Raw genomic sequence first — 60,948 nt, 5'->3', positions numbered from 1 at the left:
GTTGCAGCACCATATCTCCTTTAAGATGATATGTTCCGCGGCTGCTCTCTTCCACCCTTGAAGAATGCCACATAGCTCTACTTCTATTTCATCCAGGGATGCTGTCCGACTGGTTTCTGTTCGTTGTCCATTAATGAAAAGGGAAAATGTCCATCTGGCTATTCTAAGTTCGGGATCAAAAACTCCTGCGACCAGCAAACCAGGGAAGTCCATGTTGAAGTCAGTTATAGCAGCAATATCAGGTGGACAAGGTGTATGTGGTGTCGGTATAATGGGTGGAGCAATAGTTGGAGGAGTTAAATTAAGATCAGAAATCCATTGGTTAACATTATGGATGACCACCAACGGGTCAGCCATCAAACCACAAATAAGTACTTTGTTACGTACAAACCAAATATAATAACATGTGATAATAAAAATAGAAAAAAACCAACAAAAAATAGGAAAAAGTTATTCCACAGATTCCCAAGTTATTCCACACCTCAATTGGAATAATATATGGACCTATTGTTTTACTTATTTTTATGTTCTTTTAAGCTTCATTTACTTCGGGCATCCCAATTTTCAATATATATCTAAGACTTGTTGTTTCTTGATGGTTATTACAATATTATAAAATACTATTCTTATATTATTTACATCCATTAAATTGTAAAAATAGTTTCTCCATCTTTCTTTAATATAATCATCACTTATTAATACTTTATCATCTTCAATTTTAATGCATCTAATATGGTTGAAATTATGGGTGCAAGTTTGGCCCTGTCGGCCCGAACCCGCCCTGAGCCCGAACAGGGTCTGGGCTGAGATACTTGGCCCTGAGGGCGGGTCAGGGCTGGAAATTTCTAACCCTGAGTTAGGGTCGGGTCGGGTTAGGGTTAAGGCCTCGAGCTAAGCTTGACCCGACCCTGATTTAAGTTATACTATAAAATATATATTGATATAATTTATACATTATAAACTTTAAATTTCACCCACATTTTTTTATATAATATATTATATATGAAGACAATAAGTGTTATAATATAATTTATTATATTGTTATTTTATGTAAAATTAATAATGTTCTTCCCAACCCATTCCAGCCCATGCATTTCTTTCCCCCTCCCCATGATCAGGGCCAATAAGGGTCGGTCCGGCCCAGCCCGACCCTGAGGGTGGGTCAGGGTTGGATTTTTCTGGTCCTGAGTCAGGGTCGGGTTGGGCCTGGGCCCAGCTAAGGGGACTTAGGGTTGGGCTAGGGTTCTATAAAGCCCGGCCCAACCCGACCCTAGTTGAAATCTCTGTTCTTCCTTTCCAACATTTTTGTTAACTATAGGTATTTCTTTCTCTTACTTTCTGCTCAAATTGATATTATGATCCTCATATTTCCTAGTATTTATTTTCACTGATATCTTTTTAGCTTCATTTATGGCAAATTTATACTTTTTTTAATTCATATCCTAAACACAATTCACCAAGGTAAGTAATTGATCTTTTTTATATTTGTGAAATGCATATTTTATTTTGGTTTGGGGTCCCACGTGGAATTAAGAAATTGTGCTCCCACACACTTGTCTTTAGAAGAGTGAATTTTTAAGCAGAAAAATGCAAAACATCACAATTAAAATATCAACTATAGGATCAGATCTTACAAATGTTCTTTCAAGGCAAAACCAAGTCTGAAGTCTGAACTATGAAATCAACACAAAACCAAACCAACTGCATTTTACAGTTACAACTTACGAATCCGTCCTACATAATTACTCTATTGTACAAGGTTGGTGGAATCCATACACTAAAATAAAGTCTTTCTCATCGTAGGTCATAACTTCCACTTTTGTACAGTCAGCTGAGTGCCCTCAAAATCCACAATTTTTATCCGTTGTGCACTGCAGCGGTGCTGTGCCATTGTGTGACGCAGCAGCGGTCATGTGTGCACAGCAAGCTCCATTGTACACACATGGCCGCCGCTGTGTCACACGATGGTACAGCAGTGGATAAAGGTCCCAAAACCCATCGTATATTCACAATCACACACATTCATGGAAAGCCAAGCAAATAACATTCAGGGCTTGGCGCAGTTGGGTTCATTCTTCCTCTAATTAAATACAATTAGAAAAAAAAAAAACTGTAACATAAAGGAGAATTTACATACCACGAGGCATTTTCACCACTGTAGCAACGGTCAGATTACTTGCTGGCAGAAAATTACTCGATTCCGTCACTGTCGAATCGAACCCATCACCGGAAAAAGACGAAGCGAGCTTTCTAGGGTTTCCCCCAACAATCCAACCAGTGGAAACATCCTCTTCAAAGAAATCCCCATCATCAAGCTTACTGGAAGGAGGAGAGGTACCTAGAAGTGACTCAGAAGGGTTGTAGCTTCCAAGAGGCATGTCATCACCCATCAAAGTCCTACAAAGAGGCGACATGGGAACTTGAACTGGAATTGCATGAGACGGGCTGTGAAGAAACAAAGAACATGAGAGGTTGTCGGAGGCGTGGCGAGGTGGGGGTATCATGATAGGGGAGAGAGTTGTTGGATGGCAAGATGTCAAAGACCGCCTACGAGAATGTGGCGGCAAGGCCTGATTTGGTCAAGCGCAAAGAGAGCACCAGCGGAGAGTTGCCGAGGTCGTTGGCGAAGAGAGCACCTGAGTTCTTCTCGGATTTGCAGGGGAAGAGCGAGAAGGTAGTCTTGCGAGTGAACATTGTGAGGTTTTAGGGCAAAACAACACTATTATTATGTTTTTAATGAAATTCCAATATTACCCTCGTTTAACTTAAGTTGGATTGGTGTTTCTTTGAAAATTGTTATAAATGTTTCTTCAATGTGTGAAACATGATTTTGGTGTTTTTCAAATGGACTCAAAAGTGTACCATGTGTCCGATTCATTAAAAAAAAAAAACAAACAAAAAACAAAAAAAAAAATGAAAAAAATAAATTAAAAAAAAAACAGAAAAACATTAGAAACGCTTTTTAAGAACGTTGCCATACAGAGCCATACTGATCAGCCACGTTAATCACTATTATAATAGCTCATATTCTCTGCACAACAGTACTAAATTATTATGACTTATATTATCTTAGGCTGTTTTTGGTATGCATTCTCCGAATAGATTTTAGAGTCCATAACGTATTTTAAATTAACAAAAAAAAATAAAATTCCAAAATACATTCTAAATCGAGAATCTCATCCATTAATACATACTAAACACAGCCTAAATATTCTCGTTCGTACGTACATACATATTTAAGAACTACAGAGTGAGCTCCTTGTTGAAGATCCAGCTAAAGCGCAAAGTTTGAGGCTTCCTCCTGTGGGCCCGTTCTTCGACTCGTTCTTGTACCTTCCGAATCTTGCGTGGCAATCTACAAACGAAATGTTGGGCTTCGTGGGCTTTGCTGATAAGGCCCACAAGCTTTTCCAACTTCCATCGCTCAATTAGGAACTCCAATATATTTGCATAGTCTGCGATGGTGTAGACACCGAGTTTCTGTGTGACAATGGAGAAATGATTGAAGAGATTTGCATTCTCACCATCATACATCAGGTGAGCGGGCATCGTGATGTTCTGACCCAGCATGTCCCCAATCCCTAGCATGGCGTCTGTGGGGTCCACCTCCAATAGTTTCTCCATAATCTTTTGATAGGCATTTTCATGTCGCTTCTCGTCCGCTGCGATTGTGCCACATATACGTGCTAGCACTGGGTCACCACTCTGCTTCGCCAACTTAGCTGTTTTGCCATGTGTTATGAATGTTGCTCGTTCTTGGAATGATGTGTACACGATTCCGGTGTATGGAGTGATTTCTTTCTCTACACTCTGTGTCATTAGACAAAGTAGACATACATGAATATCAAAAATCTTGTCACATCTGCTGGGTTGTGGGAACCATAGTCATGGTTTGAGGAATTGGTATCGATTCAAACTGGATCGGTATCGGATTCCATCAATTTTCTTCTTGTATCGGATAGTCGTATGGACCAAGTGTAAAAAGATTTAAAAAAAAAAAATCAATTTCATAGAAAAAACAGGGTAAAATTCATTTGATCCCACCAATACGTGCCGATTTGGGATCGACACTACCAATACCGTGCTCGACATCATGAACTTAAACCATGACCACATTTTAAGGTATGGGTATCAAATATAAGTATAGCGATACCTAGCTAATACCAATACGGAGGCAATCGTATAGTTACAATGAAAAGTTAAATGGTTCGAAAAACCAAGATATCAATATTTTGAGGGACATAACCGTTTGATTCAACCTAATACGACCATTCCATAATGGAATTGATATCGATATCGACCGGGATCAATACTAATATTGATACTGATACCTAAGACCATTATGGCAATTAAAGACAACATGATAGATACAACATGATGGATCACTGATCCTATGTCATAGTATTGTCTCATCATTAGAATTCCGATGGTTTCATGTTTGATCTTCATTTTTAGACATTGAAATAGCAAAAAATAAGTTACAATGGACCCTCATTGAAAGATCTCTATGTTTATTGTATAATTTTTTTTTTTTTTAAATCATAAAATTTTCAAAGGCAAAAAGAATACTACCTGGTTACGTGCGGCACACGGTTCTTACGCTTAGACAGGGCCATGCAAAATGACCATCTTGCCTTCAGTGATTTCTGCCTTTCCATGAGAGTGTGACAGTCATTTTACACGGCCCTGTATCTAGGCGTAGATACCGGGTACCACACGCGACCGTAGCATTTTTTTCCCTATTTGGAAAATATTCGAACATCTAAGATCCATAGTATTTTGGTCCATTTCAGACTGGTAATGCCCAATTCTAATCTGACTGGAATAGAGAAAGGCCAATCTCAAATCCCATTCCTTATTTTTGTTGTAACCAAAGTTGGTGTAAACCCAAATATTTGGTGGGGATAGTTAGCATCCCTTGATTACCACCTGCAATGCCTATATTTGGTTTTATTTCTTGGGTGTATGTAGGTCGAGGGTCAGGTTCATAATTTACCTATTCCCCAACCCAGGCCTGGACCGGCCGGCCTGCTTGGTAGTGGGGCTTAATTGGTTCACTTAGTACACTACAAAGTAACTCACCATGCCGGAGCCGATAAGGTTCTGTATAGTACGCTCGATCATAGGCATGTTGACGCGTCCAGACAAGTACAAGTACTTATTGAGTAGATCACCATGCCGGTTCTCTTCGGCGGTCCAAGATCGGACCCAAACAGCCCAAGCATCCGGGCTGGTTCCGGTCTCATCTTTAACCCCTTCTATTCGGTTGAGAAGGGACATGTAGGTGGGCAGAGCCTCTTCTGTGATCAAGTCACCAACTAATACTACCAAGTAATCGTCAGGCAATTCTGCTGTTCGCTCACGTTAAGGCCAAAACGTGCTCCACAAATTCATCCGACGGCAAGGATGAATCCGGCAAGAAATCGTGTGGCTGCCAGCTTTTGTCCACTGGTTTTAGTAGTGGCAGGATATTTTCTCCTACCCAACCGTCCAGTGACTTGAACATCTCCACCTTCTCTGGTGTCAGAATGCGGGTGATCGGCGAAGATGCAGGTAGCGCGGCCACAGCAGAGACTGATCGCCGCCGTAATCTAGTGGTGCCGATAGCTGGGGTGTTGGTTTTGACATGATAACGTGTGAGATTCTGGGATTTTCTTCCGGGGAAGGAGAGGTGCAGTGGGAGGGAGTGGGACAGGACACATGAATGTTGCATATTGAATATCTATCTATCTCCCCTTTGATTTAACTCTCAGGAAGACAAAGGTCATAATTGAGAGGGAACTAGGTTACAGCTAGTCTTATAAGATAGAGATAGGGTTTTTTTTTTTTTTTTTTTTTTTTTTTCCGTTAAAAGGAAATTTATTGAAGAAAACCTCTCAATTTGGATCGTCTACGATGCAGCTGTCCATCCTGCAGACACAGGACCGTACGTAAAGATTGTCTTATCCCTATCCAAACGCCTTGCCCGAGTGGGTATAAGGCGGTCTTTGCTTGCGATCCTATGTCTGTGTAGCACAGACAGGACAGGCAGCTGCGCTGTAAACGATTTGGATCCAAAACCTCTAGGGAGGAAAGTACAGCTAGCATCATAGAAAAGAAAACGCAACAAAAAATAGGAGGACTCCTACAAAAATGAAAAACCAGACGTGCAAAAAGCATGAGAGGCCAAAGCATCAGTCACAAAATTTCCTTCTCATAGCGTGTGGGAAAAGGTCACTTATGAAAGCTAGGCACTAGTCTAACGCAATCATAAAAAATATGTGAAATACTTTCGATCTGAATAAAATGGTAATCCTTGAGTTATGGACAATATTAACGCTTGAAGGATCGCTAGCATTTCCGCAACACACGCATAGGCTTCCCCTATATATATTAACTGAGAATCCAAAGATAAATCTCCCATTATGGTCACGACCTGGATTACCATGCTAGAGCTTAAGCCAAAAGTTATCCGTGGATCGGAGTTTGAATCCTTGTTTAAGACAATTCTATAAACTGATGCTATTACTTGCGCAACTTCCCAACTAATCTAAACATATAGCTAAAGTATTTTATAGACATTAAGGCAGCTTGAGAAATGTAAGGGATCTTACCACAAAAGAAATATTTGACCTTGATTTTCACTCTCAAGCAATCATATTAAGTTGGATTGATATGTCCACATTGCCAACTGTTTTATCTCGATGCTCTCAAGCTGTGGAAATATTGTTCATTAATACATATAAGGATTATTTGGTGTAATTCAACTTGGTTATATTGAGTTGTCATCATCCTAAGTAGGTCATGTAAGACAAGCGATAATTATGATGCTAATATCATTTTACAATATATTATTTTTTTATTACTAATTATACCCCCATAGGATAAAAAAGGTTAGAGAAATTGTCTAGATCTATGAGATAATAAAATTAGGAAAACGTTTTTCTCCACCTTTAGAAGATTGTTCACCCACCATCCTAAGATTCACAAACCTCTCCTAGGGTTTTAGTATATTCCAAAATACGCTCTCGACACCCATTCCCGCCGTCTTCCCTGCCTCTTGGTATGAGAACTCATTCATCGTGGATGGAGGGAATCTCGATCCATAAAATTAATTACAAAACAAGTAAACTTGACTTTGTTTTACACTTTGTCTTGTAAACATATATATTTGAATATCTTTTTCTTATCTCTTTGTACGTCTAGAAAATTACCCCCAAAAAGGTCACCCTATTGTAGGAATGAGAACAATTCTGGTATGGTTACAGCCATACAGGTTCAGTGTAACCATACCAAGCAAAAACCCATACATATAATGAATTATAACCATGGCCTGATTCTACAGCTTGGAAGAATGATGCGGCAATTGAGCGTGCAACATCAGGGTTTGAGGAATGGTATTGGATCAACCATATTGGTCGATCCGTATCGATATCGACCGTGATTGATACCAATACCTGATTGGTATAGATCAGGTGAAAAAAAGGCTTTTTGATTCAGTATCAGACCAATACACGCAATCTGTATCGGTATCAAGTTTTACCAACGAATGATACTGATATCGATACCATTAATGCCGATACTGGGTTTTAAGCGTGTATATTTAAAAAAAGAAAACATATCCAAAATTAATCCAAATCTATTCCAAAAATTAACCATTAATTGCAAATTCTAAGACATGTCATTTAATATTATCCAAAGTATTTCATCCAATATCAATTCCCAATTCATACACCGTAGTGTCCAAAGTCTTGTTGAGCAATGTGGCTTGGCTATGGTATTTTCTCATTGTTGTCAACATAGCCAATACACTCATGGAGTGATGCATGTTTAGTTGGAGTTGGGAGTCATCGTTTTAGAAACCCTTTTCAGTAGATGCATCAGTTTGTAACTCAATTTCCTGGTCCGTGCATTGACCTTGAGTTGAAGGTGCTATCATGAGAAATGTAGCCGAAAAAATCAGGTTGATTAGAATTTGGAAGAGAGAGAGAGAGAGAGAGAGAGAGAGAGAGAATGCAGGATTGCCCGTTAAAGCACCTCTCTCAAAATGGGTGGCGATCGATCCTGTCTTGTGTAGTTCTTGTGATGAATCCATGTGGCACCTTTTTATTTCTTGTGATTAGAGGGCATTTGGCCCCTCAGATTGAGAACAAAGCTTCTCTCCAACCTATCATTGGCACAACTGTGTCGCTCCCTTTTCCTTTCGGAGTTTTGGATAAACAATCTTCTATTGGGTTTTTTTTCCTTTCCAGTTTTTATTGCTACATGTTATTGTATTTGGGATGTAAGGAACAAAGTAATCCATGGGTCCACCACAGCTGATCCAAAGTATGTGCTGCGGTCTGTAACTAAGTGGTTATATGATTTGAACATTCACCCCCTACCCCACCGTCTATTGCAAATAATCCTACTATGCTTTCAAGTTGCTTTACAATGACTCTTCTTTCTAACTATGATATATATTGCCCTGTTTTTTAATTTGTGCTGGCATTTTTTAACCACAACTAAGATTAACCGATTAGACTTTTTGCATTTTGATAGTTGGGCAGGAGTTTCTAACTTCTGCAGGTTACCTCATCTCATTAGACGTTTTTGAAGCAGAGCTTACGGGAATATTGATGCATGGATGGAAACATGCCATCAAATAAAAAATCCGAATCAAAGAATTTTGGAGAAACAACAGGAAATTGAACAATCTCCTTATTCCCAATGACAATACCAAGATCCCCTGGAACCTCGTCCCTAACTTTTTAGAACTTGCAGATCTTAACTTTACTAGCACTTTATTTAAATGTCTAGAGGATGACAAACTACTTTCAATGTTAAACTCTCTAGCTTATAAGGCTCTTATCGAGAAGATTGTAATCTATCCCAAGGACAATTTTGTAAATATTTCTAACTAACTTTTAATCAATATATTTTTCTTCTTAATAAAAAAAAATATATTATGGCTCATATTATATGGTATGCATTCTACGAATAGGTTCTGGGGTCAGAATGTATTTTGAAACGAGCAAATAGAAAAAAAAAATCAAATTCTAGAATGCATTCTAAATCAGAAATCTATTCTAATAATATATACCAAACACAACCTAAATATTCTCTTCGTACGTACATATTTAAAGAACTACAGAGTGACCTCCTTGTTGAAGATCCAGCTAAAGTGCATGGTTTGGGGCTTCATCTTGTGGGCCCGTTCTTCGACTTGTTCTTGTAGCCTCCGAATCTTGCGTGGCAATCCACAAACGAAATCCTGGGCTTCGTGGGCTTTGCCGATGAGGCCCACAAGCTTTTCCAACTTCCATCGCTCAATTAAGAACTCCAATATATCCGCATAGTCCGCGATGGTGTAGACACCGAGTTTCTGTGTGACAATGGAGAAATGGTTGAAGAGATTCGGATTCTCACCATCGTACATCAGTTGGGCGGGCATTGTGATGTTCCGACCCAGCATGTCACCAATCCCTAGCATGGCATCTGTGGGTTCCACCTCTAATAGTTTCTCCATCATCTTCTGATAGGCATTTTCATGTCGCTTCTCGTCCGCTGCGATTGTGCCACATATGCATGCTAACACTGGATCACCACTCTGCTTCGCCAACTTAGCTGTTTTGCCATGTGTTATGAATGTTGCCCGTTCTTGGAATGATGTGTACACGATTCCTGTGTATGGAGTGATTTCTGTTGCAATAGTCTGCGTCATCAGAGAAAGTAGACATACATGGATGTCAAAAATCTTATCACATCTGCTGGGCTGTGGGAGCCATTGTTACGGTTTGAGCAATTGGTATCTATTCAATCTGGATCGATATCGGGCTCCATCAATCTTGTTCTTGTATCGGGTAGTGGTACGGACCAAGTGTAAAAAGATTTTTAAAAAAATCGATTAATTCGTCTGATCCCACCAATACATGCCGATTTGGGATCGACACTACCAATACTGTGCTCGATATCATGTACTTAAACCACCAAACTTCAAGGTATGGGTATCAAATATAAGTATTGCGATACCTATTGCGATACCTAACTAATGCCAATACCGTGGCAATGCTAAAGATACAATGAAAAGTAAAATGGTTTGAAAAACCAAAGTATCAGTATTTTGAGGGGCATAACCGTTTGATGCAACTTAATACGGCCACTCCAAATTAGAATTGATATTGATATCGGCCGAGAATGATACTAATATTGATACCGATATCTAAGACCATTATGACAGTTAAGGACAACATGATGCATGGATCATTAGACTCCCCATGGTTTCATGTTTGATTCTCAATTTTGATCATTTTTTTTAAATATTGAAATAACAAAAATTCAATGTAACTTACCCCCAAGTTTATTGTATAAAAATTTTAATAAAATTCATAACATTTTGAAAATGTAAGAGAATGTTATCTGCATAGGGTCATACAAAATGACCGTCATATCCTTAGTGATTTCGTCCTTTCAATAGGTGTGGGACTCTCATTTCGAATGACTTGTGTCTGAACGTAAGAACCATGCACCACACCTGACCGGGTAGCATTTTTTTTCCCATTTAAAAAATATTCGCACATCTAAGATTCTATAGTATTTTGTTCCATTTCATACCGGTTATGACCAATTCTAAACTGATTGGAATAGATAAAGGCCAATCTCAAATCCGATTCCCTATTCTTGTTATAACAAAAGTAGGTGTAAACCCAAATATTTGGTGGGGATAATTAGCATCCCTTGATTACCACCTGTAATGTGTATGTATGGTTTTACTTCTTGGGTGCAAGTGGATCGAGAGTCAGGTTCAACTTTGAACTAAAATGAGCCGATCCGGAACAGGCTCAAGCTCAACATGGTTTATAATTTACAAATTCCCCAAAGCAGGCCTGAACCGGCCGGCCTGCTTGGTAGTAGTTTCAATTGGTTAACTTAGTACACTACAAAGAAACTCACCATGCCGGAGCCGATAAGGTTCTGTATGGTACGCTCGATCATAGGCATATTGACACGTCCAGACAAGTATAAGTAGTTGTTGAGCAGATCACCGTGCCGGTTCTCTTCGGCGGTCCAAGATCGGATCCAAACAGACCAAGCGTCCGGGCTGATTCCGGTCTCATCTTTAACCCCTTCCATTCGGTTGAGAAGGGACATGTAGGTGGGCAAAGCCTCTTCTGTGATCAAGTCACCAATCAATACTACCAAGTAATCGTCAGGCAATTTTGCTGTTCGCTCACGTAAGGCCAGAACTTGCTCCACAAATTCATCCGACGGCAGGGATGAGTCCGGCAAGAAATCGTGTGGCTGCCAGCTTTTGTCCACTGGTTTTAGTAGTGGCAGGATATTTTCTTCTACCCAGCCGTGCAGTGACTTGAACAACTCCACCTTCTCTGGTGTCAGCATGCCGGTGATGGACGAAGATGCAGGTGGCGTGGCCACAGCAGAGACTGATCGCCACCGTAATCTAGTGGTGCCGGTTGCTGGGGTCTTGGGTTTGACATGATAATGTGTGAAATTCCGGGATTTTCTTCCGGGAAAGGAGAGGTGCAGTGGGAGGGAGTGGGACAGGACAGCTGAATGTTGCATATTGAATATCTATCGATCTCCCCCTTTGATTTGACTTTCTGTTACTGAAAATATAACAAATACTATTCTGTAGTCTGTGTGCAAAAGAGAGCAAGATAGTCTGAAGCAGTGGAGCTGATTCTCTCTATATATTGGGGACGGGTGGGGACAGACTGACCCCTCTATGGGATGTGGGTCCCACATCCTAGAAGCGGGTCCCACATCCCATGGAGGGTTCAGATCTGTCCCACCTGTCTCCTTATGGGGGTGTAGATCTGAACTTTTCAAGTATTATATGACCAGGGTCTTTATCTTTTTTCTCAAAAGAAAGAAAAACAACAAAAAGAAGAAGAAAGAAGAAAAAGAAAGAGAGGAAGACAAAGGTGATAATGGCGAGAGAACTAGTGTTAAAGGTAGTCTGATATGTCATATCAGTCATAATGAAAGAGATAAGTTTCATCTCACAGGGACAGTAACTACTCTCTTGCAACGCTAAATGGGAGACACGTGACAACTCCAAAATGGACTATCGGTTTCTCTACGAACCTGACCGATCAGGAACTGAGAAGGGTTAAGTCCCTCTCTCTCCTACTCTCCTTACTAATATTCGAAGAGGAGGGAAAGTGGTGCCAACTAGTAATAGCAATTCACTTTTACTAACCATTAAGTTATCACGTACGTTAAGCATTCACTTCTTTCTGTTGATTCGTATGGATGTCTGGCACTCTGGCCTTATTTATAGTAGTCACATTCTTTATTCATTCTTTTTTTAATGAACAAAAAAACTCTTTTTTGTTTTCTTAAGGGAAGAAAAAGGATTTAGAAAATACACTTACTTTATAATCCCACATTGAAAATTTAAGAAAAAATAAAAGGAATAAGAATTTGTAAATAAGGAGAGTTGGTGAATATTTTCAAAATTGGTTATTAACCCCAAGGCTCTGTTTGTTTCGCCTTACATGGAATAATTTACATGTAAAATTTTCCTTAGGCTCTGTTTGTATCAATGTAAAATACTTGGTAAAACAAATTTTACGGTAAAATCACATTTTTTGCTTTTTGTTTCGTTAATTGGAAAATGTTTATTGGCGTAAAATTTTACAAGAGCCTACCCATTTCTGAAAAATGGGATGGAAAATTTTATCCTAAAATTTGTCAATAAAATTTTCACTACATAAGTATCGAAACTTTGTCTTAGATGACCAGAGGAAGGAAGAGTTGGGAGAACTATGGGGGAGAAGATGGAGAACTCAAATGGTGACCTCGTGGTGCTCTCCTCATTTTCGAAGAGGCAAGCCCGATATTTTTGTGGTGAAAAATTTATTGACAAATTTTAGGGTAAAATTTTCCATCCCATTTTCCAGAAAAGGATAGGCTATTGTAAAATTTTACGCCAATGAACATTTCCAACTTATGAAACAAACAACAAAAATTGTGATTTTACTATAAAATTTGTTTTACCAAGCATTTTACATCGAAACAAACAGAGCCCAAAGTAATAACTTTGTTAGGAAAGACCAAACTTTACAATTAAAAAAAAGGTCATGAGTCTAACTCTCCTTGGTGAAAAACATTAAAAAAAGTACATTATTATTAGACTAACAAAATGATCTAATGATCAAACAGGGCAACCACTGCCTGCCAGCCTTAAGCCTGGCTGGGATGGGCGTGGGCTGAAATATCTCAATCTGATATAGGTTGGACCGGGCTTGGGCTGACCTAGGTTTCTCTAAAACCCAGCCCAACCCGGCCTTATTGCACCCAACCTAGCCTTGATGGACCCTGGGTTGGGCCTGGGCTGAAATTTAACTTCACTGTTCTTTAGAACAACCCCTCCACCAACAATCAAGCCTGGATTACTTCCTGAAGATCAATCAACCCACATCCTTTAATTTGTGTACTTATTTATCAATCTTCTTCGCGAGGAACGAATGAAAGCATCAATGCGGTTGCTTGAAGGGCTTAAGCTTCATAAAAATGGTGGAAAGCCCAACCTGTTTTGATCGTTATAATTACTTTTTTTCATAAAAAAATTTATATGTATAGCAAACAACATTAGAGCTGCATACTCCAATCTAGCAGAAACTTTAATTAGTTTAACTAAACAATTCACCCACCCTTCAGATCTGTAGCTTAGTTGGTTGTTCGTCAAAGAAGCTTATAAAATCATTGTTCTCACACACTAATTTAGATTAGTGTGTGTGAGAACAGAGTGAGCTTATTATCTTTATTATTCTAGGTTGTATTTAAAGCTGCGTTTGGTATGCAATCTTGGAATGCATTAATCTATGTCTATTTCACATTCTCGGACGCTAAAAACAACTATTTTTATCATTTGAGAATGCCAAATCAACTTAGAATGCATTCCTAGAATGCAAACCAAACGCTGCGTAAGAATTACAGAACGAGCTCCTTGTTGAAGATCCAGCTAAAGCGCAGGGTTTGTGGCTTTTTCTTCTGGGCCAGTCCTTCGACTCGTTCTTGTACCTTTCGAATCTTGTGTGGTAATCCGCAAACGAAATCCTGGGCTTCGTGGGCTTTACTGTTGAGGCCCACAAGCTTCTGTAGTTTCCATCGCTCAATTAGGAAGTCCAATATATCCGCACAGTCTGCGATGGTGTAGATGCCGAGTTTTTGTGCGACAATGGAGAAATGGTTGAAGAGATTGGGGTTCTCACCATCGTACATCAGGTGGACTGGCATTGTGATGTTCTGACCCAACATGTCAGAAATTGCTAGCATGGTGTCTGTGGGATCCACTTCTAATAGTTTCTCCACCATCATTTGATAGGCATTTTCATGCCGTTTCTCGTCCGCTGCGATCGTGCCACATATAAGTGCTAGCACAGGGTCCCCTCTCTGCCTTGCCAACCGAGCTGTATTGCCATGTGTTATGAATGTCGCTCGTTCTTGGAATGATGCGTACACGAGTCCAGTGTATGGAGTGATTTCTGATGCTGGAGTTTGTCATTGGGCAAAAATAGACGTACAAAGATCATGCATGCATGCATTCATGTTAAAATCTTAGCTGACTAGATAGTAGACACAACATTATGAATCATGCTTCATGATATGCTACGCCAATTGTTATCACGCAAAATTACTAAAACTCCCTTATATTTGCCGTATAATTACTCGGAATGTTCTACTCATTACTTCTTTTCTGATTCCCCAAAAATTGGGGATAGGGTGGAGACAGACCAATAGGGGTCAAGTTGGGAGGGGGTGGGGGGGAGTTGGTAAGGGGTGGGAGTGGGGGAATTGTAGAGGATGGGGACGGCAAGTTAGAAGGGGAGAGAGTTGGTAAGGGGTGGGAGTGGAGGGAGTTGTAGAGGGTGGGGGCGACGAGTTATAAGGGGAGGGGATGAGGGGGTTGGTAAGGGGTGGGGATGGGGGAAGTTGTAGAGGGTGGTGGCGGCGAGTTATAAGGGGAGGGAGTGTGGGGGTTGGTAAGGGGTGGGGGGAGTTGTAGAGCGTGGTGGCGGTGAATTTTAAGGGAAGGGAGTGTTGCAGACGTAGAGGGAGTGGGAGTGAGGGTGGGGCTGGGGTGAGGGTTGAGGAGAGGGGAGATGCAAGTGAAAGGATCAAGGCACGGTTTTAGTTCACAATATTTGTAATGGGATCGATCAACCATTGATATCAATACTAATATCCATATGGATACCGTTTCGATCTATTGATTTGTATTGGTCTGATTCTTATTATTTTTATTTTTTTGGGGTGTTAGGGGGGGGGGGGGAGGGGCTAAGGAAAAAGGTTTTGTCCAATTCTTGATGAACACAATTTTTCATTAAAAAAATCGCATTCATATTGAATCGATCAAGTACCGACATCGATCCAGTAATACGATCAAGGGGTAATTTAAGAATTTTAAAAATATAAGAAGTGAAATAGACTTGGAAGTTGTTTTCTTTTTTTGTTTTTTTGGTGAAAAAAGTTGTTTTCTTTTTAAAGGAAAAAAAAGTTAAGTACATGAGATTTTGTGTAATTATTGGGCCAACATAGGGGAGTATTACTTATTATTATTATTTTTGTTAAAAAGTCTATGTACAGCAGTGTGTCTCCCTAGACATAGGATGCTGCAAAATAATAACTTTGTACCAAATGAGAGGTGGAAATTCTGCCCTGTCGATGCTTTTATGCATACTCCAATTGGCCACCTCGTTAGCCCAGGGTAACGTTGCTGGAAAAAAAAAATTTCCTATATTTTTTTAAAGGAGTATCTCATAGAATTACTTAAGTATAACTCACCATGCCTGAACCGATAAGGTTCTGTATAATACGCTCGATCATAGGCATGTTGACGCGGCCAGACAAGTATAAATACTTGTTGAGCAGATCACCGTGACGGTTCTCTTCGGCGGTCCAAGATCTGATCCAAACAGCCCAAGCATCCGGGTTGGTTCCGGTCTCATCTTTAATCCCTTCCATTCGGTTGAGAAGAGACATGTAGGTGGGCAAAGCCTCTTCTGTGATCAAGTCACCAACCAATACTACCAAGTAATCATCAGGCAATTCTGCTGTTCGCTTACGTAATTCCAGAACTTGCTCCACAAATTCATCAGACGGCAACGATGAGTCCGGCAAGAGATCGTGCGGCTGCCAGCTTTTCTCCACTGGTTTTAGTAGTGGCAGAATATTTTCTCCCGCCCACCCGTCAAGTGATTTGAGCAGCTCCACCTTCTCAGGTGGCGATGTGACAGTGTTGGGGATCGGCCGAGATGCCGGTGGCCCAGCCACAGCAGACACTGTTCGCCACCGCGGTAATCTAGTGATTCCGTCTGGGGTCTTGGATTTGACCTGATAATCTGTGAGATTCCGGCAATTTCCGGTGAAGGAGAGGTGCAGTGGGTGGGACAGGATATGTGAATATTCCATATTGAATATAAAAAGTACAAACTCCATGTAACGGATAGAGCCAAGTAGTCTGTCTGTAGAGGCTTGAGCTGGGAGAAATAAATGAGAGGATTCTCTATATATTAGAGTTCCATAATGATCTTTATCTTTCTACCCAAAAAAAAAAAAAAATTTTTTTCATCTAAATTCCATTCCTACTATGGTTTGAGGTATCGGAATCGGATACAACTGATCCTGCATGGTTTTGAAGGTCACCAATATCGATGCATGACCGAATGATCAATATCGTATCGATAACACAGTACGGATAATGGGTGAAATAATAAAAAAAATCCGTGTTTTAAGAAAAACTAGGGATAAATTTATTTGATACGATCAATCCAGGCCAATACCATATCGATTTTTAAGGTAATCAATACCCGATCCATTACCATGCACTAAAACCATGATTCCTAATATTTCGATCTTTCCATTGTATTTGTTAATTGGTTGTTTGATATGCCCTTTTCAATCCTAAATTGAAATAGCTCAATTGGAGACTCATAAGGAAGTCGATTACCAATCTTTACGCACATAATCAGCTCTTGTAAAAATAACTGGAGAATTTTTATTGTAGCCAAAGTGAAAAATTAAGACTTAATACTGTCTGTTTTAAAGAAAAATGCCAAAAAAAAGGACATTTAAAAAATAGAAAAATCTTACATGGAGAAATTTTTTTATGTAAATATTATTTGCATGGAAAATTCTCAAATAATATAAATAGGGCCTTTGCCATACTTGACATGTAAACCGAGATCATTGGGTCTACTTATCCATAAAATTTCAGATTGATTTAATTTGCCACTTGGAAGATATTTATAATCATACAGAGATGCCCTCTAGAGCTGCGAACTGGAAAATCTTCTCCAAACATGGACAAAGAGTAGGCTTCTCTTAAATATCAATGGAAATTGATTTACTTCTTTGTAGAGAAGTATCTTCCTCATCTGCCCAAATTATTTTTTTTTAACATTTTCATGTAAAGAAAATAACAGTTTAATCATCTGAAGAAAACCAAGAAGCAACAATTCTTCCACGACAATTGAGAATGAGAATTGGTATTCAAGATAAAACAACCATTGACTTCCTCTGATAGAACAAGTGCACTCTTCTACCACGCCCTTTCAAGTTTTACAAAGTTGTGTTCAAATTCAAAACAAACTTTGAAAGAGAATCAACAATCTTACCTTAACCCCTCCCCCAAAAAAAAAAAAAAAAACCTTTTGGGATTGGTGTGTGGTTTGTGTGATTATACTTTCATAAAAAAAAACAAAAAGAAAGAAGAAGAAAGACAGTTGTTTGTTGGACACAACCACACACATACAAAACAAACTTTTAAAGAGAATCAGTAAAAGAAGGCTCTTAAAGAAGACAAAATAGTAGATTGTTGGAGACACACACATATATACATATATATATATTTATCCTCTTCCAACAGGTTAAACTGATTCTATCTCAACATTTCACTTTGTTCAGAATACCTCTCATTAGGCCTTAAATAACAGTAATTAAGAATTTATAGGGTTAGGACAACCACCAACGCCCAGTATCGTAATTGGTTTAATTGTTGTTTGTTGGACTACCAAACATTCTGTCTTTAGTGTAATTCTGATGTTGCAATCAATATTCTTGGTCTTGTAATTCTCATAACCATGTGGAGTGTAGGACTACTAAATTATTGATACATGCATGCATATTGAAACATCACTTTCTAGTTTGCATGCCATATTCTTACTATCTATATCTTCATCCCAATAACGATGACGAAGATATTATAGAGAGTAATCAGCCTGTATTATTGTAGGAGATAAATCAGCTGTATAGGAGATATACCCGCCTGTACACCTACCATTTTTCCTTTATTATTTTATGTAAACTTCTTTATATTGTAATCATATCAATACAATCACTAAGCCATTCAAGGCAATACAAACCAGAATCGTTTCACTGCTATTAGTTTAACATGGTATCAGAGCAGGTTGATCCCCATTATTTTCTTCTCCATTCCAAATCATGGGCGACACCATTACTGCCGTCACTGCTGCTGCTCCTCCGGCTTCCCTGCCGGTGACCTCTCCTTATTTCTTGCATTCCTTTGATCAACCGAATGCATCTTTGGTTACCCCTCCACTGGATGGGGACAAATTTCCAACTTGGCATCGAGCTATGACGATGGTTCTTGAAGCTAAAAACAAGATTTCATTCATCGATGGTTTGTTGCCCAGGCCTGCTGCAACTTCTCTTGATCTTCCACATTGGATCAGATGCAATTCCATGGTTTGTTCCTGGATCGTACACTCAACAGTTCCCACCATCGCCCGTAGTATCCTATGGTTCGATTCAGCCAGAGAAGCATGGCTCGATCACCATGGCCGTTTTTCTCAGAAGAATGTGCCCCGTATATTTGAAATACGCCGCTCCATCTCCACTCTTACCCAAGGAATGGACTCTATTTCTGCCTATTACACCAAGCTGAAAGGACATCATGACGAGTTATCTTCGTATCGTTCACTTCCAGCCTGTACATGTGGTTCCGTTGCTGAACTACTTGCCATCTCAGAGACGGATTATTTAATGGATTTTTCGCAAGGGTTGAACGATTCATATGCGGCTGTTCGCAGCTAGATCCTCCTCATGGATCCATTACCTTCCGTTCCAAAGGCGTATTCTCTCTTGTTGCAAGAGGAGCGCCAACGCTCTATTCATGCGGTTCCTACTGCATCTATTGATCATACGACCATGGCTGCTACCAAGGACCCCTCGGCCTCTTCGGTACAGCGCCCCAAACCTCATTATCACTGTATATATTGTGACATGGATGGTCACTCTGAGTCACGATGCTTCAAGAAGCACGGTTACCCTGATGGTTGGACACCTCGACAGCCTAGGCGTTCTGGTGGACGTGGGCAGTCCCAGTCTCTCTCTCTTCCATGGCTGCTGTGGTTACTTCTACAACTGATACGAGTGCCACCCCAGCTCCTACCTTGACCGCTGCCCAGATTCAGCACTTGATGACATTGGTGCCTACTGCTAACACCCACCCTCTAGCCAATCTCGCAGGTAATTGTTACTTCAATACATCCTTCGGCTCCAGTTCATGGATCTTGGACTCTGGAGCGACGGATCATATTGCCTCGGATTCCAAATTATTTTCCACCATTATGCCACACTCCCATCCCCTTCCGTGGTTCTGTTTCCCTTACACCTACCCTCATTTTGCATAATGGTTTTTATGTTCCTTCATTTAGGTTTAATCTTTTGTTCATTCCTAAACTTACCCTTGCCACCCAATGCCATGTCAATTTCACTCATGACTTGTGTACCTTTCAGGACCCATGATCAAAGAGGACTTTTGCGACGGGTAGGCGCCTTGGTGATCTCTATTTCTTGGACTGTTCCCCTATTGCTGCTGCCGCCGAATCCACTTTTGACCTCTGGCATTGTCGCCTGGGTCACCCTGGTTATTCACTTGTTTCTTCCTTTAAAAATTTGGACTGTGGAATTTCTTTTAAACAATGTTTATGTCATATTTGTCCATTGGCTAAACAAACTAGACTACCATTTCATAATAGTTCTATTACAACTACTGCTTGTTTTGAAATGTTACATCTTGATGTTTGGGGTCCGTATCGCACTGCTTCTATGTCTGGTGCTCGCTTCTTTTTAACCATTGTGGATGATTTTTCTTGGCGAACTTGGCTTTATTTGATGCAGTCTAAATCTGAAGTAAATAACCTCATACAGTCCTTCTTTGCTATGGTTAGTACTCAATTTGGTAAAACCATTAAAATATTACGGACAGACAATGGGTCTGAATTTTTTAACCACCCTACCAACACTTTTCTAGCCGCCCATGGGGTAATCCATCAGTCTAGTTGCGTAACTACCCCGCAACAAAATGGGGTAGTAGAACGCAAACACCGTCATCTCCTTAATATTGCTTGTGCCCTAAGATTTCAAGCCCATCTACCAATTATTTTTTGGGGAGATTGCGTTTTAACCGTTGCCTATTTAATTAACCGTTTACCTACAACTGTTCTACGTGGGAAGACACAGTTTGAAATATTATTTGGCACTAAACCGTCCCTATCTCACTTAAGGGTTTTTGGTTGTCTTCGCTTTGCCCGCAATAGCTTCACCCAACACAAATTCGACCAACGGGCTTCCCCGGGTATGTTTTTAGGCTACCTATTTGGACAAAAAGGTTATCGGATTTATGATTTAGCAACGGCCAAAGTTTATGTTTCCCGCGATGTAACATTCCATGAATCCATTTTTCCATTTCAAACCACTGGCGCATCACCATCTTCATCTGTTTTGCCCCTACCACTTCATGAACCCGATGACATATCTTCTTTTCCTTCTCACTAGCAACCACTAAACTCTCCCACTCCAGCATCATTGCCACCACCACCACCACCACCCATGATTCCACCATCTACTCGCCCTCAACGTAACTGACAACCATCAGTCCATTTACGGGATTACCAATGCGATTTTACTCGTCCGCAAGGCTCTTCTTCAGCCGTGATTTTAGGTACTTCTCACCCCATCGCCAATTTTTTACTATATAGCCGTTTTTCATCACCCCATATTGCTTTTCTTTCTTCCTTGTCTGACATGACAGAACCAACTACCTTCACTGAGGCAATGCGGTACCCACAATGGCGTGATGCAATGAAAGCTGAAATATCAGCACTGTCTGAAAATAATACTTGGTTTTTAGTTCCTCTGCCAGCTGGGAAGAGACCAATTGGTTTGAAATGGATCTTCAAAATAAAAAGGCACTCTGATGGCTCCATTGAACGGTTCAAAGCCCGATTGGTTGCAAAGGGTTACACCCAAATCGAGGGCCTTGATTACCATGACACATTTGCCCCAGTGGCTAAATTGGTTACTGTGCGAACCCTAATTGCCCTTGCCTCCGCCAAAGGTTGGATTTTACATCAAATGGATGTACATAATATTTTTTTACACGGGGACCTCGACGAAGATGTCTACATGCTGCCCCCCCTGGATATCGCCGCAAGGGGGAGAATCTTGTATGTAAGTTTCATAAATCCCTCTACGGTCTTTATTTATCTTGTGACGCCACAATGCCGTGGTTTTCATTGTTCTCTATGTTGATGACATAGTCATTACCGGATCTGATGCACCCTTAATAGCTGATGTCAAGTCCTTTCTCAGTAAGCGTTTTCGCATCAAGGATCTAGGTACTTTAAAGTATTTTTTGGGCATTGAAGTGGCACGGTCTTCCTCTGGCATTTGTCTATTCCAGCGTAAGTACGTGCTTGATATCTTGGCGGATAGTGGGCTCATTGGCACTCGCCCTACTGATACACCCATTGAACAAAATCTATGACTGACAGAGTCTCATGGCGATCTCTTACCAGATCCATCTGTCTACCGTCGACTAGTTGGTCGCTTAATATATCTCACGGTCACCAGGCCGGATATTGTCCACACAGTAAACATACTCAGTCAGTTCATGCACCAACCACGTTAGCCTCACTTGGATGTTGCTCATAAGATATTGAGATATCTTAAAGCAAGCCCAGGCCAAGGCATTCTCTTACCCTCCGCTGGTTCTCTACAATTAAAGGCCTATTGTGACTCAGATTGAGCAACTTGTTCGATGACTCGGCGTTCCATGACTAGTTATTGTATATTTTTGGGATCCAGTCCAATCTCATGGAAGACGAAGAAACAGACAACAGTGTCTCATTCCTCAGCTGAGGTTGAATACCGGGCCATGGCGGCAACCACTTGTGAGATAACATGGATCACCTCCCTGCTCCATGACCTTGGTGTTCCCATTACTGCACCAGCTCCATTATACTGCGACAATCAGGCAACCCTGCACATTCCTTCCAATCCCTTTTTTCATGAACGCACAAAGCATATAGAGATTGACTGTCATGTTGTGCGTGAAAATCTACAACATGGATTATTACAACCCAGGAAGATAGCCAGTTCAGCACAGATTGCGGATTTGTTCACTAAATCCCTAGGTCGGGAGCAATTCCAACTCCTCTGTTCCAAGCTGGGCGTTTGTAACCTTCACGCTCCACCTTGAGGGGGAGTCTTACCATCTATATCTTCATCCCAATAAGGATGATGAAGATATTATAGAGAGTAATCAGCCTGTATTATTGTAGAAGATAAATCAGCTGTATAGGAGATATACCCGCCTGTACACCTACCATCTTTCCTTTATTATTTTATGTAAACTTCTTTATAATGTAATCATATCAATACAATCACTAAGCCATATTTCAAGGCAATACAAACCAGAATCGTTTCACTGCTATTAGTTTAACACATATTAGGTTACAGCTCAAAAATTAATGAACCTTAACTGTAACCAAAAAAGAAAATGAACCTTAATTTTAAAAGCTGAAAGTGTGCTTTCGGTGACAGTGGGATATGGACATTGGATAATTGACTTTGTGGATCTTTGGTGGAAGTCCAGGAGCTAACCAAATACTCTCATTTGCTTATAGCCAGTGAATTATGAGGCATTAGGCAATTGATAACAAGTGTTTGAAACAAAAACTTAAACAACTCTTTACTATCCTTCTCTGAGCCAAAAAGGATATATATATTTTTTTATTCACACAAAAAAAAAAAAAAAATCATTTTTGCCTCAAAGAATAAGTGTAGAAAGAGAGAGAAACACTGACAGTGTTTTCTTTTTTCTCCAAAAATTCCCATTATTCCCATACTCACACTGCTTTGATTCTTCTTAGGATTAGATTTTTAGGTGATATGAATGGTTCTAGTTGGTTGCGAACTCGGTAAAATTAATTCAGTCTATACCTAGAAGAAGCCCAATGGAAAGCACTAAATTAGATATTTGAGTGGAAGCAATTTTGATTGACTGCTCAATTTCGAGTTTTAAAACTCTATTTTTGAAATCTAAATCATAACTAAGACCTTAGGGCAGCTTCCCTGCCCACCCCACCCCCACCCCCACCCCCAAATTATATATATATTTGCAAAGTATAAATTCACCATCACCTCAATCCATTTCATTGTAAGAAAATGAGTAAACCAGAAATTTAATTCTGCAGGAATCTGATGAACAACATAAATAATTTATGTTTGATTAGAAAGTCACTCTAATCATAAAAAAAACTAAAAACAAAATTCTATTTTTTGTTGGGATTGATAAAGAAATAGAGACTAAGGGGCTTTTAGATGAATTAAAATTGCCAGAGGGCCCCCTGAAATAACACATCCACTCATTGCAGATGACATCTTTATTTTCTGTAGGTTTATGATGATGGTCTCTTAACTATGAAATCTGTTTTAGACTTATTCTCAGACATCACTGAACTAAAAATTAATTTCACAAGGAGTGAGATTTTTTTTTATAAAAATGTGGATATTACTCAAAGAAGGAAATTTTGTTCTTTTCTTAAAATCCATGAAATGTCTCCTTCTTCGACTTACCTTGGCACAAAACTTTGTCACTCACGATCCAAAGTCAAGGATTTGGATTACTTGATAAAAAATGTACATTCTAAACTTTCTACCTTGAAATCTTGTTTCTTATCTTATGTTGTAAGGAAAGTTTTAATTCAATAAGTGCTTGCATTAGCTCCTTATTTTCTTATGTCTTGCTTTTTATTTCAAAAAAAAAAAAATGAAAAATTCTTGATTCTATTTGCCTCTGTTTCCGGAATGGTGACTTTGGATCAAACAAGAAGCTCCATTTGATTGGTTGGCATAAAATATGCTCTCCAATCTCAAATGGAGGCCTCGGTCTCCGGAATGCATCAACCCATAACCAAGCTTTAATCCTTAAACTAAGATGAAGGCTGTTAGTTTAGACCGATTCCATCTGGGCTCAAATTCTCAAAGCCAAATATTTTCCCCGCTCCTCTATTTTTGACCCAAAGTTTATGAAAAAAAAAGGATCATGGACCTGAAATAGTATTGCTTCTTTACTGTCCTCCCTTAGAAAAATTGTTTAGCGAAAAATTGGAACTGGTAATAAAACCAATTGTTGGTTTGACCTATGGATTCCTTCTATTCTGAGGAATTCTTTACCCTCCCCCTTCCATGGTAACCAGAATATCACTTTGGTTAAGGATTTTACTGTTAATAATATCTGGAATACAAGCTTACTTTCTCACATTGTTCTCCACTGAACAAGCTGCAAAGTTCAATTCGAATACTCAATCTAGTACCACTCACTCTAAATGGTGACGATTTTTCTGGAAACTAATGTCCATCCGAAATTTAAAATATTCTTTTGGCGTGTTTTAAATGCAGGATTGCCTGTCAAAGCTGCTCTCTCAAAATGGGTGGCGATTGATCCTACATGTGTCTTGTGTGGTTCTTGTTATGAGTCCATGTGGCACCTTTTTCTATCTTGTGATTAGACTAAGCGTATTTGGACATCTAGCCCCATCGGATTGAGAACAAAGTTTCTCTCCAGCCCATCATTGACACAACTGTGTCGCTCCCTTTTCCTTTCAAAGCTTTGGATAAACAATCTTTGAGTTTTTTTTTTTTTTTTTTTTTTTTTTCCATTTTTTATTATTACATGTTATTTTATTTGGGATGTAAGGAACAAAGTAATCCATGGGTCCAGCGCAGCTGATCCAAAGTATGTGATGTGGTTTGTAATTAAGTGGCTCTATGATTTGAACATTCACCCCTACCTCACCGCCTATTGCAAAAAGTCCTACGATGCTTTCAAGTTGCTTTACAATGACTCCTCTTTTTAACTATGATATATATTGCCCTCTGTTAATTTGTGCAGGCATTTTTGAACCACAACAAAGATTAACTGGTTGGGCTTTTAGCATTTTGATAGCTGGGCAGGAGGTTCTAACTTCTGTAGGTTACCTCACCTCATCAGACGTTTTGGAAGCTGAGTTTATGGGAATAGTACATGGATGGAAACATGCCATCAAATAAAAAATTAGAATCAACGAAGTTTGGAGCAACAACAGGGAATTGAACAATCTCCTTAATCCCTCTGACAATACCAATATCCCTTGGAACCTGGTCCCTAACTTTTTAGACTTTACAGATGTTACTATTAATTTTACTAGTGGGTAAATTACACATCACCCTCTGATTTTCAAATGAAACTCAGATTACTCCTTGGTTTTTGGAAAAACTCAAATCACCCCTTTTACAGTAACGATATTAGTCTGCTGTTAGTTATTGGTGTGAAAGAACTATTTTACCCATGTATTAAAACATTATAATTAAATTTACAATACTACCCTTCCTTCATCTTCAACATTGATCAAAGGTAGTTTAGGGATTTAGAATTAAATTTACAGTACTATCCTTCCTTCATCTTCAACATTGATCAAAGGTAGTTTTGGGATTTAAATTTATTTAATTGGTTGACATTATCACTTAACAGCATAAAACTAACGGTAAAGACTAATTTGTCATATTGGGGTCTAAACCAGGGGAAAATTTGAGTTTTTTCAAAACCAAAGGGTGATTTGAGTTTCGTTTGAAATCAGGGGGTGACGTGTAATTTATACTACTTTATTTAAATGTCTAGATGATGACAAACTACTTTCAATGTTAAACTCTCTAGCTTATAAGGTTGTTATCGAGAATAGTGTATCTATCTCAAGGAGTAATTTGTAAATATTCCTAACTCCTAACTTTTAATCAATATATTTTTTTTCATGATTAAAGAAAAGGGTAAATTACACCTCACCCCCTGATTTTCAAATGAAACTCAGATCACCCCCGATTTTTGAAAAAACTCAAATCACCTCCTCTACAGTAATGGTGTTAGTCTGCTGTTAGTTATTGATGTGAAAGGACTATTTTACCTTTGTACTAAAACATTATAATTAAATTTACAGTAAACTGCAAAAGGGTAGTTTAGGGATTTAAATTTATTTAAATGGGTGACATCATTACTTAATGGCATAAAACTAACGTTAGAGACTAATTTGTCATATTGGGGTCTAAACTAGGAGGTGATTTGAGTTTTTTAAAAAATCAGGGGGTGATCTGAGTTTCATTTGAAAACTAGGGAGTGACGTGTATTATGGTTTATATTATCTTAGGATGTTTTTGGTATGCATCCTCTGAATAGGTTCTAGGTCAGAACGTATTTTGAAACGAAAAAATAGAAAGAAAGAAAAAAATTCGAATTCCAGAATGCATTCTAGATCAGAAATTTGTTCCAATAATATATACAAACACAACCTAAATATTTTCTTCGTACGTACATATTTAAGAACTATAGAGTGACCTCCTTGTTGAAGGTCCAGCTAAAGTGCATGGTTTGAGGCTTCATCTTGTGGGCCCGTTCTTCGACTCGTTCTTGTAGCTTCCGAATCTTGCGTGGCAATCTACAAACGAAATCCTGGGCTTCGTGGGCTTTGCCAATGAGGCCCACAAGCTTTTCCAACTTCCATCGCTCAATTAGGAACTCCAATATATCCGCATAGTCTGCGATGGTGTAGACACCGAGTTTCTGTGTGACAATGGAGAAATGGTTGAAGAGATTCGGATTCTCGCCATCGTACATTAGTTGGGCGGGCATCCTGATGTTCTGACCCAGCATGTCACCAATCCCTAGCATGGCATCTGTGGGGTCCACCTCTAATAGTTTCTCCATCATCTTCTGATAGGCATTTTCATGTCGCTTCTCATCCGCTGCGATTGTGCCACATATACGTGCTAGCACTGGATCCCCATTTTGCTTCGCCAACTGAGCTGTTTTTCCATGTGTTATGAAAGTTGCTCGTTCTTGGAATGATGTGTACACGATTCCTGTGTATGGAGTGATTTCTGTTGCTAGACTGTGTGTCATTAGACAAAGTAGACATATATGAATAACAAAATCTTATCATATGTGCTGGGTTGTGGGAACCATAGTCATGGTTTGAGGAATTGGTATCGATTCAATCTGGATCGGTGTCGGGCTCCATCAATCTTGTTCTTGTATCGGGTATTGGTAAAAACCAAGTGTAAAAGGATTAAAATAAAAATCGATTTCAAGGAAAAAAATGGTGTAAAATTAGTTTGATCCCACCGATATGTGCCGATTTGGGATCGACACTACCATTACCATGCTCGATATTAGGAACTTAAACCATGACCACATTTCAAGGTATGGGTATCGAATATAAGTATCACGATACCTAGCTAATACCAATACCGTGGCAATGGTAAAGATACAATGAAAGATAAAATGGACTAAAAAAACCAAGGTATCAGTATTTTGAGGGGCATAACCATTTGATGCAATCTAATATGACCACTCCATATTAGAACCGATATCAATATCGGCTGAGAATGCTACTAATATTGATACCGATACCTAAGACTATTATGACAATTAAGGACAACATGATGCATGGATCAATGATCCTATGTCATAGTATTGTCTCATCATTAGAATCCCCATGGTTTCATGTTTGATTCTCAATTTTGGTCATTTTTTTTAGATATTGAAATAACAAAAATTCAATGTAACTTACCCATGGACCCTCATTGAAAGATCTCTAAGTTTATTTAAAATTTTTTTTTTTTTTAAATATTTCATAGCATTTTGAAAGGGTAAGAGAATGCAAACTGGCTTATAGGGTCATACAAATTGACCGTCACACCCTCAGTGATTTCTTCATTTCCATAGATATGGGATTGTTATTTCGCACGACTCTGTGTCTAAGCGTTTGGAACCATGCACCACACGTGATCGGATAGCGTTCTTTTCCCCCATTTAAAAAATATTTTGCACATCTAAGATTCCATAGTATTTTGGTCCATTTCAGATCGGTTATGGTCAATTCTAATCTGATTGGAATGGATAAAGGCCAATCTCAAATCTGTTTCCCTATTGTAAACAAAGTTGGTTTAAACCCAAATATTTGTTGGAGATAATTAGCATCCCTTGATTACCACCTGCAATGCCTATATATATATGTATGGTTTTATTTCTTGGGTGTAAGTAGTTCGAGAGTCAGGTTCAACTTTGAACTAAAATAAGCTGATCCGGCACGGGCTCAAGCTCAACATGGTTCATAATTTTAATTCCCCAAAGCAGGCCTGAACCGGCCGGCCGGCCTGCTTGGTAGTGGGCTCAATTGGTTAACTTAGTACACTACAAAAGTACAAAGTAACTCACCATGCCAGAGCCGATAAGGTTCTGTATAGTACGCTCGATCGTACGCATATTGACACGTCCAGACAAGTATAAGTACTTGTTGAGCAGATCTCCGTGCCGGTTCTCTTCGGCGGTCCAAGATCGGATCCAAACAGACCAAGCGTCCGGGCTGATTCCGGTTTCATCTTTAACCCCTTCCATTCGGTTGAGAAGGGACATGTAGGTGGGCAAAGCCTCTTCTGTGATCAAGTCACCAACTAATACTACCAAGTAATCTTCAGGCAATTCTGCTGTTCGCTCACGTAAGGCCAGAACTTGCTCCACAAATTCATCCGACGGCAAGGATGAGTCCGGCAAGAAATCGTGCGGCTGCCAGCTTTTCTCCACTGGTTTTAGTAGTGGCAGGATATTTTCTTCTACCCAGTCGTGCAGTGACTTGAACAGCTCTACCTTCTCTGGTGTCAGCATGCCGGTGATGGGCGTAGATGCAGGTGGCGCGGCCACAGCAGAGACTGATCGCCGCCGTAAGCTAGTGGTGCCGGTAGCTGGGGTGTTGGGTTTGACATGATAATGTGTGAGATTCCGGGATTTTCTTCCGGGAAAGGAGAGGTGCAGCGGAAAGGAGTGGGACAGGACACATGAATGTTGCATATTGAATATCTATGTATCTCTCCTTTGATATAACTTTCTCTTACTGAAAAGGATAACAAATACTACTCTGTAGTCTGTGTGCAAAAGAGAGCAAGATAGTCTAAAGAAGTGGAGCTGATCCTCTCTATATATTAGAGTTCCATATGACCAGGGTCTTTATCCTTTTTCTCAAAAGAAAGAAAAAGAAGAAGAAGACAAAGGTTATGATGGCGAGAGAACTAGCTTTAAAGGAAGTCTGATATGTCATATCAGTCATTATGACAGAGATAAGTTTAAGAGTCTCATATCACAGGAGAGTAACTACTCTCTTGCAACGCTAAATGGGAGACACGTGACAACTCCAAAATGGACTATTGGCTCCCTTCCTTTCCTTCAGTGTCCCTCTCTCTCCTACTCTCCTTAGGATCTTTATCGCTACTGGGGCGCTGCTATGCGCATGAGCGCAGCTGGGGCGATAATTTTCCACTCTCCTTATTACTATTCGAAGAGGAGGGAGGGTGGGGAAGGTGGTATCAACTTTAGTTAGTAAGTACGCATATAATATACGTATTATATATATATCCGAACATTTGGATGAAAAATATTTTCGTTCTCGTACTTTCTCGTATTTTTATAAAAAAAATATATCTTTTAATCGATCGAATATTATACTCGTATAATTTGGGTATCATATGGTTTATATTTTTTAAGTTTTAATCCTAATGTTTAGAAAAAAAAAAAAAAAAAAAAACCCAAAGAGATTCAAAGAAACGATGCTTCACACTTTCACTTTCCCTTTTGCGATTTGCGTTGAACACTCGAAGTCTCGAACCCTAGCAGGCAGCACCGCATCAGCAGCCCCCCTCCATCTCCAATCATCCTTCTCATCTTCGTTCAACAGCCACCTGCGATCGTCAAAGCTTCGACGGCGACGGCAACAGTGACGGTAGCGGCGACATTTCTCCTTTGTGGTTAGTATCCCTTTCTTTATTTCTTCTTCCACTGTTGTTCTTCGTCACCATCTCCGTTCAACATCCATCATCATCTTATTCCTCACCATCTCTGTTGTTGTTCCTCATAAGTTTGATAGTAGATGTCAAATAAAACCTGCAAACCCATATAACAGAGACAAGCAACATACTGAAATCTAAGTAGAATTTATGCAAATGTTGACATTAGATATCAACGATTGATGGTTTCCTTCTTTATGACATGAAGGATTTGTTATTGTTAGAGACTATTTTATGGGACTTGTTCTTATTAGAGACTATTTTTATGAGATTTGTTCTTATTAGAGACTATTTTATGGGGTTTTCATGGTTCCAGAACAAATTATGTCTTATTTTTTTTTATGTTTGATGAGATGTAATAGACTATTATATTGATATTTTATGGTTTAGAGACTACTTTATTGATATTTTGGTATGTTAAATGATAATCTTAGAGATGTAATATAGGATATTATATTATTGTGTTTATTTTAGTTCATAAAATCATGATATTATTTTGTTTATTAGGTGGTGAATGCATGTTACATAATGAATATATGCCCCTTTTTTTAAAAGTATTATTGCCTTCTATGCCGTATTATACACGTATTAAACATGTATCGTATTATTATCGTATGTGTTTTATTAAGCCGGATTTTTAAAAATATTATTACTGTCTAGTCCGTTTAATTGCCGTACGTATCTGTTCCCGTTCAATTGCCATTCCCGAACTTACTAACTAAGGTACCAACTAGTAATAGCAATGAACTTTTACTCACCAAAATTATCACGTACGTTAAGCACTGTTCACTTCTTTCTGTTGATTCGTACAATACCCATATGATACGATCTGATCATAGTTTCAGTATCCGATTTGATGTCAAAACTAGTATCAGTCCATATCTTGGGGTATAAAAAAAAATCGGTATTAGATCGGTATTGTGCCCAGCAGAATCATCACACACCACCATGGCGCCAGCATAACCATCAAATTGCTATCATGCCGCCATAGCACTAAATCACTAAGTCGTCATATCGTCTCGCCATGGTGCTATGTCGCCAATTCATCGAGAATGACGTTATATCACTAAATATCAGTCATGACATTATATCGCCCAATCATTGTTGTGATGCCATATTGTCAAATTGCCAGTCATGATGTTATACGGTCAAATCGTCGCTATGGTGTCATCTCGCCAAATCCCTATTATGGCATCATATCGACAAATCGCAATCATGGTACCATATCGCTAAATCATAAATGATCAAATTGTCATCATGATGACACATCACTGAATCGTATATCACCAAATCGCCATCATGACCAGTATTAGTATCTATGTCAATTGATAATGATATGACCAATGCTTCGTATCGTGTCAATGTCCCATATTAGTTCAATATTGATATCAGTGTCGACTGAGAGTGATATTGTATGCGCTGTCGTATCTATGACGAATCAATATCGACCAAGAGAAAGGTTAGAGAGAGAGAGAGAGAGAGAGAGGTTGAAAAAATAAAACATTAGTAGCAAGAATGAGAAGAGGAAAAAAAAAAAAAAAAAAAAATGGGATAATCTGTTTGTAACCAGAGTGGGGAAAATGATCCTCTCCAATTCCTTTTAGCTCATTTACCAAAAAAAAAAAAAATTCCTTTTAGCTCGGCAGTGCGGCACTACTAGGTGGAGATGTCGACATGTGACAGCTCAGACACATGGAAGTGCTTGGATGTCCGAACTGCCATGTGTTGACATGTACACCTAGTACTGCCACACTGTCGAACTTTAGAAATTGAAGAAAATAATTATCCCAAAAGTGGTTACAAGTGACATTTATAGCAAATTTTTATTTCTTTTTTACCCTTGTTATATTTCTTTCTCTCTTTCCATAAATATTTTTTGGACATTTTGGATCGTGCTCCAGCCTTGGAGTTTAACCATATTAAGAATGATTTTGTCTTCTCTCTTACTGTCCCCTTAAGTCGCCTTTTGTTCGTAAACTCTTTGTAAATCTTTTGTAAATCTTTTGTCGGTTTAATATATTTTATTTTCTTTTTCATGAATTTTTTTTTTTGTGATTTGGTTGCCCTCTCCCTTTCCGACGACCTGACACATGCGTTGGCTGGATCGTGAAGCACACTCAGACGAACCTTTATCCCCTCAAGTACAATACACCCTCAAGTGCACCAAAAAGGTACATCTGACCGTGCACATGCACTTGGGGGAGTGTTTTAAACAAAATCACTTTAAGGTTCACCGTCAGATGTACTTTTTTGGTGCACTTGAGGTGTATTATACTTGAGGTGATAAAAATTCCACTTAGACTCTCTAGATCTACGATAGCGGCAAAATGGTTCACATCTCTGGCTCCTCCTCCCGCCTTCTGATCGCGTCCCAAGTTCAAACAGATATTTAAATACCATGGGCATGGATAGTCATCCAGATTCAAAGTTCAGAGGAAATAAAACCCCTCATTGGTTGAAGTGTGCAAATTCCTTTTCACGGTGACCTTGTAGAAAATCCTCCCTACAAAAATATTTGCACGTACCTCATAAATCAAAACCTTCGCTTTCTTGTGACTCATCATCTTCTCAACCCTTTTTAGAATAGTTTGTCTTCTATACTAACCATGTGAACCCCATATAGGCTCCATATAAATGATACCATTTTCCAACCCCTTATTGGTTGAAGTGTGCAGATTCCTTTTCATAGTGCCCTTGTAGAAAATCCTCTCTACAAATATATTTGCACCTCATAAATCAAAACCTTCACTTGCCAGCCACCCACCATCTTCTGAACCCTTTTTAGAATTGTTTCGATGAGGACAGAATTTTGCTGCTACATTTGTAGTAGGAATGTTCCTGCTGCAAGGCTAGCAACTAAGGAAATAGAATCTTAAAGGGTATTTTAGAAAATACTAAAATCTAAGAGGATATTTATGAACCCAAAAGAGAAGTGAATTATTCTATTTCCTTGGCTACAAGTATAGCAGCAAAATTTATTCCTTTTGATATAATATGCACCTTTTTTTTTTTTGGGGTGCGATTAAATCTATTCATTGATCTGGTTCAAAAAGGGGGTTACAATGTTCAAGAGCTCCCTTGGAAAAGGGGGCTCCCAACAGCAATTCAAAGGGCAAGAGAGGGCCCACTTAGCTAAAGAATGGGCTACACCATTTCCAGCCCCACTTTCATGGACAAAATCACAGAAATTGAAGTGCACCTTAGGATCATCACTTTTGGACAAATAACACTTTTGAATCACGCCATGCCTACACATTACCCCCTTCATGGATAAAACTTTAGCCCACCTAGTAGCCTTATGGACCTAGATGTCTCTCCACCACTCTCTCCTTTGAACCATCCTTCCAAGGCCCACCACCAGTTGCCAAAAACCCCTATTTGGTGGAAGAACGGATTGTCCAAGGGTTGAGATTCTTAGGACTGGGCTAAACTTTGACCGGGTCTGGGCTGAGGCCTTGAGTTGAGCGAGTTTGGATCTGCTACCCACATGGGGACGGGTGGGACAGATCTGAACCCTTCATGGGGATGTGGGACCCACCTCTAAGGTGTGGAACCCACTACCCATGAAGGAGTCAGATCTGTCCCCACCCGTCCCCATGTGGGTAGCTGATCCGGATTCGAGTTGAGCCCTGCTTGGCCATGCTGTCCGTATAGATGTCTGGCCTTATTTATAGTAGTCACATTCTTTATTCATTCTTCTAAGTTTTTAATGGACAAAAAAACTCTTTTTCTTTTCTTTAAGGGAAGGAAAAGGATTTAGAAAGTACACTTATTTTATAATCCCACATTGATAATTTAAGAAGAAATAAAAGGATTGAGAATCTGTAAATAAGGAGAGTTGGTGAATATTTTCAACCCCACGGCTCTGTTTGTTTCGGCTTACATGGAGTAATTTACATGTAAAATTTTCCATAGGTTCTGTTTGTGTCGATGCAAAATACTTGGTAAAACAAATTTTACGGTAAATTCACATTTAATGTTTTTTGTTTCGTACGTTGGTAAATGTTCATTGGCATAAAATTTTACAAGAGCCTACCCAAATCTGAAAAATGGGACGGAAAATTTTATCCTAAAATTTGTCAATAAAATTTTCACCGCATAAGTGTCAGTAACTTTGGTCTTAGATGACTAGAGGAGGGAAGAGTTGGGAAAACTATGGGGAAGAAGATGGAGAACTCAGATGGTGACCTCGTGGCACTCTCCTCATTTTCAAAGAGGCAAGCCCGACACTTTTATGGTGAAAAATTTACTAACAAATTTTAGGGTAAAAGTTTCCATCCCATTTTCCGGAAAAAGGTAGACTATTGTAAAATTTTATGCCAATGAACATTTTTCAACTTACGAAACAAACAGCAAAAAATGTGATTTTACCGTAAAATTTGTTTTACCAAGTATTTTACATCGAAACAATCAAAGCCCAAGGGAATAACTTTGTTGGAAAAATCAAAACTTTACAATTAAAAGATCATGAGACCAACTCTCCTTGGAGAGGCACATTAAAAAAAAGCAGGTTATTATTAGACTAACAAAATGGTCTAATGATAAAACAGAGCAAGCCCTGCTCTGCTAGCCTTGTGCCTGGGAGGGATGGTCCTGGGCTGAAATATCTCAACCTGATATAGGTTGGACCAGGCTTGGGCTGACCTAGTTTTTTCTAAAACCCAGCCCAACCTGGCCTTATTGCACCCATCCTAGCCTTGTTGGACACTTGGACCCTAGGTTGGGCCTGGGCTGAAATTTAACTTCATTGTTCTTTAAAATAATCCCCCCACCAACAATCAAGCCTGGATTACTCCTTGAAGATCCATCAACCCACATCCTTTAATTTCTGTACTTATTTATCAATCTTCTCCGCGAGGAACGGATGAAAGCATCGATGCGGTTGCTTGAAGGGCTTAAGCTTCAGAAAAATGATGGAAGGCCCAACCTGTTTAAATTGGTCGTTATAATTACTTTCTTTTCATAAAAAAACTTTTATGTATAGCAAACAACTTTAGAGCTGCATACTCCAATCTACCAGAAACTTTAATTGGTTTAACTAATCAATTCACTCACCCTTCAGATCTGTAGCTTAATTGGTTGTTCATCAAAGAAGCTTATAAAATCATTGTTCTCACAGAGTGAGCTTATTATCTTTATTATTCTAGATTGTATTTAAAGCTGTGTTTGGTATGCAATCTAGGAATGCATTCTATGTCCATTTCACATTCTCGGACGATAAAAACAACTATTTTTATCATTCGAGAATGCCAAATCAACTTAGAATGCATTCCTAGAATGCAAACCAAACGCTGCGTAAGAATTACAGAATGAGCTCCTTGTTGAAGATCCAGCTAAAGCGCAGGGTTTGTGGCTTCTTCTTCTGGGCCCGTCCTTCGACTCGTTCTTGTACCTTTCGAATCTTGTGTGGTAATCCACAAACGAAATCCTGGGCTTTGTGGGCTTTACTGTTGAGGCCCACAAGCTTCTCTAGTTTCCATCGCTCAATAAGGAAGTCCAATATATCCGCATAGTCTGCGATGGTGTAGATGCCGAGTTTCTGTGCGACAATGGAGAAATGGTTGAAGAGATTGGGGTTCTCACCATCGTACATCAGGTGGGCTGGCATTGTGATGTTCTGACCCAACATGTCAGAAATTGCTAGCATGGTGTCTGTGGGGTCCACCTCTAATAGTTTCTCCACCATCATTTGATAGGCATTTTCATGCCGTTTTTCGTCCGCTGCGATCGTGCCACATATACGTGCTAGCACAGGGTCCCCTCTCTGCCTCGCCAACCGAGCTGTATTGCCATGTGTTATGAATGTCGCTCGTTCTTGGAATGATGTGTACACGAGTCCAGTGTATGGAGTGATTTCTGATGCTACAGTCTGTCATTGGGCAAAAATAGACGTACAAAGAGCATGCATACATGCATGTCAAAATCTTAGTTGACCAGATAATAGACACAACATTATGAATCATGCTTCATGATATGCTATGTCAATTGTTATCATGCAAAATTACTAAAACTCCCTTATACTTGCCTTATAATTACTCAAAATGTTCTACTCATAACTTCTTTTCTGATTTCCCGAAAATTGGGGATAGGGGTGGAGATAGACCGATAGGGGTCAAGTTGGGGAGGGGGGGGGGGTGTTGGTAAGGGGTGGGAGTGGGGGGGAGTTGTAGAAGATGGGGACGGCGAGTTAGAAGGGGAGAGAGTTGGTAAGGGGTGGGAGTGGAGAGAGTTGTAGAGGGTGTGGGCGACAAATTATAAGGGGAGGGGATGAGGGGTTTGGTAAGGGGTGGGGGGAGTTGTAGAGGGTGGTGGCGGTGAATTCTAAAGGGAGAGAGTGTTGCAGAGGGGTTGCGTAGAGGGGGTGGGAATGAGGGTGGGGTAGGGGTGAGGGTTGGGAGATGCAAGTGAAAGGATCAAGGCACGGTTTTAGTTTACAGTATTTGTGATGGGATCGATCAACCACTGATACCAATACTAATATCGATATCGATACCAATACCGTTTTGACCTATTGATTTGTATTGGTCTGATTCTTATTTATTTATTTTTTTTAGGTGGGGGGGGGGGGGGAAGAGGAGGGGCTAAGGAAAAAAGGTTTTGTCCAATTCTTGATGAAAACATTTTTTCATTAAAAAAACCGCATTCATACTGAATCGATCAAGTACCGATCAAGTACCGATCAAGTACCGATATCGATCTAGTAATATGATCGAGAGGTAATTTAAGAAATTTAAAAGTATAAGAAGTGAAAAAGAGTTGGAAGTTGTTTTCTTTTTAAAGGAAAAAAAAAATTTGAAGACCAAAGAGTTAAAAAGGATCATCTACGGAAATGTGTCTCCCATGCTTAGACACAGGATGAAGCGAATGGTAGCCTTGTACGAAATGAAGGGTGAAAATTCTGTTTTTATCAATGCTTTTTTGCATGCTCCCATTAGCCATCATGCTAGTGCAGGGTCCATATTTTTTTCATATTTTTTTAATGAAGTATCTTATAGTATTACTTAACTCACCATGCCTGAACCAATAAGGTTCTGTATAGTACGCTCGATCATAGGCATGTTGACACGTCCAGACAAATATAAATACTTGTTGAGCAGATCACCGTGCCGGTTCTCTTCTGCGGTCCAAGATCTGATCCAAACAGCCCAAGCATCCGGGCTGGTTCCGGTCTCATCTTTAACCCCTTCACTTCGGTTGAGAAGAGACATGTAGGTGGGCAAAGCCTCTTCTGTGATCAAGTCACCAACCAATACTACCAAGTAATCGTCAGGCAATTCTGCTGTTCGCTTACGTAATTCCAGAACTTGCTCCACAAATTCATCAGACGGCAACGATGAGTCCGGCAACAAATCGTGCGGCTGCCAGCTTTTCTCCACTGGTTTTAGTAGTGGCAGAATATTTTCTCCCGCCCACCCGCTAAGTGATTTGAGCAGCTCCACCTTCTCTGGTGGCGATGTGACAGTGTTGGGGATCGGCCGAGATGCCGGTGGCCCAGCCACAGCAAAGACTGTTCGCCGCCGCGGGAATCTAGTGATTCCGGTGTCTGGGGTCTTGGGTTTGACCTGATAATCTGTGAGATTCCGGCATTTTCCGGTGAAGGAGAGGTGCAGTGGGTGGGACAGGATATGTGAATATTCCATTTTGAATATAAAAAGTACAAACTCTATGTAAAGGATAGAGCCAAGTGGTCTGTAGAGGCTTGGGCTGGGGAGAAATGAATGGGAGGATTCTCTATATATTAGAGTTCCAAGTAATGAACTTTATCTTTCTATCCAAAAAAAAAAAAAAAAAAACTTGATATAAATTCCATTCCTACTATGGTTTGAGGTGTCGGTATCGGATTGGCCGATACGATTGATACCGCATGGTTTTGAAGGTAACCAATATCGATACATGACCGAATAATCAATCTCGTATCGGAAACACAGTACCGACAAGGGGTGAAATAGTAAAAAAAAATTTGTTTTAAGGAAAACTAGGGATAAATTTGTTCGATACGATCAGTCCGTGCTGATACTGTTTCGATTTTTAAGGTAATCAATACCCCATCCAATACCATGCACTAAAACCATGATTCCTAATATTTCGATCTTTCCATTGTGTTTGTTAATTGGTTGTTAGATATGCCCTTTTTAATCATAAATTCAAATAGCTCGGTTGGAGACTCATAAGTAAGTCGAGTACCAATCCTTATGCGCATAATCAGCTCTTGTAAAAATAACTGGAGAATTTTTATTGGAACCAAAGTGAAAAATTAAGATTTGACACTGTTTGTTTAAAAGTAAAATGCCAAAAAAAAAAGAGGACATTTAAAAAATAGAAAAAACTTACATAGAGACAAATTTTCATGTAAATATTATTTGCATAGAAAATTTTCAAAAAACATAAACAGGCCTTTGCGAAACTTGACATGTAAACCGAGACCATTAAGTCTACTTATCCATAAAATTTCAGATTGATTTAATTTGCCACTTGGAAGATATTTATGTTCATACAGAGATACCCTCTAGAGTTGTGAATTGGAAAATCTTCTCCAAACATGGACAAAGAGTAGGCTTCTCTTAAATATCAATGGAAATTGATTTACTTCTTTGTAAAGAGCTATCTTCCTCATCTACCCAAATTATTTTTTTTAACCTTTTCATATAAAGAAAATAACAGTTTAATCATACGAAGAAAACCAAGAAGCAACAATTCTTCCACGATAACTGAGAATGAGAATTGGTATTCAAGATAAAACAACCATTGGCTTCCTCACGTATTATTACTTAAGACAAAAAATTTCATGTAAATATTATTTGCATAGAAAATTTTCAAATAACATAAACAGGGCCTTTGCGAAACTTGACATGTAAACCGAGACCATTGGGTCTACTTATCCATACAATTTCAGATTGATTTAATTTGCCACTTGAAAGATATTTACGTTCGTACAGAGATACCCTCAGTTTAATCATACGGAAGCAACAATTCTTCCACGACAATTGAGAATGAGAATTGGTATTCAAGATAAAACAACCATTGGCTTCCTCCGGTATTATTATTTAAGACCAAAAATTTCATGTAAATATTATTTGCATTGAAAATTTTCAAATAACATAAACAGGGCCTTTGCGAAACTTGACGTGTAAACCGAGACCATTGGGTCTACTTATCCATAAAATTTCAGATTGATTTAATTTGCCACTTGGAAGATATTTATGTTCATACAGAGATACCCTCTAGAGCTGCGAATTGGAAAATCTTCTCCAAACATGGACAAAGAGTAGGCTTCTCTTAAATATCAATGGAAATTGATTTACTTCTTTGTAAAGAGCTATCTTCCTCATCTGCCCAAATTATTTTTTTTAACCTTTTCATATAAAGAAAATAACGGTTTAATCATACGAAGAAAACCAAGAAGCAACAATTCTTCCACGACAATTGAGAATGAGAATTGGTATTCAAGATAGCACAACCATTGGCTTCCTCTGGTAGAACAAGTGCACTCTTCTACTACGTCCTTTCAAGTTTTACAAAGTTGTGTTCAAACTCAAAACAAACTTTGAAAGAGAATCAATAATCTTACCTTAACCAAAAAAAAAAAAAAACACCTTTTGGGATGGTGTGTGGTTTGTGTGATTATACTTTCATAAAAAATAAAAAAAAAAGAAGAAGAAGAAAGATAGTTGTTTGTTGGACACAAACACACACACACAAAACAAACTTTCAAAGAGAATCAATAAAAGAAGGCTGTTAAAGAAGAAAAAATAGTAGATTGTTGGACACACATACACAAAACAAATTTTTAAAGAGAATCAGTAAAAGAAGGCGCTCTTAAAGAAGAAAAATAGTAGTTTGTTGGACACACACACATACAAAGCAAACTTTCAAAGAGAACAAGCAAAAGAAGGCTCTTAAAGAAAAAAAATAGTAGTTTGTTGGACACACACATACACTTACAAAACAAACTTTCAAAGAGAATCAGTAAAAGAAGGCTCTTAAAGAAGAAAAATAGTAGCTTGTTGGACACACAAACACACACACTAGAAGAGAGAGTGAAAGGGGGGAATAAGGAACTTAGAATATCACATTTAAAGTGTCCTCCATTAATACAGAAGATGTACCCTTGGAAACACCTATCCAAATGGGTCAAAAAATGTGCCTCTTGGAGAGAGAAGAGACAAAAACTAGTTTATATTGATGTCTGACGCATTTTGGTCGGAAAAAATTTCACTGCTACACTTGTAGCAGGGATGTTCCTGCTACAAGGCTAGCAGCCAAGGAAATAGAATAATTCACTGCTACAACTGTAGCAGCAAAATTTTGTTCATTTTGGTCGACATATAATATACAATCGCGGACATCATCAATGCGTCAGACGACACACGAGCGACATCAGTAAAAGCTCATTCACATCGGACAAAGACGTTTGTTAGTTTTTGACAAACCCCGAATCTAAGTGGCCTCCATCCAACGTTCAATAAACAAATGCCGATGTTAGAAACTGAATTTCTCATTTGATAAGCCTGACTGCCGGCAAAAAAAAACCACACACATTAGTACCCCCACCTCGCCCCGGCTTGGATAGGCTTTGTTTGCATACATGTTAGCCTTTCTTTCATGGAACCTACCCTTGTAATTCCCATTCTAATATGTAAACCTCACTTCACTCTCTTAGGCCCCGTTTGTCCGTCGGATAAAAAGGGATAGAAAACTTGGGAGGATGGGACCCACATGTTGTGGGTTGACTTGATAAGAAAAGGAAAGGAAAGGAAAGGAAATAATGGAAAATGCATTTAATGGGCTTGTCTGAAAATTTCCTATCCCATATATTCAAACACACACATCCTTGGCATTTTGTGGAAAAATAGTACACTTTTCCGACCCCTTTTTGCCTATCTCACTTTTATCCGGCAAACAAACGGGCCCTATATATTCATCATGGGACTAAAGTTCTCCCACTTATTTGCTTTGCAAAAAGTAACATAAAAAGATCTTGGGTTCAACACTTTTGAGAGATAAGATGAGTGAAACACAGAAAGAAGTACTTTGAAACTTTTTTTATTTAAACTCATTTAAGACCAACAAAACCTATAAAAAAATATTGAAAATTTTTTTTTGGTGAAAAATAGATTTACTGAAATTGAGAACCATGTGTAAAGCTATTAGCTTCAAATACACAAAGTCTATGAAGCCAAGGAATGAAATTTGCCAATCTGTCGTATACATGATAGACAGTGCCTTCCTTGCCAGGGCATCTACAATACTGTTCAGAGCCCGTGGAATGCAAGAGAAAGAAATTGATGCAAAAAAAGCACATTGATGCCTAATGTCATTGATTACCGCTGCCACCTCCAAGGGTGGGAACCGATTACCAATGTGAAGCAAATCAATGATCTCCTTATATTAGACTCAACTAGAAGATGTGTGAATCCTAGAGCAATAGCCTGTGACAATGCAGTTCTGATTGCCACTGCCTCCCCTTGGATAGCTGAACTGAAAAGATAAGGAGCAGAGATAGCCTTAACTTGGCTTCCCAAGTGATCTCTAAAGATGAAACCCAAACCCCCAGCCGAGGTCCCTTGAGGAAGTGCTGCATCGCAATTTACTTTGATGAAACCTAGAGCGGGGGGCATCCTTGTAACATTCGCTGCATTCATAGGACCAATCGATGGTGCATCTCATCGATGACCCTTTGTAGATGTTGTCGAGAACTCAATATAGGCTTTCTCAGCTACCAAAATCACTTCTTGAGGAGTCCATGCTTTGACGTTGAAAGTTAAATCATTTCTTCCATGCCAAAGATACCAATAAAGAAAGGATGCTCGCGCTAACAACTCTTGAGCAAACTTCTTATCACTCCGATAAAAGGCATCCCAACTTCCCAATATGTCACCAACATAGACAAGCATGTATAAGCAAATGTGATCCTTGGTGTAGATAAATAAAGATAGGTCCATTTTGGATGTTGTGAAGCCACATTGAAGCAAGACCTATGACAAATGTTGAAACTAGGCATGAGGCCCCTGTTGGAGACCATATAGAGACTAGTGGAGGTGACGCACATGATTAAGTCGTGTGGAATCAACAAAGCCAGAAGGCTGAGTTATATAGACCTCCTCATCTAGGACACCATGGAGGAAGGCATTATAAACATCAATTGCCTGATGAGCCAATTTTGAGATACAACCAAGGAGAGAATGGTTTGAATGGTGGTGAGTTTCACAATAGGGCTAAATGTGTCTATGTAATCAAGGCCATGCTATTGGTGAAAGCCCATGGTAACGAGGTGTGCCTCGTGGCGTTCTCGGGTGCCATCAGCCTTATGTTTGATATGGTAAACTCACTTGCAGCCAACAGATTCATATCTGTCTGTGGGGAATTCGAAAAAAGAGACCCAGTGCCATTAGTCATTAGTGCACAACTTTGGGAATATAAGGGATAATTTCATATTTTCCGTCAAAAGCTTTATGAAAGTTGTTTTTCTTTTTTGAAAAAAAACAAAAATAAAAAGGATCACATAATGTAAAGGTCCAAGTGGATACCCTTGGTTCTATTCTGTTTCCCACAAAAATAAAAAAAAACCATTTTTAGTACTCGAAGGTCGTCCCAAGCATGAGTGTTGTCTAAAGACGCAGTTGGGTCGTACTGGGCCTGGGTTTTCAGCCCAAGCATCCTCATCCCAGCCCAGGTTGTCCAGAATCCAGATTCATGGTCGGTTGGTTTGGAAGGGAAATCATCAGATGGAATTAAATAAGAGAAAGAAAATGAAAGTTTCTATAGCCAAACAAATAATGATTGTTTAATTTTTTTTTTTTTTTTTTTGATAAAGATTGTTTTATTAAGAGCAAATTACTTAGATCTCTCCTGGACTTTATAATTAAGGGAACCTCCCTTGCCCTTCTGATACCTATTCAGAGCTCTCCCATTTTTTAAACTTGGTTTCACTTAGCCTAAGTCTATTAACGGTGTTAATAAAAAAATTGTTGTGACCAAAATACCCTTCTGTTTCTTCCTCTTCCTCTTTCTGCTTCTTCCTCCTGTAACCCCATCAACTCACCCTTTCCTTTTCCCTTTCTTCCTCTTCCACTTCCTCTTGCTCTTCCTCTTCTTCTTCTTCTTCTTCTTCAAATCCACCGGCTACCACCCCTCTGCAACCCCATTCCCTTGGCAGAGAAATAGAGAAACAGAAAAATTAAACGCGATTACTTCGATTCATGCATCTATACACTCGAGATTCATCACTCATGTACTAATAATTAGCTCAAGACGAGCAAGATCAATTCTGGATAAATTAAATTTCCGAAATTGAAAATTTGTAACCAAAGTGTTCATATACTAAAAGTCAAAATATCTAAGATCAGAACTACTATAGACAGTATGGATCTGTGACCCCAAACAGAGCAAGATCGAGCCCTTTATGTTTTAGCTGGAGATAAACCTCCTCTTCTCGAATCATTCTGATCCTCTCATCTTTCTGCTCTAAAACCTGCAACTTCAAGCCATTATCAGCGCTGAAGAAAGAAAAAGAAAGCATGCTTTCACTGAAATCTAACAAGAATCATTTAAGATCCCCATTTCTGTTCAATGCTTCAAAGCTTCAAAGACAGACTCAGATAATTCATCAAGGTATCGATTAATCAAATTACTTCTATATCTTTTTAAGTTACTTTGATGCGTATAAGTGTTAAAACTTTAATGGTGGAAATCTAGAAAAGTTTTTGCAAGGAAGCTTACGGTGATAGGGTGTCAAGAAGAAGCTAATAAGAAGGAAAGGAGGAGTTTCTTGAGCCTTGAAGAGGCTGGTTTAGTTGAAATTTCTGGTCTGGGAACTCACGAGTGCTTCCTATGTCGATTAACAGTAATGCCAAACGAACCCTATATATCGATTACTAGATTTCATTCTCAATATTTTTTTTCTTCTTCTTGCATATTCTTCTGTTAATTTGTGATACATGGTGACTTTGCTTAATCATAACTAAAAACGAAAAAAAAGAGAGGTGGAAAAAATGGAACGGCCATGGAATTACAAAATAAAACTCGGTAACGACCCGGAGAAGTTGAGCGAGATTAGGGAACTCGGGTGGGTTTTGCAGACATGGACCATATATTGTTCATTTGTTGGTAAACTGTGTGAGTTTGGTGTTTGCTGAAAATTGGCGGTGAGTGATTCGGTTAAGTAGAGCGAGAAATATTGTTTCTTTGTTTACCTTTTAGAAGATCAGAAACTTCAATGGCTTATCCGATGCAGATCTATTTGATCCAAAACCCATTAGAGAACGAAGAGAAGTAGAGATGAAGAACTATCAGAAGACAGGGAGAAAGAAAACGAATACCCTGAAAGAGGAGAGAAGAGAGTGTCGAGAAAAGAATAGAAGAACTGTAAGATGGGATCTGAGCTCTCATAGGGATGGGAGCAGGTGGAGGAGAGTAGGGGTTGTGTCCTGCGTAAATGGGGTTGTAGAGGGATTTTTATCCGCTCCAGTACTGGAGGCGCTGCTGTGCACATCATGCGGATAAAAATTCGTTGCAGAGGGGTTGGGACCAAGTGGACCTGCGTGGATGAGGTTGCAGAGGGGTTTGGAGCAAGTGGATTTGCAAGAGAAAGAAGAAGAAGAAAGGGAAAGGATATAAGGGTAATAGGGTAAATTCCTAAATGGAAAATAACTCTACTTGTCAGGATTCTTAGGTTTTTCAAATTTATCTGTTAACTGATGTTAAATTACTATCGCACTTGGGTGAAGAGAAACCAAGTTTGAAAAGTAGGGGAGGTCTAAGTAGTTGTCAGAAGGACAGGGGAGGTTCCTTGAATTGTCAGAAAGGTCAGGAGAGGTCTAAGTAATTTGCTCTTTAATTAACTTAAGGGAGAGGGTTGGATATGCCGTCAGCTTTGGTAAATTTGCGGCATGCATCAATCACAGGGCTGGAGGTAGGAAACCAATTGGATCTTTTCCAAAGGGGGAAGAGAGGATGACGCATGATGGACACCCTGGTGGTGTGCCCAACCTTTTCCTTCAATTAAAACACTTTCCAATTTTGGTCTTTTCCCTTAATTAAAATACAATTAGGAACATTTTAGAGGCTATCAGCTCGTTGTTCCTTGCATCCGTGGCTCACTGGCTCTGATTTCTTCTCAAATCTGAGGTAAGCCTCTGATTTTACTACTACCTTTCCTCTATTTGTTACTCCATGTTTGCTGTTTGTTCTTGTTACTCTTTTGCCAAGCCAAATACAACAACAAACGAGTCAATTTCAAATTCCAGTTTCACTAATCCTCAAATGTGAACCTTAAGCAAGAAGAAGAAGAACAGCACAAGTCAAAACCTTCATATTCATCCCCGAGAACTCAACCCAATCAATGATCATAGAGAGTCAAAAGAAAGAGGGGTGGGTGTGGGGGATAATAATCCAGGAAGAGAACAGTACGATACTTTTATTTGCTGAAACGAAATCGTTGGGACATCGCATGGGAAGTGGTTGAGAGTTTTCTCATATATTGGATTTGGAGGTAACATAAAAAATTTTGGAGAAATAGGATACATGTAGCCGATCCTATCTAATTAAGATAAGGCTGAGTTCCACTATCCTAGGGTTCACAAACCTCTCTTAGGGTTTTAGTATGTTCCAAAATACCCTCTCGATACTCATTCCCGCCCTCTCCTGGCCCTCGATGAACGAGATCCCATTCACCATGGGTGGAGGGAAACTCGCTACAAAATTATGTATCTTGTTTAATTAGAGATGTACATACTACATAGTAGACAAGAAAAGTGAAAGTCCAAGAATTTACCAGCTTGACTCTTTGTTGTAGGTGTAACTTGTCATCATCAGTTTGGTCATCATCCCACTCCAACGCATTGAACCATTTTTCTCCTACCACAGTTTCCCTCAGCTTTGTTGCAGTCTTTGGATTCACAGGAAGCCTTTTCAAATTGGGGCTTCCCAGAATTTTCAATGTTTCCAATGAAGCCCCAATCATGGCTGTGTAACTGAGGAAACAATACCATAGTCTTGCATGTGATGATGGCCTCCTCTTCCTCCTTTTCATCTATGTCATGATGATGATCGTCCACAGATATTATTTCCTCCAGCTTTGAGCAATAACTAATATCCAATTCTTCTCGTTGTAGGAGATCACCTTGGGCCAAACTCATTGGTAGGATGTGATTCAAGCTTTGACAATAATAGATTTTTAGGACCCTTAGTCGAGGACATGGTTTTAGTGTACGGTATCGGAACAGATATCGGTGACCCGCAAAATTGATACGGTATCGGTCTAGATCGGTTGTATTGGACATAAATGCCCCTGAATTTCTTTAAAAAATGAATTTTCTGACCATTTTACCCGTTGTTCGTACCATACTATCGATACGGTATTGGCACGGTATCAATATCGGTGACTAATAAAACCGATACGTATCACCCAATACAAGCGATATGATACCGATACTTAGAACCATGGTTGAGGAAACAGTACTACTATAATCTTCTTGCACATGATGATGGCCTCCTCCTCTTTTTCATCAGCTATGTCATGATGATGATGATGATCATTCACAAATATTATTTCCTCTAAATTTTTGCAATTACTAATATCCTATACTTCTAGTTGTAGGAGACCTGCTTGGGGCCAAACTCATTGGTAATATTTGCTTCAAGCTATCACAAGAATAGATGTGTAGGGGCCTTAGGTTGCCAAAAATTATAAATATTCATTAAAAATAAAATAAATTTAAAAAAAATCATAAAAACTCACATCTTTTATCATACATAAATACATAACCATAGAAAGAAATCCGATCCATTGCAATTTATTTTACCCATTAATACAATATTTGAAGCAAATTGAGCAATACCTATCACTTTTAATTTTTTTTTTTCTTCTTTTACTCTTTATTCCTAAAGAAGAAAGCAATCTGTATCTTTTCAGCTTTTTCTTTTTTTTTTTCTCTTCCTTCCAGCGTGACTGACAGTGCCTAGACAAAAGAGAAGGCAAACGTCTCTAATGTCTGTCTACCGGTCAAAAGATATATATTATTGCCCTTGTTGTTTTCACATGTGGGTATCTCACTAAACATAATTATTGAAGATTGATCATTTTTCATGTCCATTTGCCTTTATATTGGAAGGGAAAACGTTCTCTGCACGGAACCTGGCTCCTGTCCAGCCCAAGGTTTCACAACGGCTGGACAGAATCATTTTCCTTCTGCAAGTCCCCAGAAACAAAAAGACAACCCCGCCCCTTGAATGGTCAAAATTTTTGTCTTGTCGATTCATATGTTAACTCTGATTCCATGTGAAATTTCTATCTAAAAGTTTGAAATATTAAGTTGAGGGCATATAAGGAGGGTTATAGGCATGTTTATAGCCGATGTGAGACTAATCTCCCAACAAGCGGAAACTACTGAACTAAATAGTTTGTCTATATGTGCAACTGGCATCATAGAGACTCCCTGATTTGTTAATCACCGTAGAGAGACTGATATATGCAAGATTGCAATCACTGAGAAAGATCAATTATACCCATGGTTTCAAGAATTGGTATGGGATCGATTGTATCAATTGATTCAATATTATCAATATCGGTCAAGATCAATATTGATATTTGGTTGATCTGGTATTGATAAAACGGTTCTTAATAAAGGTAAATTTATTTAAAAATCAAAATTTTAATAAAAATAAATACAAATCATCCAATATGGCCCAATAGCATCAATATATCAGTATCAATATTTGGATTTTTTTTTTGCAAACAAGTCCCTTTAATTAAATTACAATGACCACGAACATGGCATCTTAACATGGCTTTGAGTTTAGAACATCAAAAACACGTTCTTTAGTCTTAACTCTTACAAAGGAGAAAGAAGGCCCCCGGTTGTGCTAGACATGCCACCTCTCTCAGGAGAACATGAAATGACTGCCGCACCCCTACTCATTTCAACAATTCTAGAGGGTGAGGTGGTCATTTCATAGGCCCCTGTGTCAGGGTGCAGGGGTGGCTTGCATAGCACAACTGGGTAGCACTTGTTGCCTGATTGCATGTTGTGCGTGGCTCCTGCGTTTAAACATAGGCCGCACGAAAGGATCGCTACGCTCTGAAGGATTTCTGCCTTTTCATAGGGGCACATTGGTGATTTCGCATGGCCCTGTGTCTTGGTGCACGAGCCACACCTCACATGACCACGTAGACTTCCCTTTCCCCATATGTATATATTAGGCCAAATGTTCTCTATGCAAACTTCAGCCCATATATATATATGGGAAGCAGTTTTCTGTAAGGGAGTGTGGCCTACTCCAGCACTCCCATGTGTCTATCTCTCTCTTCCTTAAAATAAGGGGGCAGATGTGTCTTTTCACATAAGAAAGAGAGAAATAGACTCATGGAAGTACTAGCGTAGGCCACACTCCCAGACAGAGATCTTTTTCCCTATATATATATATACTTATTGGAAAAAATTTTACTGCGAGATTGTAACAGGGCAGAAAGATCATCCTACCCTCCATGAAACCAAAAACTGACGGATTTGGCTCCTGTCCTGCAGTGGCCGGAGCTGGAACGTCCAGCCCATGGAAACCACCTAAAAACAGGGAGTGGGATGGTCATTTCACATGTAGGACCCACCTATGAAATGATCACCCCACCCCTATTTTTGCTGTGGTTTAGTTGGGCTGGATGCTCCAGCTCCCGCCACTGCAGGACAGGAGCCAAATCAAAAAATGACGCCCACATTGATGGACCCTACGCGTGCAGGAGCCACGTTCACCCGGTCTCCAGAAAACGCTTTCCCACTCTATGAGGAAATAAAATAAGCCATCTTTTTTGTTTTTAATGCAAAGAAAAAGAGAAATGATGCCATCTTTTCTTGGTAAAAGCATAGAAATAATCCAATGACTTTTTATAAAGAAACAATATTTGAGGCAGGAATTCAACATATCAGAGAAGAGAGCTCCTCAAGTCTCTAACAATTAAGAAAAAGAAGAGACGTTTCCCCTGAGTATCTCTGCAACTGCAAGTTTCATTCATTCATGGCTTCTTCATCTTCTTCTTCTTCTTACGATGTGTTCATCAATTTCAGGGGTGCAGATACTCGTCATAACTTTGTCTTTCTGCTTTACGATGCTCTGAAAAGAAACGGAATCCATGCCTTCATAGATAGCAAAGAACTATGGGAAGGAGAAGAGATTTGCTCGTCGCTTCTAAGTGCAATCCAAGGGTCTGAAATCTTGATTCCGATCTTCTCTAAAAACTATGCAGATAGCAAATATTGCCTCCTGGAACTTGCTGAGATATGGGAGTGCAGCAGCCATTTATCTGATCAAGATAAAACCATTCTGCCAATATTCATTGAAATCGAGCCACGGGATGTTCGACATCAGACCGGTAGTTTTGAGGGACCATTTCAGGAACACCAGGAGAAGTGTGATCCAGATGATGTAAAGAGTTGGAAGAATGCTTTGACTGAGGTGGGGAAACTGAAGGGATGGACTCTCATGGGGGACCCAACTATTGAGTAAGTCTCTCACTCTCCTTACTTGTAAAACTTATTATTCCTAACGTACTACTCTCCACTCTCCATACCATATTTTTAACTTAGGGTTTTATCTCTATCTTCTTCTCTCTCTTCATTTTCTTCCAAACCGAGAGAGAGAGAGAGAGAGGTATGGGAATTGGACGGAATTAGGGTTGCAGAGAAAAACATAGAGATAGAGAAAGAGAAAATAAAAGAAGAGATTATGTTTTGACTTTCTAAAAAGGCCTAACATGGGCCTAAAAACTGAGTCCGTAGCCCGTCCTAAAATTTCTGGGCTTTGGTTGGTTTCGATCCCTGGGTTAGTGTCAAGCCCAAGAATATAGGCCCAATGTTGCTGGGCTAAGCTTTGGGTTAAGGATCGGGAAAGGCCAGGCCCTCATGAAGCCTGTCTGAAAAATAAAAAAGCATCCATAGATGTAGGATAGGTTTGATGTATTAAATAGAGATTTGATGTATTAGGATGCATCATGATATAATGTATACACAATAAAGTAAAATATTTGTATATTGTGAAATATTCAAAGCTATCTCTAAGGGTGTAGCTCAGTTGGCAAGGGCCAACACCTCACAAGTAACAGGTCATGAATCTCACTCCACATGGAACTTACCATGATAATGTAGGTCTCTATTTTATAGAATGGGTTTAGGGGGAAGTTTCCCTTCTCTCATGAGATAAATGTGAACATCAAAAGATCACCAGCCCATCATCCCCTATAATCTGTATATAAGGTTGTTTTTTCCCCATAATTTCACGACTAGTGCTTACCATTTACAATTAATTTTTTCTATTCCATCAAAAAGTTAAGTAATCAATTTTATGTTTTACTGAAAATCTACACCTTTTTTATATGAAATAATTGCAGGGAACAGTCAAATGTAGTCAAGGAAGTTGTTCAAAGGGCTTTGAGAGAACTAGATAGCATCCCCTTGGAGGAATGTAGATACCCTATTGGAATAGATCTCCATGTACGTAAATTACTGTCTCTACTAGATATTGATTCTGATGATGTACGATTTGTAGCAATATGTGGTATGGGTGGCCTCGGAAAGACAACTATTGCAAAAGCTGTTTACAACCAAATCTTTCGAAGCTTTGAAGGGAGTAGCTTTCTTAAAGATGTAAGTGAAGAAGCATCACATGGTAAAAAAGGTATAGCTTCTTTGCAAAAGCAACTTCTTCAAGATATCTTGAAAGAGGATTGTGACATAAGAAGTGTTTCTGGAGCATTGATAAAAAAAAGACTTCATAGAAAAAAAATCCTTCTTGTTCTTGATGATGTGGATGATGGTGAACAGCTTGATGCATTGGCTGGTGGATGCAATTGGTTTGGTCAAGGAAGCAAGGTCATAATAACAACTAGAGATGACCATATTTTGGATGTACATAAAAATAAAATTGATAAAGATATTCCAATATACATGCCTAAAGAATTGGATTTCAAGAATTCTCTTCAACTCTTAAGTTTGCACGCCTTTAAAAGGAGTGAACCTCCTGAAGATTATAAGCAGCTTTCACATGAAGTGGTACGACATGTTGGAGGGTTACCCTTGGCTCTAGAAGTGTTGGGTTCTTTTCTAATTGGAAAAAGCAAAGAAGAATGGGAAGATACATTAGAAAGATTGAACAATATTCATGATGACAAGAAGTTTGGAAAGTCAATAAAAAGCTATGATGACAAGGTCTTTCGAAAGTTGATGATAAGTTATGAAAAACTAGGTGATCCTGAGAAAACCATATTTCTTGATGTTGCATGCCATTTCATTGGATGGAAAGTAGAAGAAGCAAGTTCCTTATGGAAAGCCTGTGAGTTGGGTCCAAAATTAGCAATAAAAGAACTCATTCAAAAGCACCTCTTAAAGATTGAAGGTGATGATAGGAAATTGTGGATGCACGATCTACTTCGAGATATGGGAAGGAGAATCATCATGGAAGAGAGCTACGGGGACCCCACCAAACGTCGTAGGTTGTGGTCTCATGATGAGATCGTTAAAGTACTAAAAAAAGACAAGGTAAGAGCTAAATGCTTGCATCTTTTCCTTGTTCACCTTTTATTATAACTAATCATATAATCCTAATAAGGAATATTGTCACTCTGTATGATGGTAAAAATTGAGTTGCAGCACAATAATGGTTCGAGTCTAAACAACCACATAACACAAATATACAAAGGTAAATATATAATCAACCCCTCATGGACCTACACTATGAAAGTAGGTCTAGCACGGGGTATGACATTTTTAAACATATAATCCTTGTTTGTGGAGATATATTACTACTAAGTACAATAATATAAATTGCATTGAGTAAAGATTTTGCATCTTTACCTTTTGTTTGGGTGTGTGTGCATTATATTTTTTTTACTTGGAATTCTATTTTTCTGCTGTAGGAAACTCAAATGGTTGAAGGTATCCTCCTTGATCAAAATTTTAAATTTGAAGCAGAAGACGTTTTAAGCTGTAAAGACTTTGAGAAGATGCACCATTTAAGATTTCTCCAATTTAAAGAAATTGACAAACTTTATGGGGACTTTTCGCATCTTCCTTCTACATTAAGATGGTTCCATTGGGATTGCTATCTTTTGAAAAATCTACCAGATAATTTTTATCATGAGGAATTGGTTCATCTTGAGTTATCTAGAAGTGGTTGTATCAAACATGCTTGGAATGATGCACCTCGAAATCAAAATAAGGTATTGAGTTATCTAGAAGTAGGTTTATCAAACAGTGGAACATTTTCCACTGTTTTCATCTAAAGGAAATTCACGGTCTCGAAGGAACAGAATTCTTGGAAGAGTTGGTTGCAGGGTATTGCAAGAAACTAAAAGAGTTACCAGATCTGTCGAAACTGAAAGGATTGAGGAAATTAGACATTGATGGATGTGAAAATCTAGAGAAAATTCATGGCCTCGAAGGAACAGAATCCTTGGAAGAGTTGGTTGCACGGAATTGCTACAAACTAACAGAGTTACCAGATCTGTCGAAACTGAAAAGATTGAGGAAATTAAACATGAGAAATTGTCAAAATTTAGAGAAAATTCATGGACTCAAAGGAAACGAATCCTTAGAAGAGTTAGCAGATTTGTCAAAACTGAAAAGATTGAGGAAATTAAACATGAGGAATTGTCAAAATTTAGAGAAAATTCATGGACTCGAAGGAACCGAATCCTTGGAAGAGTTGGATGCGCGGGGTTGCTACAAATTAACACAGACAACGAGGAAGATACTTGGGCAGGTGAGGTCCTTTTTATCTCTCTTTCAATCTCTCAGTAACTTTAAATAGCAGCTAGCGCTATATATATATATATATATATATATATAATAAGTAGAGCTTAAAATATATGTATCACCTCAATTGATTAATTTCTCTATATATGAATGATTGACCATATATGGAACTTTTCCTTCACTCTTTAGTCTTTATATATATATGCAGGGAACATTTCTATCTACTTTTCCTTCAATTGCTGCTGCTGATGATGATGATGAGATCTATAATGGGTCACCACCAGTTCTGTGTGTTGTTATTCCAACAATATGTTTGAATATCCAGTGGATATAGCACTCTTTCGATTTACACTTGTATCCGTTGGAGAGGAAAGAGGACCAAGTGTTACCATTCGATTAGAATTGACAACATTGAATCCAATAGTGAAAATAGGCTATACAACCATTGGATCTATATCCACCATTTCAAAGGGTTTGATTGGTTTGGGTTTCCTTTGGAAAGCAAAGATGCTATTGAGGACTTAATTGTACATATTGGCTTTGAATTCTGGGATTGTGAAACCAGTACTTGTGAACAGCCCAGAAGCAGGGTTTCATCGTGGAAGCTCTTATTCGAAAGCAAGATGGAATCAGAGCAGCAGCAAATGCCTAACAATCAAAACAGTGCCATGTTGGTAGCAGATTTCTTCAGATGGTCAGGTAGTGTTGACAATGAGCATGATGAGGAGGCTACTGAGAGAATTGTTGATGAAGACCAAGAAGACAAGTCTGCAAAGAGGAAAAGTACTACTGATGTTGAGAATAAGGAGGTATTTACCCAAAAAAAAGATGAGACTTAAGACACACAGCATTTCGCGGGAGCTTACTACTCATAACTCAATTGTCGACAAAGGTACAATTTGAACTACCCAAATTTGCAACATATATCATGTTTAGAAATCTGAGTTTAAAATTTAATTCCTCACCATATGTTGTTCTTTACAGATATCAAGTGCATCAAAACTTTGGCATGAAGCTCCTGTCAAAGTTGGTATGTCTCTCTATTTCACTCTCTTTCTCCCAAAATTGGTACATGTTTGTTACGATCCTACTGTCCCACTCAGAGTAATGAACTCGGTGTGGACTAATATAATCCTGGGCACCCTCACCTACTGAACCGGTTTTGTGGGCTGAGATCCAAGATCGTATCGTGGTATCAAAGTAGGCTGCCATATCTACGGGTTGGGGCACCGGCGGGCGACCTATGGAAAGGGCTACACGGTGCTCAAGGGGTCCGGAGTGAAAGCCGCCATGGAGTGGGCCGCCGGGACGTCGGTCGAAGCGTGGTGGAATGTTACGATCCTCTCGTCCCACTCGAGAGTAACGAACTCCGGTGGGTATCCCACATCGAAGAGTAATGAACTCGGTGTGGACTAATATAATCCTGGGCACCCTCACCTACTGAACCGGTTTTGTGGGCTGAGATCTAGGATCGTATCAGCATTCTCTTTATACTCAATATCATTTCATTTTATTTTAGATCTAAATTGTAATTGGTATGGAATTTTAACCTCTTGAGTACTCCTTTAAATGTATGGCATCGTCATTGATGGATAGCTGAAAATTTTCAGTCATAATGAGCCGTAAAGTAAAGATGAGGCGTTTAGATTAAGGAGATCCATAAAATCAAGATAGAAGATCATTGAATCTCTCTTATTCTCTCTGTTTTCTCATCAGATTTGAAATTCCAAACATCTTTTTCTTTTCTTCAAGATGTTCATTAATTTGCTTCTGGTTTTCAAAATAAGGTTACATGTTTTAAATACATCTATGGATATAAGGACCCAGCCCCTCTCTTGGTATAATATTGTCTGCTTTGGCCCCAATAGGCCTCACGGCTTTAAAACACGTTGTACCAAGTAGATGAGACTACTCTTTATCAATAGCTCAGGATCTCCCTCCTAATTGACGTGGGACTAAGTTTGCACCCTCCTCACCAATCTCTCAAACCCCCTGATACTAAGTCGTCCCTTGATAGGGACATCTCAACAATCTCACAAGCAGAACGATACGATGCCGTTTTCATGGTGTGTTACAACAAAACCACATACCCTATATTTACATCAAATGGTTTCATTAGTCATTGACATGGGAGCCACAGATCAATTCATAGGATCACTAAATATTTTATCTAATGCTCTGGTTTGTGATGAATCTAAGCCAATTCATCTTCTTAATGGTTTCACGATTCTAGTAACCCACAAAGATTTTTTTTTTTCAGTTCTAATTTATCTATTGTTGATGTGCTTTGTGAGTGAGTTTCAATTCAATTTATTGAGTTGCTTTGTCATTCTCTATCCTAACCTTGCATTCTTTGCGTAGGTTTTGATCGAAGAAGTTGGATGGGGGTATAATGATCTATAAATTTAAAGAGTTTGAGAAATCTTCTAATCATCTGAAATGAAAGTTTTAAATCAAGTGATTGAGGCTATGGGGTTTGAACAGAAAAGGAAGTGTTTGGATAACGGCTTGCTTTTGTATTGCTTCAGTTTCTATCTTTATCAATGTGACTGCTAGGAAGGTGATTAATTGATTACATGGAATTTAATGAGGCATCCTTTATTTACACTTCTATTGCTCTGCCTTATCTTATTTCCCATTTCTATCCATGCCCTACTAAAGAAAATTCTATTTTAATCTAAAGATTTTTTTTTTTTTGTAATTGTTTCATTTACCACATGGTAAACTCCACTGAACCAAACACTTGGAATATAAATAATGAAATTTGGGATCTACATGTCCAAATTCCAACCTCATACAACTTGCCATGTGAGATAAAACAACTAATCTCATATAACTAAAATCTCTTTTCCTTGTTGGTCCATTCTTAAAACCTGCCTTTATATGGAGTCGACCGTTAAAAAAATGGAGCATTAGAAGATTGAAACAGTTTGCATCTCACTAGAGAGAGCATCAGAATGTATGTGAAAAAACTATTAGGGGCTTAACATGAACCTTCCCAAAAGCTAAAGCTGTAATTATAATATGCATAATACACAAGAGTCTGACTTGTCATTGCTGCCAAGAGGCAAGAGCTCATGGTCTGATTTTTTGTTTTGTTTTGTTTTATAAATCATGGTCTTGACTTGTGAGTACCACATTTCTTGGTCGTGGTCAAGCACACAGTCCTAGGCATAAACAAAAAGAAAAAAACATACTTATTAATTACAAACTCACAGTGATGTGGTATACTAGAACCGGATTTATATCCACTACTGTCCGCTCAGGGTGCTGTCCGCGTACATGGGGTGAAATGATCATATAACCTCCCCTCGGGCAGTGTGTTTGAGCAGGGAGGTTAAATGGTTATTTAACCTCCATGTGAGGGGACAACACCCTGCTGTCTGGTCAACATATAACATAGGATAAAAATCCAATAGAACCCCTATCCTCTCAATTTGTCTGCACGTACTTGATGGCAAGTACATCTAACAGAGGAGACTTGTCATTGACTATCCTACCCCCTGCCCAAACACACTGTTCGAGGTAGGGTCTACGTGGAATCCATCTCCCTCTATTAGATGTACTTGACGTCAAATACAGGCAGGCAAATTGAGAGGATATAAATTCCTAGCGAACTACCATGAAATTTGGTCAAAATGTCACAGACACCCCCTATTTTTATGAATTTATTTTAACTTAGTCCACTCCGTTAGTCTTTGTAGTTAAATGTCTGTTAACTTTTTTAAATGGTAAAATTACCCTTACCTGTGAAATCTCCATAATACCCTTAAGGGTCAAATCCCAAATACAGATTTCATTCTTTGTTCATCATTTTCACCGTCGATGAACAGGATGCAACGTCGTCGTTCAAGGCCCAAAATTACCCTTTCAACAGGGTGCAGCGTCGTCGTCCTAGGCCCAAAACCATGGCCGACAACCAAGTGGAGGTGGAGGGTATGGGAACGCCCCTTGCTAAGCGCCTCCTCCTCACTGGCGCTCGTGTCACCTTCGCAACAAGCTTATCCGCCCACCGCCGCATGCTCCAAAATACTTCTGCCGCCGCCGACGGCCTAACCTTTGCCCCTTTCTCTGACGGATTTGACAATGGTTTCAAACCCCATGACGCCTCCCATTCCAATTTTTTGTCCCAACTCAGAACCAGTGGTTCAAAGTTCCTTACCGACCTTGCTGCCAACCTCGCCGAGGAAGGTCGCCCCATCACCTGCATCGTCTTCATTCTTCCTCGAATCAAACGACGACCACAACAAATCGGCTCTTGAAGCGTTTCAAGAACAGTTTGAGACGTTGAAACAAGAAAAAGCGGAGGCGGAGGCAGGCAAGAAGCCATGGGTCCTGGTGACCACGTTCGATGCCCTGGAACCCCAAGCTCTAGGAGCCATTTCTGATAACCTTAATCTGATTGGGATCGGACCTTTGCTTCCATCGGCTTACTTAGATGGTAATGATCCCTCCGATAAATCACTGTGAAAATGATTGTGCATATGAACTCGGCCAACGCGGCCTTCAAAGCGTCCGGGTGTGTCGCTTCCTCGGGTCCACCCACTGAGATCCTAGAGATCAGCATCTTCGATCACTGGTCAGACGATCAAACGGCACTGCTAGCTGCACAGGGACTGAAGAAACGGAGAGTCTATTGATCTCAAAACTCGCTCTTACGTTGCAAGCAGGATCTGATCTCCACATTTCTTCCTCGTTAGCCTACTTATATTGCTTGACCAACCCTATTCTTCACTGGCTATAGCCGGTTTCCCAGTCAAACCGATCGACACCAAAAAGCAAATGGAGAAGGTGCAGCACTGCACTCCTACACCGCACTGGAGCTCTGGTTGGCAATGCGTCCGGCGGTTTCATTGAAGTCTGAATACTACGATTCAATGCTTAATGAAGTGGAGATCTTTAAGATGAGTGACAATGCAAGGAAGCTCATCGGAGATGTTCCATTAAAAGCCATGGATGGAGCCTGTAACTCATCTTTCCCAATCGATTTGGGGAAGATGAATTGTAGGTTTTTTTTTTGTTTTTTTTTTAAAAGGGCATTTTTGTCACTTTACCTTTTGATTTTAACAGTGTTAGTCATAAACTGACGGAATGGATTTATTTGTTATCGTTTGTAAACCTTAGGAGGGTATGTAGAATTTTTCAAAATTGAAGGATAAAATCATCCTTTCGTCAAACTTCAGGGATAATATGAATAAATTACCCTACAAATATAGTGAAATGATCTGTTTCACTCATCATAGTGACATTGAAGATGACCCTTCAATGATATATTTGAGAGTCATACATGAAGGCTTGAACGACTTTTGTCACCTAGCCGATGAGGCGGTGACGATCAGACAAACCCATTAAAGAAAGTTTGAAAAAGGAGCTAGTCAACTATTCAACAACAATTTAACCTTTTTTCTACTCCGACTTTGTGGGAACAACGTTAATAAAATTTCCTTATCAAAAAAAATATATTCTACAACACTTATCCACCATTACTTCCCCATCTCTCTTGTTTATCAACAAAAAACTTCCCCATCTCTCTTCACGGCAACAAATTTCTTTTAATTTGAGGATTTAATGAAAGAATCAGATCTTCTACGGCACAGGTTGCCTGTCATGGCATGATGTGCAGACACAGGGTGACATGCAATGACCGCCTTACCCCCGTTCGGGTAAGACGCTCAGGAAGGGGTAAGGCGTGTTGAACACACAGTGCAGATGGCAGTGACTGTGTGTTGGTTGTCATTGTTGTCAACATAGTGTATGTGTGTTGTTGTGGTCAACACAATACATCTTGGTGCAATTACAACGCTCATGCCAGTCAAACAGCTTTCTAGTTGAGTAGACATGCTTATGGCAGTGCAGGCAGTGACTGGATTGTGTCATCACCATCCCCAGTAGTTCTTACAGTGTTCACTACGGCAGTGATATCATTACAGGGGTATGGCAGTGTATACAGAGGTCCCATAGTGTTTGGGAGTTCTCCCGGGGCATTTTGGTCATTTGACAGTGTTGTGACATATTGGCAATGATGTTGGAGCATCCGTAAATTATGGCAGCATAAGATTGTTCATTGCAGTATTTGGAAGCTTTAAATAGCCTTGGGTGAAGGCTAGGTGCATTAAGAATGTTGATTTTATAGGTTTTCGCACTGGTAGCGTGTTCGTTGACATTTTTGGAGGGTATTATGACAAAACTGGGTGGAGCATTCTGCATGAGTATTTTAGTTCGTCGAGTTCTCTTAGAAATGCAACTGGAATCGTGCAATTCCGAGTTCAGACGATGAAGTTATAGCGATTCCTGTTTGGTCACCTAAAATGAAGGGCATTTTAGTCAACCCGAATTGTTTTGGGGTTTCCTGAGAAAATCAGTAAGGATTTTGCTGATGTGGTTAATTTTGACTGGTAGTGCTCATCGTCATGGACACGTGGCCACAAACGGCACTCAAATCGGAGCTAAAATGAAGAAGTTATGACCTAGATTCCATTTCGGGTTCTCTGATAGGTTGGGATGTAGAAGATTCCGATCAACATGATCACATTCAACTGAGATTTTAAAATTTGAATGTGCGGTCCAGATTATTTCAGATCTGTAGACCCTGTGGTCCCTGATTGAGTGTAGCGCCTACATATAAAGCACCCAAGAAAAATTCTGTTTCGGAAGATCTCATAAGCCCTATCATTTCAAGATGAAATGGATGACTATCCGATGGATGAGAAGTATTCCCGCCTTCACCGACAGATCTAACGGCTAGAAGGCCGCCGTACGAGACATCCAATAGGAGCGCGAAACGTCGCCTGCTACTGTCAGCCTTTGAATTGACTTTTCACGAGATGCTGATCTGATGGACGAGATCTTGAATGATCTGACGTATGAAAGCATGCATATTTCAAAATTAAGATCTGACGGACGTTGATAATTATGCTGATGCACTGGCGCTACATGAACTCAAGCGGCGATATGATACTTGCGCGCGCACATGTACACGGCCCTCGAGATTCTATTTTAAGCTCTACGAATGGCCAAACTTCTAAACCCGATATCTCACTCATCCAATGGCCAAATGAGGTGAACTTTTTTTTTATTTTGGATAATTTTTCGAGCTCTATCCATTGCTGTGCTGAGAGAACAGAGAAGAAAAGCAGAGGTCGCCGGAAAAGGGTTGCAGCCCTAAATAGGTGATGTGTGTAGTCATGGCTTGAATCACCTTTTTCATCTCATGTGTTCAACCTCCCTAGAAGCCATTGATAGTCTGAAATCATAGTTTCAGCACCTCCCTTTGTGGTTGTAGCCAAGGAAGAAAGGGGAAAAGAGAAAGAAAAAAAGAAAGAAGGAACGAAGGAAGGAAGGAAGGAAGGAAGAAAGAAAGAAGAGAAGAAAAAAAGGAAGTTTGAAGCCCCATCTCAAGCCCCAAATCTTAGATTCCGTGGAGGAAACAAAGAAGAAAACAAAGAAGAAAGGAAAGAAAAAAGGTAGAGAAAAAGAAAAGGAAAAGGAAAGGAAAGGAAAAGAAGAGAAAAGAAAAGAAAGGAAAGGAAAGGAAAAGAAGAGAAAGGAAAAGAAAGGGAAGGAAATAGAAGGAAAAGAAAAAAAAAAAGGAAAAAGACAGTGGTTTCCCACACTGTCAGGAACCACTCCAGGACTCCAGTGGCAGAGCACACTTGAAGATTTCAGTTCTCCATCAAATTGGGAGAAATTGAAGATTCCAGTGAGCCACCAGAGTTACCAGACTCCATCACCGGACATTAGTGATCAGAGACAGTGCATGGTTGTGAGATTTTCTACACTTTATTGCCTGTTGTGTTTGATATACTGTATTTCCATTGCATATGCTAGCTAGGTTATACTGCCATAGACCTATGCTATGTGGATTTCATTGTAGGGCATTTGTATAAGCCCAATTGTTTTTATTGAGTTGTCCAGTTGCATCTGGACACAGTGTTGGTTACCAGTGGGTGCTGGAGAAACCATTGGGGGTAAAACCCTTATCTCTATATTTAGGGATAGAAGCAGGTCAAATGTCCTGAGTCATAGGTGTGACTAAAACATCATCTGC

General features: G+C 39.3%; 5 protein-coding genes and 2 pseudogenes across 5 annotated transcripts; 2 read left to right on the top strand and 5 right to left on the bottom strand.

Moving 5' to 3' along the window:
- Window positions 1-3,241: 3,241 nt before the first annotated feature.
- On the bottom strand, window positions 3,242-5,713 carry LOC122639180 (annotated as a pseudogene).
- Window positions 5,714-9,096: 3,383 nt separating this feature from the next.
- LOC122639621 lies at window positions 9,097-11,518 on the bottom strand (annotated as a pseudogene).
- Window positions 11,519-13,917: 2,399 nt separating this feature from the next.
- LOC122639279 (stearoyl-[acyl-carrier-protein] 9-desaturase 6, chloroplastic-like) lies at window positions 13,918-29,130 on the bottom strand. The gene is made up of 3 exons (XM_043832096.1): window positions 28,973-29,130; window positions 15,768-16,200; window positions 13,918-14,477 (listed from the first exon to the last, which is right to left on the bottom strand). Exons 1-3 carry the CDS (start codon window positions 28,988-28,990, stop codon window positions 13,918-13,920), a joined length of 1,011 nt encoding a protein of 336 aa, XP_043688031.1. The 5' UTR covers window positions 28,991-29,130.
- On the bottom strand, window positions 26,637-27,254 carry LOC122639280 (stearoyl-[acyl-carrier-protein] 9-desaturase 6, chloroplastic-like). Its single transcript, XM_043832097.1, has one exon. The coding sequence runs from the start codon at window positions 27,224-27,226 to the stop codon at window positions 26,651-26,653; it is 576 nt and encodes a 191-aa protein (XP_043688032.1). The 5' UTR covers window positions 27,227-27,254; the 3' UTR covers window positions 26,637-26,650.
- Window positions 29,131-35,464: 6,334 nt separating the features above from the next.
- On the bottom strand, window positions 35,465-46,359 carry LOC122639179 (stearoyl-[acyl-carrier-protein] 9-desaturase 6, chloroplastic-like). Its single transcript, XM_043832004.1, has 4 exons — window positions 46,283-46,359; window positions 45,935-46,133; window positions 37,173-37,724; window positions 35,465-36,031 (listed from the first exon to the last, which is right to left on the bottom strand). Exons 1-4 carry the CDS (start codon window positions 46,357-46,359, stop codon window positions 35,465-35,467), a joined length of 1,395 nt encoding a protein of 464 aa, XP_043687939.1.
- A 2,811-nt stretch (window positions 46,360-49,170) lies between these two features.
- LOC122639177 (disease resistance protein L6-like) lies at window positions 49,171-49,659 on the top strand. Its single transcript, XM_043832003.1, has one exon. It carries the CDS (start codon window positions 49,171-49,173, stop codon window positions 49,657-49,659), a length of 489 nt encoding a protein of 162 aa, XP_043687938.1.
- An 864-nt stretch (window positions 49,660-50,523) lies between these two features.
- On the top strand, window positions 50,524-52,429 carry LOC122639176 (disease resistance protein Roq1-like). Its single transcript, XM_043832002.1, has 2 exons — window positions 50,524-51,686; window positions 52,064-52,429. Exons 1-2 carry the CDS (start codon window positions 50,709-50,711, stop codon window positions 52,427-52,429), a joined length of 1,344 nt encoding a protein of 447 aa, XP_043687937.1. The 5' UTR covers window positions 50,524-50,708.
- Window positions 52,430-60,948: the final 8,519 nt, after the last annotated feature.

Source organism: Telopea speciosissima, chromosome 9 (genome assembly GCF_018873765.1).
Source record: "Telopea speciosissima isolate NSW1024214 ecotype Mountain lineage chromosome 9, Tspe_v1, whole genome shotgun sequence".
Taxonomy (NCBI): Eukaryota; Viridiplantae; Streptophyta; class Magnoliopsida; order Proteales; family Proteaceae; genus Telopea; species Telopea speciosissima.
The sequence above is the reverse complement of the archived record's forward strand: the minus strand, read 5'-3'. Positions and strand labels throughout refer to the sequence as shown.

Excerpts from the sequence above, each read along its gene's own strand:
- LOC122639280 (XM_043832097.1), bottom strand. The coding sequence starts at position 27,226 with ATGACACACAGTCTAGCAACAGAAATCACTCCATACACAGGAATCGTG.
- LOC122639279 (XM_043832096.1), bottom strand. Across the intron at positions 14,478-15,767 it reads TATCGGTTCAGGCATGGTGA|CATCAGAAATCACTCCATAC; the intron begins GTTATACTTAAG and ends GACAAACTCCAG.
- LOC122639179 (XM_043832004.1), bottom strand. The coding sequence starts at position 46,359 with ATGTCCTCGACTAAGGGTCCTAAAAATCTATTATTGTCAAAGCTTGAA. Across the intron at positions 46,134-46,282 it reads ACCAATGAGTTTGGCCCAAG|TTACACAGCCATGATTGGGG; the intron begins GTGATCTCCTAC and ends TTGTTTCCTCAG. Across the intron at positions 36,032-37,172 it reads ACCTTATTGGTTCAGGCATG|ACTGTAGCATCAGAAATCAC; the intron begins GTGAGTTAAGTA and ends GCCCAATGACAG.
- LOC122639177 (XM_043832003.1), top strand. The coding sequence starts at position 49,171 with ATGGCTTCTTCATCTTCTTCTTCTTCTTACGATGTGTTCATCAATTTC.
- LOC122639176 (XM_043832002.1), top strand. The coding sequence starts at position 50,709 with ATGGGTGGCCTCGGAAAGACAACTATTGCAAAAGCTGTTTACAACCAA. Across the intron at positions 51,687-52,063 it reads AAGTACTAAAAAAAGACAAG|GAAACTCAAATGGTTGAAGG; the intron begins GTAAGAGCTAAA and ends TTTCTGCTGTAG.